This window comes from Budorcas taxicolor, chromosome 2 (genome assembly GCF_023091745.1).
Source record: "Budorcas taxicolor isolate Tak-1 chromosome 2, Takin1.1, whole genome shotgun sequence".
Taxonomy (NCBI): Eukaryota; Metazoa; Chordata; class Mammalia; order Artiodactyla; family Bovidae; genus Budorcas; species Budorcas taxicolor.
In genome coordinates this window covers 17,073,107-17,129,087 of record NC_068911.1, presented here as the reverse complement: position 1 = coordinate 17,129,087, position 55,981 = coordinate 17,073,107, and the positions used below count along the sequence as shown (strand labels likewise).

At 54.6% G+C, this 55,981-nt stretch overlaps 1 protein-coding gene across 5 annotated transcripts; it reads left to right on the top strand.

The window, feature by feature from the left end:
* Positions 1–2,136: 2,136 nt before the first annotated feature.
* Positions 2,137–55,552, top strand: SBK1 (SH3 domain binding kinase 1). Of its 5 annotated transcripts, none has more exons than XM_052655405.1 (4): positions 2,137–2,947; positions 48,716–48,948; positions 50,703–50,905; positions 51,942–55,552. In XM_052655405.1, exons 2-4 carry the CDS (start codon positions 48,723–48,725, stop codon positions 52,779–52,781), a joined length of 1,269 nt encoding a protein of 422 aa, XP_052511365.1. In that variant the 5' UTR covers positions 2,137–2,947; positions 48,716–48,722; the 3' UTR covers positions 52,782–55,552. The 5 variants fall into 5 exon arrangements, with proteins under 5 accessions (XP_052511365.1, XP_052511381.1, XP_052511399.1 ...); XM_052655421.1 differs by lacking the exon at positions 2,137–2,947 and adding an exon at positions 8,945–9,024; XM_052655439.1 differs by lacking the exon at positions 2,137–2,947 and adding an exon at positions 9,731–9,769.
* Positions 55,553–55,981: the final 429 nt, after the last annotated feature.

Genomic DNA, 55,981 nt, shown 5'->3' with positions numbered 1-55,981 from the left:
CAGAGCAAGAGGTAGGGCTGGATATCAGCCCCCACTCACCGTCTGCCAGGGTGCCCTGTGCAGAGTGTGGAGCCTAAACAACTGTATGTGGGGGCTCCAACTTTTTGGGCCAGGGAGACCCAGATCTGTCCTCCCAGCCAGCAGAATTCAGTTCACTGAACTGATGTTTCCTTCTAAGCTGCTCCATCTCCCACGCACCTCCTCAGCCCCTCGGCTGGCCCAGGTCCCTGCTTCCATCCTCCTCCCACCCAGCCTTCCTCCTCAGAGCCCCAGGAGAAGCAATTCGGGAATGAATACCTCCTACATCTCTGACCGTGCCTGCATCTTCTTCCTGCCTTGCAAGGCGCCATGCACCCCCCCTTCTTTTTTGTTTCTTAAAGATTTATTTATTTATTTTTGGCCAGGCGGGGTCTTTGTTGCTGCACATGGACTTTCTCTAGTTGCAGTGACGGAGGTTACTCTCTAGTTGCGGCGAGCAGACTTCTCATTGGTGTGGCTTCTCTTGTTGTGGAGTGCAGGCTTCAGCACTTACGGCACACAGGCTCAGGAGTTGTGGCGCATGAGCTTAGTCGCTCCATCGCAGGCAGGATCGTCCCAGACCAGGGATCGAATCCATGTCCCTGGCACTGGCAGGTGGATTCGCAACCACTGGACCACCGGAAAGCCCTATGCATCCTTTCATGAGTCTTTGCAGGAACTCTGCCCTCTCTGCTGGTGATACCCCCCCTCTCGAGCCCCTGGGGAAACTCTATTCACGCTCAAACTCAGCTTAAAGACCTTCGCTGCTGCTCACTCTCCTGCTTAAACATACCAGCTAGTTCTTGCCTTTGAGCCTTTGCAGCTGCTGACCCTCCTTCCATCCAGACATTCCACTGGCTCCTCTTCGCGCTGGTCACAGCTCCAGTGTCACCCCATGGGAGGTCTGCCCTGAACACCCTATCCAACCACCTCCTGGTTAGTCTCCCTCACCTCTCCTTGATTTCTGTTTTCATAAGCCTTTTCACAAGCTGAATTTTTCCTTTGTTTATTGGTGATTCCAGGTCCACAATGAATGGCTATGCATGTTGTAAGTTGCAGAGGAGGTGAGTGAGGCTAAAGACCACCTTGCGACTCACATTACAAGCTGGGTGCTGGGGAGAGGGGTGGGGGGCTGTGGAAGAGGCTGCACCTGCCCAGCGGGAGCACCTTCCCTAATTCACACACTGCCAGGCCACCAGGTATACAAATTTCAGCCCCAGTGGCTTCCAGCTGTGACAGGCAAGCCCACCAGGATAGGTGTCTGCTGTCTCGGTTGCTGTATGTCCAGTGCCCAGCACAGTGCCCGGCACATAGCCGGTGCTCAAGCATTTTCTTTCATTTAAAAAAAAATATTTATTTATTTGGCTGCAACGGGTTGCAGCCTGTGAACTCCTAGTTGTGACATGTGGTTTCAGTTCCCTGACCTGGAACTGAACCTGGGCCTCAGCATTGGGAACGTGGAGTCTTAGCCACTGGACCCCAGGGAGGTCCTGCAATAAACATTTTTCAAGCAAACAAACCTTACTCAGATTCCTCCACTCCCATCCACTCCTTACACTCTTCAGTAGAATGCACCACACATGTGGTCCATCTCTGGGGCTGTGTATGGTTCATCTAGTGGGGGATCCCACAGGAAGCCAGGGACAAAACTGGCCCCAGACTTGGTGATGGTAATTGTTTGTTAAGAGAATGCCAAGGGGCCCCAGGAGTGGGATGTGTGAATGAAGGAGTCCTGGTGATGCTCCCTAGAACTCAGTGCCCTGACCTTGCCAGGGACTCTGCCCTGAGCCCCCAGTCTAATCCCGCTTCCTGGAGGCGCATTTGGTGGGGTCAGGCGGCCAGGGCATTCTGTTCGAAATCCAGATGCCGAGCGCTGCATAGTCACTCACGGGCAGGAGGTGGCATCGGAGGGTCCCGCAGGGAGGATGAGGGGGCCAGGCTAGGCTTTTGCGTGGGCAGATCTCAGGCGCCGCCTTCCCTCTGCTCCCTGTGGCCATCCGCCCACTGGCCTCCCAGCTCCGGCAGAGAAGGAGTTAACCTCCCGGCTTCTCAGCGTGAATGTGGAGCTATTAATACCCACAGCCAAGCCGGTGTGCCAGAGCAGCCGCCGCTGGAGGAGCCGGAGGAGCCCTGAGCCCAGGGAGCTCCAGTCCGAGCTGGCACTGGAGCCAGGAGTCCAGGGACCAGAACTTTTCTCGTGGACAGCGTGGGCACCGTGCCAACCTCATCTGGTCCTCGCCCACCTTTCAGCTTCAGGTCCCGACCCTCCCTCTTGGAGGCCACCCATGCCACCCACCCCCCAGGGGAGAACAAACTTTCTTGGAGAAACCACCTCTATCGCCTGCGCTGGCCGGCCGGGAAGGAGCAGACAGCCGGACAGCCAGATGAACAGATGGACAGGGCATCTGTGAGCCTGTCCTCCGGGTCACGCCTCTGACCAGCTGCAGTGGAGCAGGCAGCCGAGGAGCCTCAGGCACCACCAGGGGTGGCGAGGGGCCCTGCTGGACCTTTGTCCGCCGGCCAGCTGCCTCTGAGTCCAGGCGACTGGGAGCTGCTTCCGAGGGCCCAGCCTCGGGGCTGGAAGGTCCGTGAGTCAGGAGAGCCGATCCCATCAGACAGAGCCACGGGCTCTCCCGCTCACCGAGGCGACGGGTAACCTGAGCGAAAAGGCACAGGTGGCAGGTGGGCAAGCGCAGGCACAGGGTCCCGAAGCCAACAGGCTACTGACCCTGGAGCACGCTGGCTCGGGGAGCCCTGCCCAGGCAAGGGACGATGCTGTCGAGGCCGCCACCGGCCGCCCCTGCCCCGTCCTGGAGCTGCCTCCGGCCTGGCCCCTGCGCTGTGGGAAGGAGGATGTGCCAGCCTTCTGCTTCGTCTGTTTCCACAGGGAGGAGGAGGAGGAGCTGCTGGAAGAGGTCCCACTGCAGAGGTCAGTGCCCGAGGTGGGCAGTGGGTGGGCAAGGTGAGGGCACAGGGCTTGGGAAGGGGCCCCTTGGGGGCCGGGGGTCCTGCTTCTGAGTTCCTCTGTCCACTGCTTACCAGCCCATCCCTCCTCCCTGTGTCAGACTCCCAGATCTCTCACCAGGGTACCCCACACCCTCCTCCCTGTCTCTCCCATCCTGCCCCCACAGTGACCCTCCTGTCTGTTCCCCCTGTGGTCATGCCCCTTCTGCTCAGAGTCTTCCGTGACTCCCGGCTCCCACACAGTGAAGTCAACACTCAGCTGGACATTCAAGGCCTGTGAGATCAGATCAGCCCCACCCACCTCATCTTCGCTCTTCTCCCCTGTATTCACCCTCCATGAAACCCTGCCCAGACTTGCCTTCCCCTAGCTCCCCTCCTTCCAAGCCCAGCTGCCATACCTCCTCCTCCAAGAAGCCCTCCAGGAAGCCCCTGCCCCATCCCAAGCTGAGAGTCACCTTTCCTACCTACACTGCACTGACACTTTTTAGTGTTAGGTTTTTGTTGAATTAATAAGTGGAAACGTCTTCATGTGTGTACGCACGCATGTGTGTGTGTGTCTGTATAAAAGAAAGGGAGGGGAGGGGATGGAAGGCTTGTGTGTCTAGGTGATTGGGTATTTGGGGGTGAGTGTGTATGTGTGTGTGTGTATGTTTGTGGCACTAGGTGTGAGTTCTATGTACTCATGGTAGGGGACAGGGTGTGCACTGGGCCCGGAGGGGTGAGGGATTCATGCCCTACCGATCAGTGTCTCTTTGGCCACCTCTTCCCACCCCCATGTTCAGGGAAACCCAGGCTCCAGCCAAGTGCATTTCCCAAGCTGTGACCACAGGCTCCAGGAATAGATGCAACATCTGTAGGGAAGACAGGGGTCACCTCTGCTCCAGCCCAGCCCGCCCACACCTCCATCACCACCTGAGTCAGCACTGCCCTGGGTGCGGAGAAGGGCAGGCTCAGTGCCAGCCCAGGTGTGCCCTCCTGGCCCCTAGCAGGAGGGCGGGGGCTCCTGCAGCCTGGGACAGGCTCCTCCCTAAATCTCATTGGTGGACCTGGGTGGGTCATTTGTCTTCCATGGGCCTCTGTCTTCTCATTTGTGGAACAGTAGGCTACTCTGTGCATGGTGCATGATGGTCAGTTCATCCTTCAGCAGTGACTGGGTACTCAGAGCGCCAGGACCCCAGCACTCTTGGGGTCCAGCCTGCTAGGAGAGACCTCGATCACACGGATCACGGATCAGTTTGGCAGTGATGGGCACTGGTTGGGCATGAGTGCACTGTGCTCAGGGAGTGAGGGGGAGAGACTGACCACCCCTGCCCACAGGAACCCTGGGAGCCCCTGCAGGTCTGTCTTAAAGGACAGGTCCTCTTCCAGGTACAGAGTGAAGTTTTTTTAAAACATTTTATTTTGTGTTGGAGTATAGCCAGTTAACAAAATTGTAATAGTTTCTGATGGACAGCAAAGGGACTCAGACATATATACACATGCATGCATTCTCCCCCAACACCCTTCCCATCCAGGCTGCCACATAATACTGAGCAGAGTTCCCTGTGCTACCCAGTAGGTCCTTGTTGGTTATCCCTTTTAAATATAGCAGCGTGTACGTGACCTCCCCGAACTCCCTAACTATCCCTGCCCCCCATCCTTCCCCCAACCCCAGCAACCATAAGATGGTTCTCCACGTCTGTGAGTCTAGGAGTGAAGTGAAGGAAAGGCCATTCCAGACAGCGGAGATGGAGAGAGAGCAAAGACCCAGTGGCGTGAGAAAGAAACTGTGTGGGCGTGGCGGGCATGGGGCTGGCAGGGTCTGCAGGGGTCAGGTCACCAGGGGTCTTGACTGCTGAGCCCAGGACTTGATCTATAGGCGATAGAGCGAGCTGTGGGGAGGGTGTTGAAGCAAAATGGAACGAGTTAGGTGATTCGGTGAGACCACAGGTGTGGAAATGTTTCCCGAACAAAACAATGGACTCCTGAGAGCATCACTGTTTTCATAATAGGAACTCAAAATGCTCGTTGAATGATTGAATGAATGGATGGATGGATGAGATGTGGGGAGATGGAACATCAGAATCACTGAGCTGATTGTTAAAAAAGTACACACTCCCAGGCCCTGCCCTGGAGACTTCGTGGCCTCATGTCTCAGAGGGGATGAATATATATTTCTAATCAGCCCCCCACCAGGTGGGGCTTCCCTGGTGGCTCAGTGGTGAAGAATCCACCTGACTAAGACCCAGTTTCAATCCCTGGGTCAGAAAGATCCCCTGGAGAAAGAAAAGGCAACCCACTCCAATTTTCTTGTCTGGGAAACCCTTGGACAAGGGGCCTGGTGGGGCTACAGTCCATGGGGTCGCAGAGAGTCAGACAGGATGGAGTGACCAAACAGTGGACCAACCCCCACCAGGTGGGCAGCTTGACTGAACCAGCATGTGGGAAACCCCAGAATGAGGCAGGGATGGGCTCTAGAGTCAGGCAGCCATGAGATCCTGCCCTCTTCCCTCCCCATGTTCCTCCTCCAACTCTGGGGACTCCTCCTGTAGGGCATGCCCCTCAGCCTCTTGTCCTGGCAGCATGGTGACCTGCGCTGGCAGAATCTGGTCTCCTTTCCAGCTGGTGGGTCCTGGCCCTTTAAGATCTGGAGAGGGGACACCACCAGGCTGGGCAAAGACAGTGACCACAGGTGCCAGGTGGTGAAGCTAAAAATACTGAGTGATGTGGACGCCCAGGCTGCAGGAGCCAGGCAGCGCTAGTGGGTAGTGTTGGCGGGGGGAAGTTCTGGAGTGTTTTTTTCCCTAGTGGAGGAGGGGCAGTGAGCAGTGAGGTTTGGTGGGGTCACCTTGGGGGTTTAGAGGAGCCTGCTCCCCACCCCCACCACTCTCAGCCTTTCTCCAGCCCCTGGAAGGCGCCAGGTTTCACTCCCAATTTGCTGCCGTGTTTAGCTGCCCCAGGGCGTGCTAATTCTGCAGCATCCTGCTTCTCTGGGATGCCGGGGAAGTCCTTTCTTCTCTTTGAGCCTCTGTAAAATTAAAGAGCTGCTGGGGCACTTTTAGGGACAGAGATGCAAAAAGGAATGTAGGGAGACCAGTTCCCTCATTTGTGGATTCAACAAAGATTCCCCAAGGCTTCCCAGGACTAGAGGCTGAGGCCAAAGAGATGAACACGAATCAGGCATTTCCCTGGAAGAGCCAGGGAATCAGGCATTTCCCTGGAAGAGCCAGGGAATCAGGCATTTCCCTGGAAGAGCCAGGGAACACGCGCTGAAACAATGGCTTGCAGTGCAACGTGCTGCCATTGAGGTGTGAACTCCGTTTCTGTTTGGGGCTGAAGTGAGAAACCGCCCCCACCAAGAACTCATCTGCATTTAATGAGAACTTGTCAACAAAAGCATCACCCACCAGCCATCTCTATTTGATGTCTGATGCGTGATTAGGGGAGGCTCCACTGAAACCACATGTGCTTCAAAGGGCAGACCCTCCCTGGACCTTCTCCCTGGCTGCTCATGCAAGGTCCAGAGAGGGCTGGGCGGGGCCGGGGGAGACTCTGCTCCACTCAGTCTTTTGGGGACCCAGGCTCCGCCCACCTGTGATGCCGTCATCACCCAGGGCTTTAGAATCCACTGGATTCTCTGCTTTCACAGGCAGTCAAAGAAGGGTGGAGATCACATGGAAGGGTTTTCCAAACCAAAGCTGCAAGTGGCCTACTTCACTCCTGCCCACGCTGTGTGGCCAGGGCAGCTAATTACAAGAGAAACCTCGGGAACATAGTCCTGTTGTGAAGATGATATGTTTGGTATACATGAAAGCACTTGGCACAGAAGAGGTGCCCAGCATGTTTGTGCGGAAATTCTGCAGACTTCACTGAGCACCCTCAGTGGACTAGTCCTAGAAACTGGACAGAGAAAACACATCTCACTGCTCTCATTGGAATATATATATATATATTTTTTGGCCCCGCAGTGCAGCACGCAGGAACTTAGTTCCCCGATCAGGGATCGACCTCACGCCCCTTGCATTGGGAGCATGGCGTCTTAACGACTGGACCACCAGGGAATTCCCTCTCATTAAGCTTTTATCAAAGTGGGAGTCAAACAAAACACAAGTAAACAAACAAATACAATCACCCACGTTCAAAACCCACTGCTGGGACTTCCCTAGTGGTTCAGTGATGAAGAATCTGCCTTGCAATGCAGGGTACATGGATTCAGTCCCTGTTCAGGGAACTAAGATCCCACACGCCGCCTAGCAAGAAAGCTTGGGTACCACAACTACTGAGTCCACGCACCGCAACGAAAACACCCCACGTGACACGACAAACAGCCCGCGTTCTTTAACGAAGACCCAATGCAGTCAAATAAGTAAACAAATATTATATATTTTAGAAAAAGATACTGTTAAGGAAATTACCAGAGGCATGGTAGGGAGACACCACTTGGCATAAGGGGGAGGGGAGGTAGGGACAATTCATCTGAGACCTCAAGAAAGAGAAGGAGCCGGGCAGAGTTGAGGGAGAAGTATTCCCGGCATAGAGAATAGGGAGGGCAAAGGCCCAGAGCAGGTCAGAGTTTGGGGAATGTGAGAAAATATCAGGTCAGTATGGCCAGGGCAGGTAAGTGATGGGGAGAGAGACATGGGCAATGAAGGGAGACGGGGATGGGCTGGATCATACAGGCCTTATGGGCCTTCATGAGGAGGATGGATTTTATTCTGGTATAAAATGTGACTGGAAAAGGGGGAAGTGGCATAAGTTGATTACCATCTTAAGCGATCACTTGGGCTCCTCTGGGGAGAATCCGTGGCAGCCAGGCCAGAGCAGACACCAGAAATCAGTGTGGAAGTCATGGTGGTGACGGAGGGGGGCCGTGGTGTCGGCCTGGACCAAGGTGTCCCTAGGGCGTGGGAGAAATAGACACTTTCTAGATATATTTAGGAGACAGAACTTGCTGATGGGTTAAACGAAGGGAATCAAGAATGAATCTGAGGTTTCTAGGTTGGATAAATGTGTGGATGAGGGGAAGGCTCAAGGGCAGGAAGAGAGATAGCGGGAAATTCAGGAATTCAGCCATGGAGGTTTTCAACCTAGAAGCACATGAGACGCCCAAGTGAAGATGTCAAAGGAGGAGTTGGTACTAAGAGACTGGAGCTCAAAGAGGGAGTCTGTGGGCCACCTAGGAGATATCAGAGACTGTGGCATGAAGGTGGCTTTGAAAGCCATGAGGTCACACTGGAGGGACAGAGGAGAGGCCCCAGGATGGAGCCCGGAGGAACACTACCAACGTGAGGTCACGTGGAGGAGATGCTAACAGGGCGGGAGAGAAATAAAGTAGGAGGAAAACCAGGAGTGTGGGTAGCCATGGAAACCAAGAGACGAGTGTCTCAAGGCAGAGAGAGAGGTGGACAACTGGCTTCAAAGATGCTGAACAGCCAAGGAAAAGGAGAATCAATCTAGCAGCACAGAAGTCGAAAGTGACCTGGATAATTACAATTCCTGGCGGGGTGGAGACGGGAGCAGGGGTGAGTGGAGACTTCCGGTTAAAAATGGTGGATTGAATACACACATTTAAGTTCTCTGCGTCCTGAAACCCCATGAAAAAGAAACGAGTGGGTTTTACTTTTTTCTTTTCCCTTATGGTTTATTACAAGATATTGAATATAGTTCCCTGTGCTATACATCAGGACCTTGTTGCTTATCTATTTAATATATAGTAGTGTGTATCAATTAATCCCAAACTGCTAATTTATCCCTCCCCCTTCCTTTCCTCTTTGGTAACCACAAATTTGTTTTCTATGTGAGTCTGCTTCTGTTTTGCAAATAAATCCGTCTGTACCATGGTTTAGATTCACGTATGTGACATCATCTGATACTTGTCTTTGTCTGACTTCATTTAGGATGATCATCTCGAGATCCAGCCATATTCCTGCAAATAGCATTATTTCATTTTTACGGCTGAGTAATATCCCACTGCGCATAACATACCACCTCTTAGTTATCCATTTGTCTGTCAGTGGACATCGAGATTGTTTCCACATCTCGGCTATTCTACGAACATTGGGGGTACGTGTATCTTTTCAAACTAGGGTTTTCCCTGGATATATGGCCCAGCAGTGGGAATGTAGGGTTGTGGGGCAGCTCTATTTTAGCTTTTTAAGGAAACTCCATACTGTGTCTACAGTGGCTGCATCGATTACATTCCCACCAACAGTGTAAGCCCTTTTCTCCACGTGTGAGTGGGTTTTAAGGTGCAAACTACTGCAAATTTAGTTGTTTAAAACCAAATTGATTATCTTACTGACTATATGTCAGAAGTCCAACATGGGTCTCCCTGGGCTAAAGTCAAGATGTTGACAGGGCTGCTCTTGGGAACTCTTTCTGGAAGAACTTTCTGGAAGTTCCCGGGAAAATCCACCCCCTTATCTTTTCCAAGGTACCGCCTTCCAGAGGGCCCCCCTCCTTCCAGCGAGGCAGCGTCTCTCTGGCCCTGCTTCTCTCAACATCTTTCTTGCACCACAGCTGGGAAAGGTTCTCAGCTTTTAAGGCTGCATGCTATTATCTTGGGCTCACCTGAACAAGCCAGGATTATCTTCCCATCCCAAGGTCCTTAACCTTAATCACACCTGCAAAGCCTCTTTCTGTCACCTAAGGTAACATACTCCCAGGTTCTGGGGATGACGACATAGACATTAATGGAATTAGGTGGGGCATTATTCTGCCTCCCACAGCGTGAATCAGCAAGAACTTATAAAGTGAAAAAGGAGACAAGAGCAACACGACGTTGGAATCTAGAAAACGGATGAACATGGTGAGGGATATAGCAGTCCGGTGACGTGGCGCCTCAAGGGAACCCTAAATTGGGCATGAGAAAAAAAAAAACAAGGGGCACCACAATTTCCACCACAAAACCTCAAAAGGCCCTAGTGTTAATGGACTAAGTACCTCTGGAAGGGGGAGTAAAGCTAGGGCCAAAACCAGTAGGATTGCTCTAAGAAGGGCTTTAATTCTCAGATTTCTTTCTCTGCTCAGCTCCGCGGGGCAGCTGCCCCTCCCCCACCCTGACAAAGACTGAAGGCTTATTCCCCAGCGAGGATAAAACACAGGGTCTGTGAACTGGAGGACAGGGCACCATGAGGATAAGGAGGAGTTCTATGCTCTACCCGAGGGATTATTTGAATATTTGCATCTTGCATGTGGGGTGTCCTGCCCCCACCCCCATCACCTGGAGCGTCCTTCCCCCGTCGGCTCCCAGCACAGTGAAATCTGGTCCAGGCTCTCCAGGCAGGACACAGCAGAGTTCACTCCCTTCAGCCTCGGAATATGTTGACAATGGGTATTTTGTTCTTGCTGGTCTCTTATTTCCGGTTTTAGTTCTCTTCTCTCCCTGCACGCACGCAAAGTTGCTTCAGTCTTGTCCAACTCTGTGAGACCCTGTGGACCTTAGCCCGCCAGGCTCCTCTGTCCGTGGAATTCTCCAGTCGTGAATACTGGAGTGGGTTGCCATGAGCTCCTCCAAGGGATCCTCCCAACCCAAGGATCATACCTGTGTCTCTTACGTCTCCTGCATTGGCAGGCCGGTTCTTTACCACTAATGCCACCTGGAGAGCGCCCCCCAAAAAACTACTACAATACTCAGAGATTTAGGAATATATATTGTAACTATGAAATGAAAACTAGATGCTATTTTGAAAGAAAACAAACCTCCAAGGATGAACAAAACAAAAAAGTTCTTAAAATTTAAGAATATTATAGCAATGGGAGTTTGGGGTTAGCAGATGCAAACTAGTATACATAGAATGGATAAACTACAGGTCCTACTCTACAGAACAGGGAACTATCTTCAATATCCTGTGGTGAGTCAGAATGAAAAGGAATATGAAAGAGAATATATATTATATATGTATATATGTACATATATATGTATGTATAACTGAATAAGTTTGCTGTACAGCAGAAATTAACACAACATTGTAAATCAATTGTACTTCAATTTTCAAAAAAAGGGTATCGTAGCAGATTTCAGTTCAGATCAGTTCAGTCACTCAGTCGTGTCCAACTCTTTGCGACCCCATGGACTGCAGCCCGCCAGGCTTCTCTGTCCATCACCAACTCCCAGGGCCTACTCAAACTCATGTCCATCGCGTTAGTAATGCCATCCAATCATCTCATCCTCTGTCATCCCCATCTCCTCCCACCTTCAGTCTTTCCCAGCATCAGGGTCTTTTCCAACGAGTCGGTTCTTTGCATCAGGTGGCCAAAGTATTGGAGTTTCAGTTTCAGCATCAGTCCTTCCAATGAATATTCAGGACTGATTTCCTCTAGGATTGATGTTCCTTTAAGACTGACTGATTTCTGTCAATCCTAAAGGAAATCAGAGCAGAAATGGAAAACATTTAAAACAGTTAGGACAGGGATTCCCTGGTGGCTCAGTGGTGAATCCGTCTGCCAATGCAGGAGACACAGGTTCGATCCCTGGTCCAGGAAGATCCCACATGCCGAGGAGAAACTAAGCCCATGTGCCACAACTACTGAGCCTGCGCTCTAGAGCCCGGGAACTGCAACTGCTGAGCGCACACGCAGCAACCACTGAAGGCCAAGCAGCTTAGAGCCTGTGCTCTGCAACGAGAGAAGCCACTGCAATGAGAAGCTCACGTGCCGAAATGAAGACCCAGTGCAGCTGAAAGAAAGAAAGAAAGAGAAAAGGAAGAAAGGGAAGGAACAGCCCCATTAAAGAAGGGGGCAAAAGATCTGAACGGTCACTAGGTCAAAGATGATATACAGACAGCAAATAAGCTTATAAAGATGCTCAACATCAGATGTCATCAGGAAATGGCAAATTCAAACCACAGTGAGATACATTTACACACTGACCCAAAATATTGACAGCTACAAATGCTGGGGAGGATGTGGAGCAACAGGAACTCTCGTTCATTGCTGTGAGAACTCAAAAATGATATAGTCACTTTGGAAGACGGTCTGGCAGTTTCTTACAAAGCTAAACATAGTCTTACCATATGATCCAACAATAGCGTTCCTTGGTACTCACCCAAATGAGTTGAAAACGTATGTCTGAACAAAACCCTGCACATGGATGTTTATAAAAGCTCTTTTTCATAATTGCCTGAAAACTTGGGAGCATCTAAAATGTCCTTCAACAGGCAAATAGATGAACAAACTATGATATATCCACACAATGAAATATTATTTGCTGATAAAAATGAGCCATGAAGCCACAAAAAGACATACAAGAATCTTAAATGCATATGGCCTTGGTGGCTCAATGGTAAAGAGCCCGCCTGCCGATGCAGGAGATGGGGGTTCAATTCCCGGGTCAGGAAGGTCCCCTGGAGAAGGAAGTCTACTCAACATTCTCGCCAGGGAAATCCCATGGACAGAGAAGCTATAGTCCATGGGGTTGCAAAGAGTCAGACATGACTCAGCGGCTAAACGACAACCACCCCACAAGGTGAAAGAAGCCAGTCTGAAAAGGCTATGAGCTGTATGCCTCCAACTCTATGACATTCTGAAAAAGTCAACACTAGAGACAGGAAAAAGATCAGTGGTTTCCAGGGGCTGATGGGGAGCGGGGAGTGAGTAGGTGGAGCTCGGAGGATTTTTAGGGCAGTGGAACTATTCTGTACAATACTGGAAAGATGGGTCCGTGACCCCATCCATCTGTCAAAACCCATAGACTGTACGACAGAGGGAGCCCTCATGTAAACTATGGATTTTAGTTAATATTAGTTTATCAGCACTGGTTCATCAATTGTAACAAGCTCACCACACTAATGCAAAATGCTGATAATCAGGGAAAATGCAGAGGGGGGAGGTATACATGAAAAGTCTCTGTACTTCGTGTTCAGTTGTTCTATAAATCTAAAACTAAAACAGAAAATCTATCATAAAAGGGAAAAGGGGGGAAAGAAATCATAGTATCCCACAGAAAGTTGTGTTTCCACACTATGTAAATACTACCAATCTTTTTTTTTTTTTTTTTCCCTTTCGGCTGTGCGGCAAAGTTCCCCAACCAGGGATTGAACCCACGCCCCCTGTAGTGGAAGCACGGAGCCCTAACCACTGGGCAACTAGGAAAGTCCCCAACACTATCAATCGTTTTTTTTTTTTTAAATTTTATTTATTTATTTATTTTTGGCTGTACCGGGTCTTCGTTGCCGCACGAGGGCTTTCTCTAGTCATGGCAAGTGTGGGCTACTCTCTAGATGCCATAGTGAGATGCAGCCTTCTCACTATGGTGGCTTCTCTGATTGCGGTGCACAGGCTTTAGGGCACGGTCTAAAGGAGGCCTAAACTAGAGGAGGGTGCAGTCGTTGTGGCACATGGCCTTTATAGCCCCGCGGTATGCGGGATCTTCCCGGACCAAGAATCGAACCCATGTCCTCTGCACTTGCAGGTGGATTCTTAACCACTGGACCACCAAGGAAGTCCCGCCAACACTACCAGTCTTATCAGTACTATGATGCAACTGTTCCCGGAGGGTGGGAGACAGGAAGTGGCTCCATCTTCATCTTCCAGCATGAGAAGTGGAGATGAAAAGCATAACCTAAAACATGCTACGCAGGAAACATAGGAATGAAAATTACTAATACTCAGCTAAAAGGACGGAAATGATTGTCCCAAAGCAGTGGGAAATGGGAGTGGGAGCTGCCCGTGTTTCTTGATAGAAATGGATGGAGACGTGTGGTGGAGGGGAGTCCTGAAGAGTCCAGGGCCCAAAGGAGGGGTTGGCCTCGGGAGAAGGGCCTCCCCACCCCCACTGAAGCTGCTGGAAGAAGTGAGAGTGAGGGGCTGGGTGGGTTTGTGCTTTGATAAAAGGAGCCAATGAAACTGCATCCGGTCCACCTGTATTCTCAGTGAAATGGGAACCGTGGTTTGAGAAGTGAGGAGAAGGTGGGAGGACCTTGCTGCTCAGAGGAGGGTGCAGAGGCCAACAGCCATCTGCACCCCTGGGGGGCTGGTTAGACATGCAGAAGCTCAGGCCTCACCAAGATTCCTAGGAAAGGTGCAAGCAAATTAAAATTTGAGAAGGCCTGGTCAGAGAGAGTGGGGAAGGGCCATGGCAGGCATACTGGGGTTGTGGGGGGCAGCGAGTGCCCCTTGAAGACCATGAAGGGAAACTCTCTACTTAGTGGGGGACCCTCGGACCAGTGCTGGCTTGTATGGTACAGGCAGAAAGCAGTTGATGGTTGGCGTTTTGCCAGGCAGGTTCTCCAACGGGAGAGCTGGACACAGCGGGGTGGAGATGAAGGTGCCAGGGAGCAGCCATGGTGATGGTGTGCAGAGCCCAAGCAGGGCACGGCGGACCATCATGGCAGAAGGGGGCTGATGGGCAGTGAGAAAGGGATGGGGGCCCTGGACTGGTGGCCTCGATGGGGTCAAAAAACTGTTGCTTGTGGGTACCAGATGAAGAGGATAGAGAGGGAAACACAGGGGGAGGTGATCAAAACGGAATCTCAGAGCGGGTGGGGTGTGGGGTAATCATATGGTCTGGGATGTGAGCCTCAGAGGTGGAAGGGAGCAGAGAGGGTTAAAGGTGTCAGGAAAGGCCAGAGAACCAAAAGGCTGAGATCTCCACCCTCCACCTGAGGTTTGAACTCCGAAGGTCTAGTGATGGTGAGAGAAGAGGCTGATTCCTTTGCTCTGGGCGTGGCCGTGCATCAGGACTTGTGAAAGCTCCCGGGCAGACTAGAATGTGCAGCAGAGTTTGAGAACCACGGGTATAGCAAGGACACCCAGGTTCTGACAGAGAGAAAGAGACACGGGAGTAACCGGAAGGCTCCCTGGGGCTGGCATCGCTGATGGAGCCTGACCAGGGGGAAAGGGGAAGCCGGGTAGGGGCCGCTTGTGGCAGGTGAGCAGGTGGAGATGTTGCGGTCTTCCCGCTGGAAAACTGAATGTGTGTGCGCGCTCGTGCGTGCGTGCAGGCTTGTGAGACAGACAGAGACCCAGAGACGGCGAGTCCGGCGGCCGGCGAGCCCCTCGTCTGTCCTGCACTGCGGCGAGTTGGCCACTAGAGGGAGCGCCGCGCCCGCACATGCAGGGACGGCACCGCTCGTTCCGTCCGTCCGTCCGTGATGCTTCAGTCTTTTTCTGACAGATTTTATGTCCAAGCTCAGATTCTGCAGGTAGATACCCCTGGGTTTAACTCCAAGTCCCGCTACTTTTAGGCTGCGTGACCTTAGCCAGTTACCCGACCGTTCTGTGACCCAGTTTCGTCCTCCGTGCAGCTGTAACTCTGACCTGAGACGGTTCAGAGGATGAATGAGGTCAGGCGTGTGAAGCGCTGCCCCACACTGGGCGATGGCTAACCCGATCTGACAGTGCCGGAGGTTCTGCCACCGCCTCTGTCTCTCTCTGCTTCTCCTGCAGCCCCTCAGCCCAGCCCTGCCCAGCCTAGATCCAGGGGAAGAAACAGAGGTCAGCTTCTGGAATGTTCCAGAGCAGAGGCAGAGGTAAGGGTGGCCTGTAAGGCAGGAACAAGCCTGGGTGCCTCCCTTTCCTGTTAGTCTTGCTGGTTCTCTTTGTTTGGGAGCAGACTTCACCCTGTGGCTCATTCCTGGCCATGGTCTTCTCCTTCTGATCCCAGGCCTTCTCCTGCTCCTCCAGGCAGCCAGGGGACCAGCAGTTGCCCTTGCCTGGCAACCATATCATCCTTGAGAAGTGTCACTGTCTGGTGCCCCCACCAAAGGCTCAGAAGGGGTGCTCCATCCTAACTGCCCCGGTCCTTCCAGGATCCTGCCCAGACCAGCCAAGAGCTGGCCTATGAGGCCACACCTCGGGGAGAAGTGTCTTCGTGTATCTGTATTCCCAGGCTGGCCGAGGCCGCTGGTATGGAGGTCGCGATGTGTAGAAGACCCACAGAAGCAGCCCCCCTTGTCTTATGCTTGGTCCCTCAGAGGGGGTCTAGCCTTCCTGACTTTTTTAAATCAATGATTTGCTAACATTTTACAAATCAGATCCAGGTTTCTAACTTCTCCTGGAAAATTAGAAGCTCTGAAAACCTGAGTTCACATTCCCATGTGACAGCAATGGGCCACAGGGGAGGGGAGGCCACCGCTCAGATGGGCTAGGGCTCTCCCGCTCACCACTGTCCCCCACCCAGGTCATGCACCCCATTCACAGTCCCTCCCTGGGGACTCAGTGTCTCAGTCTGACTCCATGAAAGGAGAACTGTGCCCGAGAGGCTTCATGTACCTTGTCCATGTTGCAGCCACTGGCCCCAGGCAGGCAGAAACGCAGAGGGAGAGGGGTAGGGTCCCAGAATTGAGAGCAGACCTTCAGGGGCAAGGAATCCAGGGTCCAGAGAGCTGCTTGGTGTCCTCAGCTGTTGGTGGAATTTCACGGTCCAGAGGCTGAAGGCAAATAACACACACACACACACACACACACACACACACACACACCACCCCACTGTCCAATCTGTCAGCAGATCCTGTCACTTCTCATCACTTCTGTTCCTACTACCTGGTCCCTTGCTATCTTGTTTCACTTCGCTGGGTACTGGAGCCTCCTCACTTCCCTTCTTGCGCCGCCAGAGGGAGCCTGTTAAAACCTATAATCCACCTTCTCCCTCCTCTGCTCAAAACCCTCCAAGGACTGCCACTGCTCTCAGAGTCAACGGCAAAGGCTTACTGTGGCCCTGGATGAACTGTCCCCATCACCTCTCCTCCTCCCAGGCTCCATCAGCCTCGTTGTTCCTGGGCATCCCCAAGCATACACTCTGGCCTCAGGGCCTTTGCACTGGCTCTTCTCTCTGCCTGCCTGCCCTCATTTCAGCATGGCTCCCTTCCTCCCTCACCTCCTTCAAGTTTCTGCTCAAAAGGAACCTTCTCTGTGAAGACCTCCCTGCTTTATGTCTTCCCTCCATGAATCCCGTGAAGTATGGTCCTTTCTTCACATACCCTGTTTGTTGTCTTCTCCCCTCACTACAATGGATGCGGGCAGTGATTTTTCTGTTTTGTTCACTGCAAATGTTGCCTGGTACATAGGAGGCACTTGATAATATTTAGTAATTGAATGGATGAATGAACAAATATGTGAAACGAGGGCAGTAACAATCCCAGTAAGCAGAGTGGCTGTGAGAACTCAGTTAATATGTATCACGCAGGGCCCCAAACTTGGGCTCTAATGCTCTGTGGTTGGTATCTTAGAATTTTTTCTTTTCTTTTTCTGTCTGTGCCATGCAGCTTGTGGGATCTTAGCTCCCCAACCAGGGATTGAACCCATGCCCTCAGGTTAGTACAGAGTCCTAACCGCTGGACTGCCAGGGTATTCCCAGCAGCTTGCCATTCTTCATCATATCATCTTTCAAGTGTAAGTGAAGTCTGAGTAACGGTGGCACAAGCGAAACTTCCCTGGCGGTCCAGTGGTTAAGACTCTGTTCTTCCACTGCAGGGGGCACAGGTTCAGTCCCTGGTCGGAGAACTACGGTCCTGCACGCCACAGTCAAGGTTGATGTGCTTGGTCTAGCAGCGGCCTGGATACCAGGAAGGTTCCACGTCGACTGTGCATCAAGGGGCCCCAGGCGTCCGTGATGCCCAAGGCAGCATCATGTTCAATAGCAAATATAGAACACTGTGGCAGGCAGAGAGAGAGGTTTGGATAGGAAGGGAAAGCTTCTCTCCTGCTTTCTAGACAAGAAACCTCACATTCTGTAGCTGGCCCTTGTGTCAAGGACACACACCTCACAAACAGTATGTACTCCAGCTGTGGGCACCGTTGCTGTTGTTACTCAACGGCCCACGATCAGAGGGAAATAGTGCCCAGCAAGAGAAAGCCCCCAGGCTCCCGGGCCAGCCACTGCTGTAAGCAATGGGTGGAAGACAAGCCACGCCCCTTCCTCTCAGCCTCAGTTGCCGCATCTGTGAGCTGGGAGAGCACCAGGCAGGTTTCCCTCTGAAACCTGGGGGACGTGTGGGTGGCAGTCATGGTTGCCGGTCAGGGACTGTAGTGGCTGCTCTGCTAGGAGCCTGGTCGGGCTCATTTTCAGCCTCCATCTCCGAAATGTTCAAAGGGGGGATAGAGCTTCAACCCCTGAGGGATGGGTAACAGGGCACCAGGTTCTCGATGGGGACTTGAACCCAAGCATCAGTAGCATGCATGGCCCGTAACTTCAGGAGGTGGCCGCAGACCCTGATGGTCAGTGCGGGCCCTGGTAGTGGCCTTAGCCCAGTGGAGGCTGCAGATCTGGTGAAAAGGGGAGGTGCCCAGCACTTTGCCTCCGACCCTGTGTCCTGCCTAAGCCCCCATCTCTCTGGAGCCGCTAGGATCGGAGCCATTCTGCCAGATCCACTTAATTAGCCAAGCTCATTAATTCCCACAGGCTTCTCCTCCCCACCTAATTAACTGACTTAATTAGGGCTTGCAGGCCTGGCTCCACCCAGCCTCCCCTCCCTGCTGCAACCCTGCCCACCTCCTCGAGGGCCCTGGCACAGCCCATCCTCTCATCCACTCAGGACTGGGAACCGGTGGGGGCGGGGCTGGGCCCCCCAGCTCTCAGGCCTCCACCCAGTGTCCCTCCTTCTGGTAGGACCAGCCCAGTGCCTCTCCCCGGGCTGCAGCCCAGGACCAAAGGATTGGAAATCGAGAGTGAGAGGTGGGTGGGAAGAGGGATGCAGGTGAGATCAGTGGAATCAGGTGAGAGGAGGCCAGGATGGTGGGGGCTGGAGGGGCTGGGCAGCCAGGTGGTTAGGGGCCTGGACTCCAGAGCCGGCCTGGATTTGAGCCCCAGCTAATGGGTCAGCCTCGGCAACCTCTTCCCTCCCTGCATCTCGGATACAAAATGATCACTCACCCACACAGTAAGTATATTATGAGGTTTAAATGAGTTCATGCTTCAAATCTGGCCAAATGTGTGTTTGTTAAATAAGTAGGAGGGGCTGGAGGAGGGGAGGAGACAGGCAGAAGGGGCCATCCTCAGGGGTCAGGGAGACCCCCCACCCCCAGGCAGGCTCTTGGGTGCAGGCAGTGGACTGGGCCTGGGAACTGCAGGCAGGGGCTGCCAACTGGGAGGGACCCTTGGTCTGTTGTTGTTGTTGTTGCTGTTGTTGTTGAGTCGCCAAGTCATGTCTGACTCTGCGACCCCATGGACTGCAGCGCGCCAGGCCTCTCTGTCCCTCACCATCTCCCGGAGTTTACCCAAGTTCATGTCCATTGAATCGGTGATGCCATCCAACCGTCTCATCCTCTGTTGCCCCTTTCTCCTCCTGCCCTCAATCTAGTGAAACCCTTGGCCTGGGAGAGGTTAACAGGACAAGTAGCAAGAAGGGCACAGGACAGGGTGTCCCATTCCTACTCCAGGGGACGGGAGAGGCTGGCCTTGTTAGCGCAGGATTGCCACGGTCATGCCCCAGTTTCTCCATCTGGGGAAGGTCTAGCCTTCTGCAAGCACCTGGCACACCCTCGATGCTTGATAAATGTCTAGAGACTCATCCCTGATCAGTGAGGTGACACAAAAAGATGCTCAATGGCCTTCACCTCCCTGGGGACCAAAGCAAAGAAAGCAGGCTGAGCAGGCAGCAGGCAGGATGCAGATTAGACTTGAGGTGGGACTTCCGGGGTTGAGGAGTACAAGATCCGGAAGGTGTGAAGGAGAAAAGTGTGTCTAAGCTGCTGAGAGGGCTCAGGGGAGAGATGGGCAGTCATCAAGGATCAGAAGGGAGTAAGATGAGGCCCTGAACACTGGCGTGGCCCTTTACCTACTTAACTCAGAATCTGACATTTATTGGTGTAATTAGTATAGAGATTCCCACCCCCACCCCCCACTAGACTGGAAGCTCCCGAAAGCAAGGATTGTCTGTTTAGCCCACCTTTTTTATCCTGGTACACTTTTACAGTTGTTATTTAGTCACTCGGTCCGACTCTTTTGCGACCCCATAGACTGTAGCCCGCCAAGTTCCTCTGTCCATGGTATTTCCCAGGCAAGAATACTGGAGTGGGTTGCTATTCCCTTCTCCAGGAGACCTTCCAAACCCAGGAACTGAAGCCGGGTCTCCTACATTGCAGGTGGATTCTTTACTCCTGAACCATTGGGGAAGCCCCTTTTATGCAGTAGGTGCCCACGAATAAGTGTGAATGTATGAATGCATGCGTGCATGCAGGAACCCAGAGGTTCCTGATGCTTAGAGGGAAGTGGGCCACGTGGCAGCCCAGGTTTCTACCCTGCATGCTCCTCACATGACCCCAAGAACAATACCCTAAGGAGACAGGAGCTGGAACTCCCAGGCTTCCAAACTCCTGTTCCTGGACACACTGAGCTCCCTCTGAGAATCTCCTCAGACATCCTGGGGTGCTGAGCAAATAGGGATTATGGCAGACAGAGAGGAGAACCTTTCACTTACACCTGCATCCTTAAACACATTAGAAACCCCCATTTACACATAGTTTACACTTGGGGGTGTTAGTGACAGAGACCCAATTCCAACTGACTTCAGCACGAAAGGGACTTTATCAGGTTACAAGACTGAAAAGTCCAGGGACTTCAGGCATGGCTGGATCCAGGGGCTCAAATGATGGCATGTGGCTTCTGATACTCTCCATCTCTTAACTGCTCTCTGCTATGTCGGCTTCTTCCTCTGGGAGGTTCTCCCTGGTGGAAGCCACTCCAGGCTGACATCCCACCCTCCTTCAGTGCAACAGTAAGTTCTGGCACATCAGCCTGGTGTGGATCACAGACCCATCTCAGAAACAATCACTGTGGCCAGGGGGCTGGCATATGCTAACTGATGGGAGCTGGGGTCACAAGCCTAGCCCTAGAGCCGAAGAGGTAAGCCCCACCTTCAGAACCCCTAGTGAGTAGGGAAAGGTATGTCAAGGAATGTGAGTCCCCAAAGGAAAATTGGGGTTCTGTTGGTAAAAATGAGGGACAGGTGATACTGGGTACCAGAATTCCACTCCAGTTGGAATAGGTGAGCATCAAGCCAGCCCCAGGGCCCTGTTCTAAGTGCTCGTTATTTGTGGCAGACATTGTCCTTTCTCTGCCTGTGTCTCCTTGGAATTCATGCATGCTCATGCTTAGTCGTGGCTGACTCTTTGTGACCCCATGGACTGTAGCCCACCGGACTCCTCTGTCTATGGGATTCTCCAGGCAAGAATACTGGCGTGGGTTGCCATTTCCTCCTCCAGGGGATCATCCCAACTCAGGGATCGAACCCAGGTCTCCTGCTTGGCAGGCAGATTCTTTATCACTGTGCCACCTGGGGAGCCTCAGATCTCCTTGGGCCCCTTCCCCACTTCTACTCACGCACATCCTTGCCTCTCTTCCTGAGTACCTTCTCTGTTCCAGTCTGCACCCCGCAACCGGCAGCTCTCACCAATGACTGACACGAGATGGGATATCTTACGTGTTCAGTGTGTGTCCATGTGTGTTCTACACTATCTCTGAGAGCTCTCCAGTAGGTTCACCTCTAGTTGCCCGCAGTGGTAACTTGAGGTGCCTCCCTGCCTCCCTGTCTCTTTTCTCTACCCCTCTACCTGGGATCACCTAACATCAACAACAAAAAAGACTGATCTCAAATTCCTGGTTCAGGGTCTGTTTCTAGGAAACCCAAACTAGGACATCATCAAAGCCAGCCCCCCAGGGATGCATACCAGACCACACTGGCTTCCTTCAGAATGTCTACGTTCCTGAGGCAGGAGCAGAGACTGAATGGGCTCTGAGTAGCCTCTGCTCCAAGGATGCTCCCTGGTCCCCCTGCAGTAAGTGTGACAGGGGAGGGGCAAAGACCTCTCAGATCCTCAGGTCACAACCTCCAGGGAAGCAGCCACATCCAGCCCTAAGGGGCCTGAGTGTCCTGATCTCCTGTGAGCAGTAGGGACTGGTATTGGGGGCCCGGGAGCCAAATGTATTGGGTTGCCCAAGATGTTCACTCGAGCGTTTCTGTAACCCGAAGGAACTTTTTGGCCAACTCGATACTACCCATTCCTACAATCCTCAGAGGTTGAGTTGCTGTTATTCAGTCTCCAGGCTGTTTCTGACTCTTTGCTACCCCCAGGGACTGCAGCATACCAGGCTTCCCTTTCCCTCACCATCTCCTAGAGTGTGCCTGAGTTCATGTCTATTGAGCTGGTGATGCCATCCAACCATCTCATCCTCTGTCACTCTCTTCTGCCTTCAGAGAGCAAGAGATGAGATCATTTCAGATAGCTCTTAGACCTGGCTTTAGAAAACAGAATCCCCCAGTGAAAAAGTTCTTTTTTTCCTCTCTCTTTCTCTCTCTCTCTCTCTCTTTTTTAAACATTTATTTGGCTGCACCAGGTCTTAGCTGCAGAATGTGGGATCTTTAGTTGCAGTATGGGGGATCTAGTTTCCTGACCAGGGATCGAACCCAGGCCCCCAGCACTGGGAGCTCAGAGTCCCAGCCACTGGACCCCCAGGGAAGTCCCTTTCCTCTCTTTTTCCCAGATCCCATTTAAAAGCATTCCCAGTTAGTAATTTTTATTTTGAAAAAAAGAAAAAGAAAACAGAGAAAAGGGTAAACCTGTGCCTATCCATAACTAAAATCAATGGTAACATTTTATTGTATTTGTGTCAGATGTTTTGAACAAAAAAAGACTAAAATATAACAGATAAAAGTGAACTCCCATGATCTGCCCCAACCCCAGTCCCATTTCCTGGATTCCATCCCTAAGGGGCAACCACAGATGTCTTCTCAAATCAGCTGGCATGCTTTCAGCTGCAAGGGACAGAATTCCCTTCAAAGCAGCTCCAAGTACAACTCAGTAGCTCTGCGATGTCATAAAAAGCGGGTTCTTTCCTCTCTGTACTTCCCGTCATCCTTGGCATCCTGCTGGCCACCATCACAGAGTTGTATTTCCACCGGGGAGGTGTGGAGCCCAACAGGACTGTTGCTGAACACCATGTTTCTCACTTCAGAATATATTCTCCAAAAAGGTGATGAGAGATTCAAAGATCCATGGCCTCCAGCTGCCATATGTCCTGGGCTGCCCCGCCGCCTTCTCTCTGATCTATCGTGGGTTCTGGTGGATTCATGGTTTTCTTTATCAGCTACAAATTGACTTGTGTCTCCCAGTGGCCCTGAATGTTCCCACTCCTGGCTGTGAGCAGCTTTGGTGCGCGCATGCTCAGTCGCTAAGTCGTGCCTGACTCTGTGAGACCCCATGGACTGTAGCCCGCCAGGGTCCTCTCACCATGGGACTTCCCAGGCAGGAATACTGGAACACTGGTTGCCATTTACTTCTCCAGGGGATCCTCCCGACCCAGGGACTGAATCTGTGTCTCCTGCATTGGCAGCCGATGCTTTGCCACTGAGTCACCAGGGAGCCCCAGAAGCTTTTGGACCTTTGCCTAAAATGCCGTTGTCTTCAGCATCCTAAGCTTGATCAGCTCTGAGCTACTCAGCCTCCAATGCCACCAGGGTCCCTGATCATGCTGCACCAGCCAGTTGCCACCAGCAAGGTCCTGGACTTGATGGTGGCCATCCAGGAGAGGAGATTGTCTCTGCACAAGCCGATCACAATGCGGATCAACAAGCCAGGAATGTCCTCTCCCTATCATGACGGGGGCCAGACGTGATAAGGAGCACCGCAGAACATAGACCACAAGGGTCACCGTTGTTCCACTGATGGAGACGGTCGATATGGCCAAGACACTGTCCCAACAGAGCCCTTTCAGTACGGCTGGTAGAGTGACCCAAACTCATACAGTCTGAAACACGATATCGTGTCCCACACTGCGGGCAGACTTTATGATCTGAGCCACAAAGACCCTCCTCCTACTACAGGACAAGGATTCTATTTCGATTTCTCTGCTTCCCGCAGTGGTAACAGGAACTTCTGACACATCAATGAATATAAAATGCAGCCAACTGGGGGGAAGGTGCATAAATCATCAGAAATCCTGAAGTTCCTGGTCTCACTTGCCTCCCTGCAAGGAGATCAGCAAGTGACCGCCCGGGAGAATGAGGACATGTCAGCACTGGAGAGGGATATGGGCAAGGAAATCTAAATGGAGATCTCTGTTTTCCAGTGTTTCTTCTGTGTCACTATGGAGGTCACAGTCAAAGTTTACTTTGTGTTCAAATCACCCCCATCAGACTTCCTGGTGGTCCAGTGGTGAAGAATCCATCCCGCAATGCAGGGGACACCGGTTTGATCCCTGGTCCCTGAAGATCTCATATGCTGCGGAGCCACTAAACCTGTGCGCCCTAGAGCCTGTGCTCCATAAGAGAAGCCATTACAATGAGATGCCCCCACTCACCTCAACTAAAGAAAGCCTGAGCGCAACAACGAAGACCCAGTGCAGCCAAAAATAAAATTAAATAAATAAATGAAAACCGCAGCCATCAGGACCTTCTCTTGCAAAGGCAGCATTTGCTGTGGATACAAAACTGTGAGTGGGCCAAGGTGGATTGTCTCTGAATGTCCAACAATGTTTGCAGCATTCAAACAGATGCTCTAGTTCTTCTCTTCAGATACACGGTATTGGTTCAGCCTTCCAAGAAGCGAGCCATGATGGGGTCAGATGTGCAAGGGATTTACAGTACGGGGCAGGGAATGCTTGAGAAGGAACATACAGAAGGAGCCAGAGGAAGCTGGGAGAACCATCGGACTGCAAGACAGCCGATATTTGGCAAAAGGAAAGAAGGAAGGAATAGGGGATAGGAAGAGTCTTCAACTGCAGTGCAAGGTTAAGAAAGCTCCCACAAAGCCAATGGAGAGTCCTTGATCTCAAGGGGCCCATCAGAGAAGCCCTGTGTCTCCCAGGAACTAGATGTTTGAGAGTCCCTGCCGCACTCATTCATTAGCTGGGATGGGCTGGAGGGGATCAAAGGCACCTCCTGTGTGAACTCTGCAGACTCCACGACTGCTGCCCCCAGAGTCAGCAGCCCTGCAGTCAGAGCTCCGGGCGGTGCGTTTTCAGGACTGCCCCATCCCGCCCCTTGTGCCGCATAGCTCTTCCATGGGGGCCGTGAGCCTCTTTTTCCAAGCAGAAACTTTCAAGAGGGAGCATAGTGGAACAAACTATAGCTCCCCTGCCCTCTGCTGCCCTTGACCTGAGGACATAAGTGGTACTCATCTCCCCCACCCCCACCACCACCCATTCTCAATTATCCGAACGCTCAACTGTCACCTGGGAAGATCTTGGTGGGTTACCTGGTGGTGTGACCTTTAGTCCTGAAGGGTCTCAACTCTGGGTTGCATGTAAAATCGCTTCAGTCATGTCCGACTCTATGGACTGTAGCCCGCCAGGCTTCCTCTGTCCGTGGGATTCTCCAGGCAAGAATGTTGGAGTGGGTCACCATGCCCTCCTCTAGGGGATCTTCCTGACCTAGGGATCGAACATGGGTCTCTTACATCTCCTGCACTGGCAGATGGATTCTTTACCACCAGCACCACCTGGGAAGCCCAGGCAGGTTAGGGGCTTCTCTGTGGTCCAGTGGTTAAGAATCCACACTGCAATGCAGCGGACACAGGTTTGATCCCTGGTCCGGGAAGATCCCACATGCTGCAGGGCAACTAAGCCCGTGTGCCACAACTAGAGAAAGCCCACGTGCAGCAACTCAGCACAACCAAAAACAAAAGTTACAAAAAGTTTAAAAAGCCAAACTCTTGGTTAGCATAACCAATAGATCACTCTGATGGCTCACTGCGTTCCACGTGTATATCTTCCTGCTCCCACTTTGTAAAGGCAGCCCTGCTTTTACCTAATTGCTACTAGAATTACCAATTTTAATAATTGGTCAGGGTACTTCTAGTAACTTCTATTAAACAATCAGGGTCGGTGTCTACCACCAGAACAGTGACTTCTCTTCTTACCTGCTGGTCCCACAACACAGAGTTTCCAGAGTGTCCTGGCAGCAACCATAGCTGCTTAAATTTTAATGAGACCCATGCTGTGTCCCCTAGTAAGAGTTTGCCCCCTTTGGGGACCAGGACTTCCAACCCTGCAGAGCTGGGGGGTGGGGAGGCCGATTACCCACAGTGCACTTTGGCAAACTTACTAATCACATGCACTCAGTTGCGTCCAATTCTTTGCAACCCCAAGGACTGTAGCCTGCCAGACTCCTCTGCCCATAGAATTTTTCAGGCAAGAATACTGGAGCAGGTTGCCATTTCCTACTCCAGGGGGTCTTCCTGATCCAGGGATCGAACCCATGTCTCTTATGTGTCCTGCATTGGCAGGTGGGTTCTTTACCAACCACCTGGAAAACCCACTAATCACAGTGGTAGGAATCAAATCCCCAGTTGAAGAATCAGGGATGGCTTCTGCTGAAAGTGGCCTTGAACAGCACTACCCTTGATAACCATGGCTGGGAAAATTTAAATTCCACCTCTGCCCTTCTCTAGGCCTCAGTTTCCTCATCTGCAGAAAGAGGAAGTACTCTCTAAAAGCTAATGTTCTGGGACTCAGGTGTTAGACTCAGGAAGATATTCCCTTCCCCCTTCCTCCCTCTCTAGTCTCCCTCTACGAGCTGCCCAGTAACTCAGACCCCTCCATTCATTTGATTTTGGCAATAAGGCCGCAGGTGGAAAGGATTAGAACACAGTTAGGATGAAATCTGAAACACTGGCAGGACAGGGAGGAGAGAGGAAAAACAGACACAGAGGAGACATCTTCAATCCCCACGCCCCCCAACCACACAGCGTGTGGGGTCATCTTAGTTCCCTGCCTGGGGATCGAATCAGTGCCCCTGCAGTGGGAGCGTGACGTCCTAACCACTGGGACACCAGGGAAATCCCCACAGAGGAGGTAGCTTGGAGGAAAGCTGTTTGTAGTACAAGGAAGAGAAGATGTTCTAGACAGAGGAGACAGAAAAACAGAGAGGGGTTCTAAGACATTCTAGGAACACCAGCTGAGGTCAAGGCCAAATGGAGAAGAGGCAAAAGTAGGAGACTCAAAAGGCTGAGGGCTTTGAATGCCAGGATAAGGTTAGATTTTTTCGGAGGTGGTGGTTGTACAATTGCTAAGTCGTGTCTGACTCTTTGCAGCCCCAAAGACTACAGCACACCAGGCTTCCCTGTCCTTCACTATCTCCCAGGGTTTGCTCAAACTCATGTCCATTGAGTCTGTGACGCTCTCTAATCATCTCGTCCTTTGCTGCCCCCTTCTCCTTTAGCCCTTAATCTTTCCCAGCATCAGGGTCTTTTCCAATGAATTGTCTCTTTGCCTAGGTATTGGAGCTTCAGCTTCAGCATCAGTTCTTCCAAAGATTATTCGAGGTTGATTTCCTTTAGGGTTGACTGGTTTGACCTCCTCCAAGTCCAAAGGACTCTCAAGCGTCTTCTCCAGCATCACAATTCGAAAGTATTTTCAGAGGTAACAGGAAGTTACTGGTAATTTTATGTAGGGGACTAACCCAATCTACTATGTACTTTATGGAGCTGATGGTCACATAGACTTGGATTCTTTTTTAAAAGTTTCGATAGAAGCTGGAGGGAGACAAGATAGAAAGTAAGGCAATATTCTTCCCGGCAGAAGTTTGATGGCCCTGGGCCAGATTTGGTCCCAAAGAATGTTTGGTGGCTCAGTGGTAAAGAACCCATCTGCCAATTCAGGAGCCCAGAGTTCGATCCCTGGGTCGGGAAGATTCCTTGGAGATGGAAATGGCAATCCACTCCAGTATTCTTGCCTGGGAAATCCCATGGACAGAGTAGCCCTGTGGGCTATAGTCCGCAGGGTCACAAAGAGTCAGACACGACTTAGCAACTAAAATACCAGTGTTTCATTTGACCCATTCAGTATTTCTGAATTTGGGAAATTCGTCTCAAACATTTAAAAGTTGGACAATTGGGGAATTCCCTGGTGGTCTAGTGGTTAGGACTCCACACTCCCACTGCTGAGGGCCTGGGTTCAATCCCTGGGTGGGAAAATAAAATCCCACAAGTTGTGTGGCATGGCCAAAATTGTATTTTAGAATATGGATTCCCTGCTTGAAAAATCATCTGTCCATGTCACAGGGCCCATGATACTTCAGTTTGCTTCATCGCCACCATTCCCTATGTTGTCACACCTGAACCTAGTCAGTTTGCAATCAATGGCTCTCAAACTTCTAGAAATGGGGAATTCCCTGGCAGACTAGTAATTAGGAGGGTTCAATCCCTGGTCAGAAAATTAACATCCCACAAGCTGTGTGGCACAGCCAGAAACAAACTCAAGCTTCTAGAAGAACAGAGAGGTGTGGTTGGAAAGAGTGTGCTGGGTGGACAAACAGGAAAGGTGCAGAGGTTTTCTCCTTAGGGAAACAGTGTGGGTGAGGCTGCATGGATGAGGCTGAGAAAGAAAGGAAAATAGAGGCTAGGAGGGTGAGCTGTTCCCGTCTCATCTCCATCCTCATTCACCCCGCTTCCTTCCAGGTCATCAATTTCCAGTTACCAGACAGTGGTCCTTCATACCTGGGTAGTGCCTTTGCACATGCTGCTGCCTGGAATCCCCTTCCCTCCCTTCTATCTGGTGAACTCTGTGAATCCCAGCTGCATCTCATGACTGGCTACTGCCTGTTTACAATAGGGGTCGAAAACGCAGCCTGGGCTGACTTGACCCTGAAATTCCCAGTTTACAACCTCTTTCCTAAGTAGGATTTCCTGAGTTAGTTCTCTGAGGTCCTCCTCGGATGGATGGATGGATGGATGGATGGACGGATTGATGAATTTATATCGGATTGCAGAGCTTAGATGTTTCCCTCCTTGAAAAAGACACAGGCTCCGCCCCACAACAGACTGGGACAGTCTGAGACAGTCTGGTCCCGCAGGGGCCTGGAGGGTGGACCAGGTGACCCTCTCAGACTCCCCCGAGTCTTCTCTAACCTCATTCTCGCCCCCTTGTGGGCTCTGACCTAGAAAAGACGGGGATGAAGGAGAGAGAAGCCGCCCACGGGCGCTAGGACCCAGCGCGGCCGGAAGGCGGGGTGGGGGCGCCGCGCGCCACTCCCTCCGCGCGGGGAAAATCTGCGCCCCGCGGCGCGCGGCAGGAGGGCGCGGCGGGAGGGCGAGCGCGCGCCGGGGATAGTGCGCGTGCGCGAGGGCGCGCGCCGAGCGGGGCGGACAAAGGGGCGGGCGGTGGCGCGCGAGCCGGAGGGCGGAGCCGCGGGCTAGGCGGGCAGGTGCGCGCAGGCCGGAGGGCGGAGCCGCGATGCCGCGATGGAGCGCTGCCCGGGCGGGCGCCGGGGCCGGGGCCCGAGCACCGGGCGGAGCGCGAGCCGGAGCCACAGCCGGAGCCCGGACCAGGCCGGGGTCCGGGACCGCAGGGCCGGGCTGCTCGTAGCGGCGGCGACGGAGCCCCCCAGCGGCTGAGGGGCTTCCTCCCAGCTCCTGCCGGTGGCCGGGACTCAGCAAGCCCCCGCAGCCGGGGAGCGCGGGGATCCCCCACCACCACATCCAGGACCCAGAGACCTTTAGGAAAGCGAGTGGCCCCCCAGATCCAACAGAGATCGACTCCCCACCCGGGGAAAGCGGAGACTACCTCCGTATTCAGAAGACAGCGACCTCCCTGCGGTTCCGCGGACTCCCCCTCTTCAGTCTGGGCCCCCACAAGACCTAGAACGCAGTGACCCCCTGTCCGGGATTGTGGGGACCCCTTCTCAAGATCCTGGCCATTACAACTCCACACCTCAAGACACGAAGATCCAGCTCAGAACGCCCCTAGATCAGGGATCTTAGATCCCCCGATTCCGGCGCACAGAAACCCCAAATCTAGGGACCCGAGGACAGCAAGAGCTATCCCTCACCAGCAAGAGGCTTCGGGGACCCCCACTGAAAGCTCCAGGACCAGGGCGACTGAGCCCCTCGCGGCCCCTTTCTCATCCCGGCCCATGATCGCGGCGCCCTGAGCCCCCCGGGCCGGGCTGACGACGGAAACCGAGACGGCGCCCAGGCCCCCTGCCGCGGCGTCCCCGCGGCCCCAACTCAGGTAAGCCGGGCCCAGGTGAGGGGCAGCAGGTGAGTGGACTCCGAGGTCCCTAGCCCTGCAGGTGGGGAAGGAAGCATGGGGTGCGCACGGCCCCCTCCCCAGCGTCGCCATGGAGCCGAGGCTGAAGGACGTCTCTTTGTGTCTCGCTTGGAGGAGCCGCCCCCTCCTCCTCTCCCTTCCCCCACCCCCCACCCTATCCCTGGGGTTCGGGCACAGCTCCCCAGACCGCGGGGGAGTGGTGGCAGAGACCCTTCGGCCGCGAAGAAGGGAGAAGAGGGTGGGGAGTCCACCCCCAAAATCGCGAGCCTGGAGCTGTTGGGACCCTTGGTCCTTGGAGGATATACACCCCTCCTCCCAAGGCCAGGTTGAGTTCTCAAGTGAAGTCCTCTCCTGGGAAGAGAAGATTTGGGGTGTCCACAGGTGAGGGGGCCTGCAGTGGGTGGCCCTAGGGTGATGGCTGGGGCTTTGGGTGTGTGTCTTTGTCTGTGAAAGTCAAGGAAGGGGTGTGTTTGAGAGAATGAGTGGGATCTCCTTCTTTTCTCCATGATCCCATTGCACCCCCCCCCCCACCCAAACTACAGGGGGCGTGGGGGGATCTTCACCCAGGCCATACTTTGTGCTCCCTGCAGGACAAGGAGGAGGGGACAAGCCCTTTCTAAAGTGAGGCTCTGGTTTCTGGGGAGGGGAAGAAGTCTGGATCAAGGAGCCATTTCAGGTCAGGGCACTTTTCTGTCCCCATTTGCCCCAGGGGCAGCAAAGCCAAGGCTCTCCCTTGTCCTCCTGACCTCCGGGACACCCAGGGCCAAACCTCAGGTGGGGTCAGTGTGTCCTGGACAACCAAGGAACCATTCTAGGTTCCGGCTTCAGCTTTACAGGTGGTGTACAAAGTAGCATCCCCGCCCGGCCATCAGTGAAGTCCTGAACCCCAGCCCCTGCAGCTCATGGGAGGATGAGAGGCCCAGGGGATGTTTTATCCTTGAATTCTGGATCAGAGGTCCTGAGAAGGGACGGGACTGTGCAAGGGAACACACGGAGCCACTGGGGTGTCCACCAGCCTCCTCTCTCAGCCCTCTGCATGCGAAGAGTGATGCTGAAGAAGGTACGACTCTGGGTACAGGTAGCCCCACCAGGAGTTCCTTTGTTCACTGGTTCATTCAACAAACCTTTTAGCTAGTGTTCTGTGAGGTACCAGGTACTGGAGTCAAGGTCCTTTTTCCCACTTCATCCCCTTTCGTGATCTTTCCTATTCATCACGTCCCCTTGCTGTTCTCAATTTGCCCGTACTTGGTTGGACCAGTTGAGGTGGGTCTGGTCAGTTCTGATCCCACACCTGAAGCATCTGAGCCTGGGTAGCAGATTCCTCTTCTCCCCACTTCCCAGTACCAAGTGCCCCCACCCCTACGTGCTACTGGTGTTGACTTAAAGGGTGCGATGTGGTCAGCAGGAGAAGAGGCTTGGGGGCTCCAGGTCAGACCCCTGGCGGCCCCGCCTTCAAATTCAAGGACATTTGAGACAGCCCCCAGCCTCAGCTCAGGCTGTGGGGGAGCCAATTGCCCTGAAGACTGGGTGACCTTGGGCAAGCATGTGGCATCTCCCAGAGAGAACGACAGCAAGCCACTCCCTCTGCAGCTGGCAGGGTGGATGTGGATCGCACCTGGGCCCGCAGAAGTATCCAGGTGTGCCCTCTCCATCTCTAAAGGAGCTCCTCTTCCCCCACTGGGTTCCCAAGAGCCCAGGGCCTTGTCAGACAACTCACCGGCAAAGGAGTGGAGTCGGTGGCTAAATGAATGGAGATTTGAGTCACTGTGACTAGGGAAAACCACCAAGAGACCAGAGGGAGACAGAGAGTAAGCTCTTCCCTCCAGGCTCACCTGCGATGGCTCCCCATTGAGTCTGGAATGAGCCCTCTGCAGTGTGACCTGAAACCACCTCCCAAGCATCACCTCCTGTTCATTCCTCACTCTCCATCCTCTACTTCGGGCTCATCTCTGTCCCCCAGCTCCTTCCTTCCACCACGTGTTGTTTCCCCCGACCTGAAAAGCCCCACTGCAGGATGGCTCATGGGCAGCGCTCTGTCTCCACCCTCCCCTTTTGCTCTGACCTGGGCTGGCACAGAATGGAGAGCAGAGCTGGGCTGGGTGACGGTTGGTGGCTGTGAGAGTGTATCTCCACCTCCAGACTCCGAACTCCAGGAGACAGGACCAGGTCTGTCCCCCACTCCCCGCAGCGTCGGCTTTGCCTAACCCAGAGCCCAGCATGTTGTACAGCACATGTTGTCAAACACAACTTCTCGACACATTTTGTTGATCCAAACAGTGTTTCTCTCCTGTTTGTTGCCAATGCTAAACAAACACGCAGTGTCACATACAAATATTGATTTGGGGGTCCTCTTGAAAAATCAGATGCTGTGACAAGCCCGACCAGAGCTGAAGAATGATGACCTCCTTTAGGCAAGCTGTCATCATCTAGCTGGCCCCAGGCCCCACCTGGCCTGTTCACTCATTTACATGACCTGCTGGTCCCTCCTGTAGCATCTAGCTTTGCAGGCCTAAGGTAGAGGCCGGAAAATGTTTGCTCAGCGGGTGACCTTTGTCTCTGTATATCTGTGCACTCAGGCCTTCCCTGCCTCCCGCGTGGCCAGGTTAGAACAACCACAGAGCAGCAGCTCTCCAAGGTCTTTTAGGCCTAGAGATGAAGTGAGCCTGAATTCCTCCATTAGCCAGAAGCATCTCTACCCTGGTCTCACTTTACACTCTGTTCCCCATCTTATGCCCCTTCCCCTCTTCTAGAAGGATTCAGCCAGCAAAATCCTGTTTTAACTGTCCCACATGCCCCGGGAGCAAAAGTCCCAGGCGCTAGACCAAGGTCTTGCTGAGGCCTCGTGGGGGAGGACTGCCCTCCAGGCCTCAGTTTCCCCATGTGTCAGGGAGGAATTGGACTAGAGGTTCTGTCAGCTGTAATCTTCCTCCTTGTTCTAACACTCTAGGACTGAATCTAAAGTGCTCTAAGTTTTGGTCAGGCAGAAGAGGTGGGGGGGTCTCAAAGTCATGCAAAAATATTAACCTACCATAAACACTGAGAAAACCAAGGGGTGATACTAAGTAGCTGCACAGGGGTCAGGAATCAGTAGTGGGCCCCAGGCACAGGGCATGTCCCTAGAAGGGGGTGTGCTGTCTTCCTGGATAAAGGTCAACAGCATCCTGAGGCCAAAGGAATCAGCAGAGCTCTGTAGTTGAGCTCTGGACTTCTGGGGTTTGAATCGCCACTGTGTGACCTCGGGCAAGTCACTTAACCTCTCTGAGCTTCATTTTACTTATGTGGAAAACAAGGATAATACCTACCTCAGGGTCAGCAGGGGGATTAAGTGAACTAAAGCATGAAAAGGGCTTTGGACAGGATCTGCCAGATGGCATTACCACCAAGGGTTACTCATCCACTTGCCAATGCCCTTTCCAATAGGAGCCAGTTGTGCTCAGAAACTATTCTTGATTTTCCTACTGGGGAAGCCAGAGGGCTTTTCCCCTCAGGAAAGGGGAGGTGGGTGTTTGAGCAGTTCTGTGTGGTGCTTAATGACATGCCCCTGCTACGGGTGGGGGTAGGGTGAAAGTCAAGCCTGAGGGGTGGGATCTATGTTAGCTGTAGCTGAGGTCCTCTTCCTGACCAGAGCTGCTTTCCAGGTGAGGTACTTGCCAGGCTTGTGTCCCCAGACTTCCTGTCCAGGCAGATGGGCCTCTGGCCAGAGCCAGACCAGCATCTCCAACAGATGTGTTCTGCTCCAGGCTTCCCCCTCCCTCCCCGACTTCCTTAGTCCCTCTTTGGTCTCAGAAAGCTGTGGCATAAAGTCTGGTGGGGCCCTAAGAGCACCTCTCCTCTCCTGTCCCTCTCCCCATCCTCCTCTCCCCCCACCACATAGCTTGGCCACAGCCTGAGAGGGGACAGGTCTAGACTCCCAGCTCGGCCCCGATTCGGGGAGCCATGTAATATCAGGGTTCAGGGAAGCATCTTTTAGTGTCAAGTGTCCCACGCCGGTCTCTGGACATCCCCTCTCCCATAGCACGAAGAACAGCACCTCATTAACCCAGTGTGGGGATTTAAGTCCAGCCCTGTGAACTCCCAAAGGTTCGTGTGAAACATCAGACCTGCCTCTACCCCTCTCCAGCTGTGTGACCTTGGATGAGGCAGTCTCCTCCATCCTCAATTTCTTCTGATGAAGAATGGGAATAGTACGAGCTCCTTCCTAGTGTGGGGAGGTTTACATGGTCGAGCACTTATAATGGCACCTGCTACTTAAGTATTTGCTCGTGACTTCTGCCACTGGCTGCAGGGTCCGCGGTCAGTGGGTCCAGCCACTGTGACTCCCTTCCTTGTGACCTTAGCCAGTCCTGGGAGAGGCAGAGAATGTTCCAGCTGCCTCTGCATGTTGGGATGACCCTGAGGGGCAGGGATGGGGACTGGATAGTGGACAGGATAGAGCCTCCTCCTGGTCAGGCCCTGTAGAGGCTGTACCGATCCCCACCCCAGGATAGCTCCTCATCTGATGGGCCCGCAACATAGCAAGAAGGTGTCTTGCTCTCTCGAACTGGGGGCCCACAGTCCTAAGGCAGATGAGATCATCCCACTCTGAGAGCTCAGGTACCTGCCAGCCCTGATCCTACATGTCTCCAGGAAGTGCAGCAGGACCCGCAGTTAACAGGGTTAGTGGCCAAAAGCACAACTTCTCGACCCGCTGTGTGACCTTGGGCAAGGTGCTTAGCTTCTCTGTGCCTCAGATCCCTCAGCTACAAAAAAAGGGGATGAGACTAGTCCCTGACTTGTAGCGTCATAGTGAAGACTCAGTGATGAAGCTGTGTAAAGTGCTGTGAATGGCACCAAGTACCCTCTTTGCTTTGCTGTTAATATCAGCCCCCTGAAGCCCTGAGCAGAAGGGGAATGTTAGCCCCATTTTACAGGTGGGGGGACAAAAAAAAGAGGATTGGGCTAAAGGTCTTTACTCAAGTGTCCATATCTAGGATTCAGAGAGGATTCTATCCATCCTTCCATCATTCACACACAGCCCACAGGGCATGGCCAGACAGAAGGAACCGGCAGACACTAGCTTGGGCTCTGGCCGTGTTCCTGGACATACTGCCCTCACACCTCACCTGGGGCCACGGCAGCTGAGAGCTGCAGCACCAAGGAATCTTCGAAGGAAGCCTGAAAGGCTCCCCACTCCTTCTTCTCTCGGCCCCTCCAAGGACAGTGGTGGGATGCTGCTGGCCTGAAGGGGTCTCTGAGTGCAGCAGGGTTAGGTTCCTGCTGTCTCTTGGCCTCTTGGGGCCTGGAACATGGGCTGGCTTCAGGAAAGGTTTGCTCAGGTCCAGAGACTGGCACGCATCTTACTCGGAGTGAAAGGCAGGTCCTCACTGCGGCCTCCGAGGCCCTGTCCACTGCCCCTCACCCCTTACCTCTGCCCTCCCCTCTGGCCCTTGTCCCTTACCCACTACTTCAAGCCATGCCGGCCTCCTCACAGTTCCCTGAGCGCACCAAGCACAGCACATGCCTCTGCCAGGAGGACTCTTCCCCTACAAGATCCACAGTCTCCATAGGACTTGCCTGGGTGTCCAGTGGCTAAGATTCCAAGCTTCCAGTGTAAGGGGCCCAGGTTTGATCCCTGGTCAGGGAACTAGATCCCACAGGCTGCAACTAAAGACCCCGTGTGCTACAACTAAGACCCAGTGGAGCCAAATAAATAAATATTAAAAAAGACTCACAGGCCTACAGTTCTCCATGTGCTTACACCCTTCTCAGTAGGGCCTTTCCTGACCCCCTCGTCCCCTGTCCTTCTACAGTTCCATTCCCCACCCCCAGCATTTCTTTGCCTCTCCCTGCTTTGTTTTTTTGTTTAGAACATCCTCTTTAAAAAAAAAAAGAACATCCTCTTACTTATCTTTATCATTGTCTGTCTCCAAATAAGAATGTAACGTCCTTGAGGACAGGGCTGTTCATCTGGTTCATGAATGTATTCCACCTCCAAGCACATAGTAGGTGCTCAGCAAACATCTACTGAATGTTCTGGAGCCAGGCAGAGCTCTGTAAGCCTTGCCCTAACTGCGTGCCACTGGACACGTCACTTAGCTGCCCCTTCTCTGAGTCTCAAGTCTCCTGCGCAGTGAGGGATATAATGGGAACAGCAAGAGCAGCTTCTCCTAAAATGGTTGTGAAGTATGAATGAGTCAATATGTCTAAAGTACTTTAGGTGGTTCATAAATGTCAGCTATTATTAATAACACTTTAACCCAGACCACTATTAACCCTATTTCCTGACAAGGAAATGGATGCACAGAGAAAGCAAGTGGCTCACCCAAGTGACTTCTTCATGGCAGGATGTGGTGGTGACCTGGTTCCACCCAGGGGGGACTGAAACTGGGCTCCAGGCTCCCAAGCTAGGCTGCATCTCCCCTTCCATCCCTCGCTAGGGGTCAGGGCAGGGGGCCGCAGAGAGGGCTGGGGAAGGGCTCAGCTCTGCAGGGAGCCTCCTGCTCACCCACCCAGTGACTGCCCCCTTCCACTGGTGGCCGATCAGCCAAGGATCCTGAGGGCCAGGCTGCCCGCATCACCCAGCAACAAGGCTCATGCCTCCTCCCGCACCCATAGGGGCTGCCACAGGCAGGTTAGGAACAAGGAGGCCCAGGGCTCCCACCTCCCCTCAGGGCCTGGCTAGAACGCCTATCCCAGCTCTGGGCACCAGCTGCAGGCAGGCGTAGCACAGACTATTAATAACCACCAAGGCTGTGCCCTGGGGAAGGGGCAGACTGCGCCAGCTGGGCAGGAGGCTGAGGCAAAGGCTGGAGCCAGAAGCAACCTGGCAGCACAGGGAACCCCAGGCCACCCCTGGTGGGGAGGGCAGCGGGGAGCAGGTCGTTGGCAGCCTCTGCTGCTTGATCTCGGGTCAGTCTCAGCTCTCCGTCTCAGTCTCCTCACCTGGGAGATGTGTGGCGGGGGAGGAGGGGCGCTACATGATCTCCAAGGTCCCTCCTGGCTCAGGCAGGTCTAGGGGGTGAGATTTAGCAGAGCTAGCATGGCCCCCATGTCCAGCCTAGAAAACCAAGACACTCAAGACGGTACAGCGTCTTCAGGGTCCAGGATGGAACCAAGGTCTCAGTCCCCTCCGTGCAGCAAATTCTTACCAAGCATCTGCTCTGTGCCAAGCACTGTAGGAAGTGCCCCTTTAACTCTCACAGAAGCCGATCACGTTAAATGGGCATTCTCATCCCATTTTACTGATGGACAAACTGAGGCTTAGTCAGGCTTAGGCAGGGGATAGAGCCAGAATATGCACCACGAGGGGAAGATGAAAAGATCTGAGAATATTCTCCTCTTCCTCTTGAGCCAGAACGGAGTGTTTGGTGGAGTCTGTTATTTGTGTCAAAGGACCAATGAGAGGGAGAGGACTTCCCTGGCCTCTCTTACGGGCTTCTCGGGGCCCTGACATCGTATGCAGAAGTGTGTAGGTGGTGGCTGGGGACATTTTTCAGGGTAAAGAGAACTGAGACTTTGGTGACCCATGAAGGAACATGAAATAGCTCATATCCTAGATTGGAAACTTGTGCAGATAAGGGTCTCAGGGCAGGGCTGCACAAGGTTCCCTGGGCATGAGCAGCAAAGGCCAGAGCTTTCCCAGGCAATTCACACTTCTCTTTTTGGGGTGAGAGGACCCAGCTCTGGACCACCTTCCCCGCCCCCGCCTCACTTGCAGTGGATGGGAGAGCCCACGTGTGAACTGACTTCTACCCTGGGGTAAAAACCAGGAGGGTCAGGGACACCCTTCTGAGAAGGTGTTCAGTGGCAGAGAACCGGACTGGGGCACTGGCCATGGGGGAGGAGGGGGGTGGGCTCCCCTCGGGGGTGAGTGTCAGGGGGGTTCCCAGCTCCCCCACCTTCCTGAGCCTGGGCCAGCTCCATGTGGTGATTCAGGGCAACCAAGCTGGGCCACTCCTCCCCACCAGGCCCCTCTCTGGGGATGCCCACCCCAGGGTGCTGAGCCTGGGTGAGTGGGCACCATCTCCCCTCACACTCTTCCCTTGGGATTGTCTGACCCCCCTATCCATGCCTGGTTCCTTATATCCCCCTAGATCCAACAGGACTGTACCCAGTGAAAATTTAATTCTCACCCTGCTCCTGGTCATTCAGTTCCCACTTCTTTCCCCAGACATTCATTCATTCATTCACCAAAATTTATTAAGTTTTATACTATATGCCAAGCACTGTGCTAGCTGGGATTACAGCAGTGAACGAGACCAGCCTGACAGAGTCCCTGCCCTCCTGATGTTTACATTCTCGTGGGAAAGAGAGACATCCACAATAGACATTATGTTAGACAGGGCTACACTCTGCTGGGGGAGAAAGTAAAACAGGGAAAGGGGAGTGCGGTAGGATAGCGCTAGCTGAGAAGGTGCTGTTGGAACAGAACTTGGAGGAAATGAGCCACGTGGATGTCTGGGGGCAGAGGGAACAGCTCCCGGGTGGGGAGCTGGCGTGTTCAGGGAACAGCAGGGAGACCAGTGTGTCTGGAGCAGCAGGAGGGACGAGACAGGTCAGAGGGGTAAATCAAGGGCTGTCGTAAGGACTTGGACTGAGATTGGGAGCCCCTGGAGGGTGATGCGCCGGGGAGTGATGTGGTCTGATTGGTGTTTGATGGGCTCCCTGGCTGCTGTGTCAGGAGAGGTTGAGGGGGGTAGGGAACAGTAGCTGAGCCCTGATGATGGCTCAGAACAGTGGGAGTGAGTGCTGAGGATGGTCAAGCACCTTCATTAGTGTCTGGTTGCATCCAGAGTTACTTTATGCAAATACAAGCAAATAAGAAACCTATTCCTGTTTCCCCCCTCACTTCAAAATAACGTACTAAACAAAGTGATATGGAGGCCCAGAGAGAGCCAGGAAGCGGGTGGCAGCTGCTGTGTCCCACAGCCCTCTCCTGATGACTGGGGTGGGCCAGTGGCACAGCCCCCTGGGGGACATCAGGCTCTGTATAGAAATCCCAGGTGCACTCATCCTTTAACCTGGCAACCCACTTCTAGAATCGATCCTATAGACACACCTGCCAACTGCCCCAGGACTTATGTACAAGGCTGCTCATTGTTTGTGGCAGCAAAAGGTTGAATGTACACAGTCAACATCTATCAGTTGGTTAAATAAATGGCAGTGTCTATATCCATGGGCTTCCCAGGTGAATCAGTGGTTAAAAAATCCACCTGCAATGCAGGAGACGTGGGTTTGATTCCTGGGTCAGGGAGATCCCGTGGAGAAGGAAATGGCTACCCACTCCAATATTCTTGGCTAGGAAATCTCGTGGACAGAGGAGCCTGGCGGGCTACAGTCAATGGGGTCGCATTAGAGTTGGACATGACTTAACAACTAAACAACAGCAACAACCTATATTCAGACAAACCTTTTCATGCCCTGGGGGCCTTGGTCTGTCAGCAGTTCCTCTGTCCTGCAGTCCAGCCTCCTTGGACCTCCCCTAGCCTTGCATTTAATGCCAGCCCGGGTGCTGTCCACACCTGTGGTGTTGAAGATAATGGAGCTGGGGGGAGGTCTGGGCTGCAAACCAGAGACCAAAGATAGGAAAAGGGAGACAGAGCAGGAAGCATTCAAGGTTCAATTCCCAGCTCTTCCTCTTACCAGCTAGGTGACCTTGGGCAAACTGCTTAACCCCTATGAACCTCAGGATCCTTATTTGTAAAATGGGGTTGCTGTGAAGATTGAATGGCAGCAGCAATGTAAAGCATTGGCAATTGAGAAAATAAATAGTCATTTTGACTATTAATGTATCATTTTAGAGGCTGTAATGCATAGTGGAGAAGCGTTTGGACACTGCAGTGATAATGCCTAGATTGGAATCCTGGCCCCACCACTTACTGGATGGATGGTCTTGATCAAGTGACATGACTTGCTCTATGCTTCAGTGTCCTTGTCTGTAAACTGGAGTGAATAATAGAGTAGATGAGTTCATTTACATGAGGGACTTGGCACAGGACAGGGGTTCCTTAAGTGTTAGCTGTTGCTGTCAACTTCCTCTCCCTTGTATGCAGCATTCTGATCGTGGCACCCCAGCCTCTCTGTTCACAGTGACCAGTGTCGCTCACCGCCACTCCCATCTCTGCTGTGTTTGGGGCTGGGGGTTGTTATAGGGAGATAGCACCTTGTCCTGCAGACGCCCTGGCTTCTAGTCCAGCCCTGCCACTGACTGTGTGATTTTTGAGCAAATCGTTGTTCTCTTCTGGCCATCAGTCTCTGCACCTGTAAAATGGGGCTAATGATATCTCATGCAGACCCCTGAGAAAATAGCTATGTGCCTGCAGGGTCACATTCAGGAAAGCCAAGATATAAAAAGTTACAGCTTCCCAAACACGTAAAGAATTATTCACCCAGCATTTGTCACACCCTGGCTAAGAGCTAGGAATAGCAAGATGATTAAGGCATGGGGCTTGCTTTCAAGGAGCTCTTGGGTTTCTTGGTAGATTGTCACTCCTCTTCAAGGCCCATTCGGGTGTCACCTCCTCCAGGAAGGCACCCTGATCCCCACTGCCAGTGTCCTTCTTGGAAATGGCAGAGCACTGATCATGGCCTTCCTGGCCTTATGATTATCTGAGTCCTTCTTTGCTTTGCCTCCTTGATTTGTAGGCTCATACCCTCTATCTAAGCTACTCACCCAGTGCCAGTACCCAGCACAGTGCCTGGGCTTGAACAGATGTACTTGTCTGGAGGCTTTAGTCTGTAAGCTACATAAATTCAACTCAAATTGGCTTAAGCTGAAAGGAAATGTATTGATTCAGGAAACAAACTTTCAGGAGTATGACTGACTTTAGGCATATCTGGAACCAGATCCTCAGAGTCATCAGAAATCTCTCCATCTTTCAGCGCTGCTTATCTCTTTGTTGCTTCTTTCTCAGGCTACCCTCATGCTGGCCAAGCCAGCCCCCAGCAGCTCCAGGCCTGTGTTCTCCAGCTTTGTAGGCCAGGGGTCAGAGGTATCTCTTTTCTCAAAACTTAAGCAAGAGTCCTAAAGTGAGATCTCAGTGGGTCACCTTGGAGCACATGTTCATCTTAGAACCTGCCAGAGTGACCTTGCAGATGGGAGGCACCCCGTGGTTGACTGGCCCTGGACCAGCTCTGCGCTGAGAGTCAGGGTGGGGACAGCCCTACTGAACCAGTGGACTGAAGGAGGGAACCACTCCCCAGAGAAAGGGGAAGTGATGCTGAACAGGAGACCACACTAGAGGCCAACACAAGAAACCACCAAAAATGCGAACGAGGCAAGGATCAGGTCAACTCTGGCTTTGAGACAATTTATCTGACCCCACAGGTCGGGAGGACTAGAGGGGAGAAACCTGGAGACAGGCTAGGGGAGAATGTGGGGTGCAGCGAGCTGGCTCAGCCACACAGGCTGAAGGAATGAAGTGACAGCCCCTCGCTGGTGTTATTGTTGTTTGGTCTCTAAGCCTGGGCTGTAGCCTGCCGGACTCCTCTTTCTATGGCGTCTTCCAGGCAAGAGTACTGGAGTGGGTTGCCATTTCCTTGTCCAGGGAACCTTCCTGACCCAGGGATCAAACCCAGGTCACCTGCATTGGCAGGCAGGTTCTTTACCATTGAGCCACCAGGGAAGCCCAGCCTCTCATTTGACACAGAAGCAAAGTGAAGCAGGTGAGAGAGGCCAACTTCCATCCCGATTCATCACCTGAAATTCCACGTCGTGGCTGCTTTCTCATGGGAACTTTTAGTGATAGTGCAGATGCAGAGAGGGGACCCCTCCCCCAAGGCACAATCACTGTTTGATGGCATCCTTCCAGGCCAGGGCTTTGTAAGGACACCCTTGGGGTTTGCCTGTGCAGAGGGCAGAGCATGGGTCCAGTGACCTGAGTGAAGGGGCCCCGGCATGGGGACTGAGAGTCTCAGAATCCCAGAGTGACAGTTAGAGAGGGCTGGCTCAGTCCAATCTCACCCCCCACCGATTCCCCCCAACAGATGGGCTTCCAGTATCTGCTTCTCTGCTCCCAGCGATGAAGAACGCACTTCCTCCCTGCTGTGAGACTGTGAGACTGTGAGAACTGTCTCATTTCTGAGTTGCTGTCTGCCTACAGGAGCCTCGCAGGACACAGCGCATGAGAGCATGGGATCTAAAACCTCATAGCCTGAGTTCAAATCCCACTCTGCTATTTATTAGCTCTGGGGCAAGTTACTCAACCCATCTGTGCCTCAGTATCCCTTTCTATAAAATGGGGATAAGAGTAGCACCCACCTCGCAGATTTGTTGGGATGAAATGATTTAATCCACTGTTTGCATACCACCTGGCATACAGTCAACACTCAGTAAATATTTGCCAGGATGATTATTCTCCCACAAGACAGGAGAAGAGCAGATTCCCTTACCTTCACAGACTGGTCACCCTCCACCTAATCCAGTAACTGAATTCTTGTCGCTTGGTTGCCAGTGTTACCACCATCTGGGTTCCCTTCTCTGGCCACATCCCAGGAGTCCAAACACTGAGGTGTGAATCTCAGCTCTTTTGCTTACCTGCAGCATAACCCTTGAGTCAGGGTGATGTCAGCTGCTCTAACAACTAAATCTCATATACGTCAGCAGCCTAACAGGACAGCATTTTACTTCCAGCTCACAAAATACCAGAGCAGGTAATACTGGTCAGCAGCGGGCCTCCAACACCTGGGGACCCAGGTTCCTCCCATCTTTAGTTCCACCACCATCTTTTAGAGTCTTGGGGTCCTCTGCATCAAGGCACAGAAGAAGAGAGACACTTTAGCCACTCTTAAAAGCCCCAGCCTAGAAGTGACACCTCGTTTCCGTTCACATGCCACTGGGGAAAACCTGCCACAGGTGACCACAGCTGGATGCAAGGGAGGGGAGGGACGTAGCTCCCTGTTGACCGCCACCCTCCAGAACAGCTCTGTATCACAGAAGGGAACACACAGCTCTGACAGGCAGTTGGCCATCTTTGTGATAACCACAATACGTCATCAACCTCTTGGGCCTCTGCTCTTCATCCGTGAGGGAGATCACCTGATGGAGGCAGCGGTTGCACAGCTCCATACATTTACTGAAATCACTGGATTGTACACTTGCTATGGGGGAGTTTTGTGATTGCCAATTGTCGTTCAGTCACTAAGTCGTGTCTGACTCTCTGCGACCCCGCGGACTATAGCCTACCACGCTTCTCTGTCCGTGGGATTCCCCAGGCAAGGATACTGGTTTGGGTTGCCATTTCCTTCTCCAGGGGATCTTCCCGACCCAGGGATCAAACCCGTGACTCCTGCATTGGCAGGTGGATTATTTACCACTGAGCCACCAGGGAAGCCTAGATATACCAGTTACACCTCAGTTGAGCAGATTTTTAAAAATAGGAGGCATCTTGCCCCCTTCTGAGGGCACTTATGAGGACTCAGTGAGTGAAATTTTGCCAGTGTGGCACTGTGTGTGTGTGTGCACACGCGTGTGCGTGTGTGTGTGCGCGCGCACACACGCATGGTAGGGAAGGGGGTCCCAGTGTAGACCTGACTTGGGTTACACACTGGGTGTTGTTTTCACAAAGGTGGAACCCAGCTCGAGCCACCTGCCAACAGGAAGTGGTAGGTGGTTCGGTCTTGCTTAGGAAACTCTCCCCGACCACCGTGGCCCGCCCAGCCTGTGGCGGAAGACCCAGCCCACAGGGCTGGAGCCTTTGTGGTCAGGGCCACCACTGCTGCCATGAAGACTGGGCGAGGCCCTCTTGCCTTCACCACAGATGGGGAATTGAGGGCCTCCCTTGGGATCAGCAAGGATACACACTGGAGGTACAGGTCACATGGGGTCCCCAAGGGCAGCACAGCCCTCAAGTGTGCACAGATGCAGTACCAGCTACACAGGGTGAACGGAGGCCAGGCAGGGCCTCCACGCCTGGTGCTGGGAAGTTCACGGCCACCAAGTTCTCAGCTGCTCCTCCAAGGGGAGGAAGTGATGATGCTGAAGGTGAAATAGCTCAAGGTCAAGTTCCCCATGATACCAGACATCTATGCCCTCAACCACCCAGCGAGGCTGAAGGGCTCGAGTCTCCACCTGAAAAAAGGAGCTGGTATACCTCAGCTTCCCAGGTGGCTCAGAGGTAAAGAACCCGGCTGCCAATGCAGGAGATGCATGGTTCAACCCCCTGAGTCGGGAAGATCCCCTGGAGAAGGGAATGGTAACCCACTCCAGTATTCTTGCCTGGGAAATCCCATGGACAAAGGAGCCTGGAGAGCTATAGTCCAAGGGGTCCCAAGGAGTTGGACACGACTTAGCGACTGAGCAAGCACACACACCTGCCGCAGGGACTGTTGTGAGAACTAAGTGAGTTAATATCTAGACCAGTGCCTGGCCCCCAGTCGACTCGCCACAGGAGCTCCAGGAGGGCATGTGCGTCCCTGGCTGAGGCTGTGCCCCCTTCTGGGCCTCCATTTCCCAGCTCGGATACTGAGGGAGCTGGAGGTGATGTCCCCACATTCTGTCTTGGGGCAAAAAATAGAGGTGGTTAAAAGCACCAACTTTGGAGCCAGTGCCAGCACTAGCGAGATGACATTGGGCGAGTTATACAGTCTCTGTGCCTCGTGCTCATCACCCCTAAAATGGGGATACTAATAATCCCTACCTTGAAGACTTCCCTGATGGTCCAGAGACTAAAACTTCATGCTTCCACTGCAGGAGGCACGGGTTCAATCCCTGGTCAGGGAACTAAGATCCCACAAGCTGTACAGTGCAGCCAAAAATAATAATAGTAGTAGTAACAACAATAATGATAATACCAGCTACCTCACGGAATTGTGGGCTTCCCGGGTGATGCTAGTGGTAAAGAACCCGCCTGCCAATGCAGGAGACATAAGAGACACAGGTTCAGTCCCTGTGTCAAGAAGATCCCCTGGAAGAGGAAATAGCAACCCACTCCAATATTCTTGCCTGGAAAATCCCATGGACAAAGGAGCCTGGCAGGCTACAGTCCACAGGGTCGCAAAGAGTCAGACACAACTGGAGGGACTCAGCATGCATGCACGCCTGGAATTGTGAAAATGAGAGATGAGGTCAGCCTCCAACCAAACAGGGCTTGACATGCAGTGAGTACATTTAAGTGTCAGCCGTCACCCCTGTTACTACTGTTATTTTCTTCATCTTACGGATGAGGAAGCTGAGGCCCAGAGAGGGGATGTGACTTACTCAAGGTCACCCAGCTAAAAAGTGGCACACCTTAGGATCAAGGCCAAACCTGCTGAGCCCCAAGGCCCGTGCTGTTTCCATCGCTTCCCCACTGCGCCTCTGAAGTCACGTGCGTAGTAACTGGGTCAGAGGCAGCGTACCTGGGGGATGACGCGGCAGCATCAGTCAGGGACGGGTGCAGGTCAGTCCCTTGTCTCCTGCTGACACCTTGCAGAGAACAGGCCTGGAGGAAGAGAGGGGTTGAAGAAGTGAGTGGGGGAAAGAAATGGAGATCCCACAACCTGGACCCTCAGAATCAAGGGAAGGGACCATGGAGAGTTGGGTTTGATGTAGCACTAGCCCCCAGGGTAGTCTTGGCCTGTTGATGGGGACTGACAGGATAAAGCTGCGACCACCCAAGGTATTCAACAGGGGCCGGAAGAGAGAGGCATACAGACCCTGCCTGAACCCTGGGGCCCCTCAGAGACAGGAATTGACACCTGGGGCAGCAGGGAAGGCTTCCTGGAGGAGTGGGACCTGAGGATAATGAGATAAGGGGAAGGGGCAGGGGCCGGGGAGGGCAGGCCAGCAGGAATGGCAGAGGGCGCTGGAGAGGCACATTCAAGCTGATGAGCAGCATTGCTGGGCAGTGGTCAGAGCCTGGGCTGAGCCTGAGGATGAGGAAGCTGGTGTGCCCCCCACCCAGCCCGCGGAACCTGCCCAGGGCAACTCTTGAGGCCAAAGTGGCAGAGAGAAGCAGGCACCCCACAGTCCCTGGGGGAGGGAAGAAGGGCTTCTAGCAACTTGCAGTTGCCAAACTCCCAGGGGATGCAGAAAACAGCCCCAAAGGGACCTGACAGGACCAAAGCCCGAAGCAGGAGCATCGCCACACGTGTGCACACAGGTGCCTGCACACACGAGGGAGCCCTTGGGGAGTCCACACACATCAGAAGTAGGTCAGCAGAGCAGCCCAGGGTCTCTTGATGGGCAGGGGGGAAGAGCTCCAGGTGAAGAGGATGCATACTCATCAGCACCCAGGGGGCAGGGGGAGCCCCACTCACTCCACAGAAACAGCCTGACCCCCCTACTCCCCAAGCTGCACCAGAGCCCGTGACCTGGCTGTTCCCTCTTGGAGTCCTCTCCACCCAGGCAGTGGGCGGACATGTGACCGGGATTGGGAGAGCTGACCCTTTTAGCCCGGAGACTGTCGTGGGGAGATGTCACCCTACTTTAGCTCTGCAGGAGGGAGATGCCCAGTGCTGTCCTGCCCTGAGCAGGCACTGCATAGACTCGGTGGCCATGCCAGGCAGGGCTGGGTTCGACACACTGTTGCTAGTGGAGGGAGCAGGGTTGGGGGTCCTAGGTTCTCGCTGGAGACTCTCGGAGGGGAGAGCACCGTATGGGACTTCATGAATGGAGGGGAGGGGCCTGTGTTGGGGAGCGGGATACCGAGGAAGAAGCAGGGGGCGGGAGCCAGAGCAGAGGAGGGGAGGATGGCTCCCTGCACTGCCCTCCCTGTCACCCTCCCTGTCCCCGCCACCGTCCCCCGCCCCCCCAACCCCCACCCACCCCCCCCCCCCCCTCCCCGCAGCCAGCCAGGAGGACGTGCAGATGGAGCTCTGTTTGGGGCTGGGTGGGAGGCAGGAAGTTCCCTCCTGATGTTCTTCTTCTCCGCGTGAAGTGGGAGGCTGGGTCGTGCCGAGGGGGAAGGGGAAAGCAGAGGAGGAAAAGAGGGTTTGGGCCTGGAAGGGGAGCGGCCGGGCCAGGGTAGAGACACCAGGCTCCCGGGCTGGGCTCACCCCAGCTCAGCAGGCGAGCATCATCAGAATGAGAACCCAACCACACCTGCCTCTTGGGGGGCGCTTACTGTGCACCAGGGACCAACCACTTCATGTCCTATAATCCTCAGGGAAAAGATACTGTTGTATTCTTTTTATAAGATGGGGAAACTGAGGCACAAAGACAGGAAGTAACTTGCGCAAGGACATCCAGCTAGCAAGTCATCGAGCCCGGCTTCCAACTAGGCAGTCTGGCTCCAAGTCTGTGCCTTCACTCTGAACCACGAGGGCAGGGCTGGGGGCTGAGGGGCAGGCTGTGGGTACCGAGAGCGCTGGTGGTCCACCTACAGGAGGGAGAAGGGAGCGAGGGCGGAGGAGCTGCACCCGGGGATGGCTGCTGAGGCTCAGCCCAGAGGGGGTTCATCGGCGGCCTCCTTCACTGGTGCATAGGCAGACATGGGCACACAGACACTTGCTCCCGGTTGCTTGGCTCCCTGGTCTAAGCCTCCCCCCGTTAGACGGACGAGAAATGCAAACCCCAGATAAGCATTCGTTGTCACCCAACCCTGAACGCTTCCCACTGCAGCTCTCTGCGCCCCCAGCACCATCAGGAGGCAAACTCAGTATCCCCGAAGGGGTGGGTGTGTCCAGGAAGCCCCCTCCCCCAGCCCGTGTGAACACGGAAGGGGACCAGCGGTGAAAGTGGAGGGTGGGTCGTGGTGGAAAAGGCATTCTGTCCTTGTATCCGAGGAGCCTGGGCGGGGACCCAGGAGCTACAGCTGCAGCTGTGTACTTGAGCTGGGCTGTGTGTGGTCGTCTGAGGTCGGGGGACGGATTATAAGGCCTTGGTGGGGATGTGGCCAGCCTGCGCCGCCCTGCCAGGGTTTTATCTGAGACTTCTGCCCCCTGTTACGGCTTCCCTGGAGGCTCAGTCGGTGAAGAATCTGCCTGCAATGCAGGACACCTGGGTTCCATCCCTGGGTCGGGAAGATCCCCTGGAGAAGGAAATGGCTACCCAGTCCAGTATTCTTGCCTGAGAAACCCCACGGACAGCAGAACCTGGCGTGCTGCAGTCCATGGGGTCGCAAAGAGCCGAAACGACTGTTTGACTGAACAACCTCCCCTCACAACCCCCTGCCCCTCCCCAGCCTTATTTTCTCTATAGCCAATGTCACCTTTTATCACAATATATAATTTGTGGGCTTACTGTGTACTGTCCATTTCCCCACCTTGAACATAAGTCTGTGTGTTCAGGGCTGTGTCCCCAGGGCTCCAAACCACACCTGGCAAACAGCAGGTGCTGATCAATACTTGTGAATGGGAGCACCCGTGTGAACTCAGTATGTGGCATGTCTTTGTGTGACGTAAACACGTGTGCCTTGCCTGACACTGTGTCTGGATGATAGCATGAGACGCCCAAGTAGGGAGCGGTGGGACAATGGCCGTGTCTCTGGGGATTGCTGGCTCAGGCCTGACCCTGAAGCTTCAGGGAAAGGATGGGGACTTCCCAGGTGATTCTTCTTTACCACTGAACCAGGTGACTCAGTGGTAAAGAACCCGCTTTACCTGTCCTGAGACGTAAGAGATGCAGGTTTGAACCCTGGGTCAGGAAGATCCCTGGCGGAGGCCATGGCAACACCCTCCAGTATTCTTGCCTGGAGAATCCCATGGACAGAGGAGTCTGGTGGGCTACGAGTCTGTGGGGTCTCAAAGAGTTTGGACACGCCTTAGCAACTAAACAACCAACCATTTGCAGCAAAGATGCTTGTCGCCGCCTGGTGGTCATCTTAGGCCTGGCATCGGGCCCAGCCCCAGACATCCTGGGCCCTGGACCGGGAGGAAGTGGGGAGTGGAGGGGTCTGATGTCACACTCCATCCCTCTCCCTACCCCCACACCAGGGAGAAGATGAGCGTGGGCTGCCCAGAGCCCGAGCCGCCCCACTCCCTGCCCTGCTGCGGGCCAGGGACCGCCCCTGGGCTGGGTGCCGGCGTGCCCCTCCTCACCGAAGACATGCAGGCGCTGACCCTCCGCACAGTGGCCGCGAGCGACGTCACCAAGCACTACGAACTCGTCCGGGAGCTGGGCAAGGGCACCTATGGGAAGGTCGACCTCGTGGCCTACAAGGGCACGGGTGAGTATCTGCAGGGCGGCCCGCTGTAAGACAGGAGTGGGGACCTGGTGGGGGCTCTCTGTGGGGGCCAGGAGGCCAGCAGGGAAGGAGAGTCTGTGCTACCAGTGGAGAGAGTGTGGCGTGAAGCAGGCCGGGAAAGAGGGGACAAGGGAGGAATCTCTGGGGAAAGTGGGCTGCTCTGGGGCCATCCACAGTGCCCTGAGGACAGCCAAAGAGGACGAGATGGTGGGATGGCATCACCGAATCAATGGACATGAGTGTGAGCAAACTCCGGGAGATAGTGAAGGACAGGGAAGCCTGGCATGCTGCAGTCCATGGGGTCACCAAGAGTCAGACACAACTGAGCAACTGAACAAAAGTGCCCTCAGGACAGTCGAGGAGGTGTGCCTGGGGACGTGTGGAATCAGGGGAAAGGTCAGGGCTGGCAGTGGTGTTTGGGGGATGACCAGCATATATGTGATAGCTGTCCCCGGGAGGTTGGACCAAACTGAACTGGGGTCCTCGCAAACAGAGCACCATGCATAACAGCAGGTGGGAGAGGGCCCTGTGAGGTCCATGTGGCTGCTCCCTTCCTCAGATCCCGAGGACACTGAGACCCAGAAAGATGCAGTCACTCAGCCCAGGTCATGCAGCTACAGAAAGTGTGAGCTAGGATGAGCCCCCAGTCATCAGCTCCAGGGCCTTCTCGCTTAACTGCTAAACGTGATGCCTTCCCCACAGTGTAAGCTCACTGCAGTGCCCATCAGCCAGCCAGGGATGGGGGCTGCATAGGTGCCCACAGCTGCATTCAGAGGGGACCGGGCCAGAAGGAGGAACCTTGGGCATGGGGTCACCTGAGCTTGGCTGCTTGCTTGCTGTGTGACCTGGGGCAAGTGACTTAACCTCTCTGTGCCTAGGTTTCCTCCTTTGTGAAACAGAGGAGTATTAATGCCCAGTTGATAGGGTTTTTATAAAAAGTGAGTTGTGAACATGAAGTGCAGAAGGCAAGACCCGCAATGTGTAAGCTCTCTGTGAATACACACGTGTCACACAGCTCTGTACCCAGGTGGGTACAGATGGCTGCTCAAGCTCAGAGTCGGGGACACGTGCCTTGCAGGCCCTCACCTCTGTGTGTCTAGTGCCTTCTTACTTATTCATCTACTTAACAAAAGTTTCCGGAGCACCTGCAGTGCACCAGGCTCTTCTGTGAGCGCTGGAGATACAAGAGCAAACAAGACACAGGTTCCTGGGACTCCCTGGTGGTCCAGTGGTTGGGACTTCAGCTCCCAGTGCAGGGGAGTGCCCGTTCCATCCCTGGTCAGGGAACTGGGATGGCACATGCCTCACAGCCAAGAACAGAAGCAATAATGTAACAAATTCATGAAAGACTTGAAAAAATGGTCCACAACAAAAAAATCTTAAAAAAAAACCAGATAGTTTCCTGTGCTCAAGGGCCTTCTGACCAGGGGCAGACAGACAAGATACGTAAGTACACAGTGTGTCAGGAGGAAAACAAGAGGGTGGAGGAAGCAGCAGGCCCGCCTCATGGAGGGCTGCAGGCGGGGCAGAGAGGACCCAGGCTGACGCCTGACTTGCTGCAGAGCCTTCCCCTCTCTGGGCCTCAGTTTCCTACCTGTGAAACGACAGCCTGCCCACTGGGGCTCCCGTTGAGTCATGCGCTGCGGCCCAGACAGGCTGCACAGACAGGCCCGGCTGTGTGAAGCGCAGGGGCGCAGGGAGAGGGGTCCTCACCGCTCTCACTATCGCCCCGCTAGGCACGAAGATGGCGCTGAAGTTTGTGAACAAGAGCAAAACCAAGCTGAAGAACTTCCTGCGGGAGGTGAGCATTACCAACAGCCTCTCCTCCAGCCCCTTCATCATCAAGGTCTTCGACGTCGTGTTTGAGACGGAAGACTGCTATGTCTTCGCCCAGGAGTACGCGCCCGCCGGGGACCTGTTCGACATTATTCCTCCTCAGGTACTGGGGCGGTGGCTGAGGGAGGGGAGAGGCTCTTCTGGGTCCCCGAGTGTGAGAGCTGAAGAGGAGTCAGGCCACTCGCTTAAATCATTTATTAGGCGCCTACTGTGTATCAGTCATTGTTTGGAGGGCTGCAGATACACAGTGAACAAAAGCTCCTGCTATGGGCCTAGTGGGGGAAACAGACACTCCACAGTTGGCCACATGAGGCACTAAGATGATGGAGAAGGGAATGGCAACCCACTCCGGTATTCTTGCCTGGAGAATCCCAGGGACAGAGGAGCCTGGCCTGCTACAGTTCACAGGGTCGCAAAGAGACACGACTGAATTGACTTAGGCACCGTACTGTGATAAGGACCAGCCGGTGGGTGGGATGAAGTCCAGCAGCCCCCTCCTCCGCTGCTGTATAGGAGGTGGGGACCCAAGAGGGAAGGTGGCAGGGCCACCAGCCTTCCCAGAGGAGGTGCCCGGGATGGGGAGACTGCCCCCGGGGATTCCCGGCACCTGGCTTTGCAGTCGGCCAGGATGAAACACTGCCCTGCCGCTCACCGGATAAGTGACAAGGCCTCTCAGAGCTGCCGTTTAAGTGAGATGGGCATACAGCACACCATGCCGGATAGGGTCCTTATTAACCCAGTACTTGGCCCAAAGCAGGCGCTCCGTACAGGTACTGGGGGAAAAGGTGGGGAAGGTTCGAGGGGTGTGTGAAAACCCGGGGGCCAGGGAGGGAGCCGGGGATGCCCAAGTAGGATAAGGAAGGGCGGCTGGCCCCGGATCTGCCCAGGAAAGGGACCCCGCAAGGAGTTCGGGTTGAGGGACGGGGCGGGGGCGGGGATGGGAGGGGCGGAGGAATGGGAAGGAGAGGGCGGTTGGGGGGGCAGGGATGGGAAGGAGGGGGCGGGGATGGGAAGGAGGGGGCGGTTGAGGGGCGGGGATTGGGAGGAGAGGGCCGGGCGGGGCGGGGGTGGAGAGAGAGGGCCCGGTGGAACCTGTCCGCGCCCCTGAGCCGCCCTCCCGCCCTCTCCCCCGGCCACAGGTGGGGCTCCCCGAGGACACCGTGAAGCGCTGCGTGCAGCAGCTGGGCCTGGCGCTGGACTTCATGCACGGTCGGCAGCTGGTGCACCGCGACATCAAGCCGGAGAACGTGCTGCTGTTCGACCGCGAGTGCCGGCGCGTGAAGCTGGCCGACTTCGGCATGACGCGCCGCGTGGGCTGCCGCGTGAAGCGGGTGAGCGGCACCATCCCGTACACAGCGCCCGAGGTGTGCCAGGCGGGCCGCGCCGACGGCTTCGCGGTGGACACTGGCGTGGATGTGTGGGCCTTCGGCGTGCTCATCTTCTGCGTGCTCACCGGCAACTTCCCGTGGGAGGCGGCGTCGGGCGCCGACGCCTTCTTCGAGGAGTTCGTGCGCTGGCAGCGGGGCCGCCTGCCGGGGCTGCCGTCGCAGTGGCGCCGCTTCACCGAGCCAGCGCTGCGCATGTTCCAGCGGCTCCTGGCGCTGGAGCCCGAGCGCCGCGGGCCGGCTAAGGAGGTCTTCCGCTTCCTCAAGCACGAGCTCACGTCCGAGCTGCGGCGCCGGCCCTCGCACCGCGCGCGCAAGCCCGCCGGGGACCGCCCGCCGGCCGCCGGGCCGCTGCGCCTCGAGGCGCCCGGGCCGCTCAAGCGGACGGTGCTGACCGAGAGCGGCAGCGGCTCTCGGCCCGCGCCTCCCCCCGTCGGGCCCGGACCTGTGCCGGTCCCCGTCCCCGTGCCCGTGCCGGTCCCCGTGCCCGAGCCCGGCCTGGCCCCCCCAGGGCCTCCCGGCAGGACCGACGGCCGCCCGGACAAAAGCAAAGGGCAGGTGGTGCTGGCCACGGCCATCGAGATCTGCGTCTGAGCCGCCCCCGCCGCCCTCGGGGCCCGGGCGCCGAGCAGCAGCCAGGCCGGGGCGCAGGGAGCCGCCCTGGCCGAAGCGGCCAGCCCCCTGCGGCGGCAGGAGGGAGTAGTGGTAGGCGAGGCAGGCGCCCGGCCCGGCGGCGGGCCGGTGAGATGCCACCAAAGGAGCCCAGCCCCACAGACCCGAGGATTCAGAGGCCCCCCCCCCACCACCCACCCCCGACACCAGGAGCAAGGGAGCTTGCCGGCAGACTCCCCCACACCTCCCTGAACCTGGGACCCTGAACTAGTGGCTCCGGGCCCTTTGCAACCCCCTGGCAGATCATCCAGCAGCCCTACCCCTTTTCCTGCCCCCCTCCCAACCTTCCCGCCCCCACCCCCACCCTGGGAACGAAAAGGAACTCAAGTGCTGGGGCCGAGAAAGGGCTTAGGGCGTCTAGGCACTAACTGACTGGGAGGAGGGCGGTGAGCCAAGGGCAGCGGTGTTGCTCATCTGAGACCGGCCCCTTTCCAGGGAGGGTTAGAGGGGAGGGACCACGCCCCCTGCAAAAATGTAGCAAACGTCTGGATGTCACAGCAGTGTGTGTGTGTAAACACAGGCCCCAAGAATCCAGTGACTCTCCCACCACCCAGTCCTTCCCCCCAACCCATGAGGACATAGAGCCCAAAAGGAGGGCGGCCGGCCAAGATCACACACAGCCAGAGAGGCCGCAGCCCTCCCCTCCCCTTACAGGGATTTCAGGACAACTGGTCTCCGTGGCCAGGGGCCTCATGCCCCTGCATCACCAGGCCCGGGGAATGAGTTCAGAGCCCGGGCGCGCCCCAGCTTGGCCTGCCCACCGGCACCTTCCCCAGGCCAGGGAAACCTTGCTCAGATCCTCTCAATCCTCGCTCCCCCAGCCCAGACAGTGGCCTGGACTTTGAGCAGGCGGTGAGGTTACTTGTGCCAGGAATTTCTCCCGGATTTCTGCTGGAGTCCAACATCTGAGCCTGGGGCTGACTCCATCCCCATGTCTCCCAAGTTGCTCATACTGGGGTGTGGGTGTAAGAACAAGAGGCCCTGGAAATGGGAGGGAGTGAGCGTGTGAACAGGTACCTGTGCAGTGTGAGCACATGCAGAAGGCACCTGTGTGCGTGTAGCCTCGTGTGTTCAGTGACTGCATCCGGACACCCCAGTCACTCTGCCCCAGGATTCTCAGCGGGCAGCTGCCAGAGGCGCTCAGGCCCCCGGCTCAGCACACCTCTCAGGGAGCCTGGCAAGGAGGCACCCGCAGGCCGGAGGAGCCCAGACTCACAAAGCCTGCCCTCACAACTCCTGCCCTGTCCGTAGAGGCCTGGGACCCCGCAATAACCTCATCCTGGGAGAGGCTGCTCCCTCTGCCTGGCAGCACCCCGCCTGCTGTCCCAGGCCACACCTTCCAGGGTCCCTTCCAGGGTTCTCGGCCATTTGAGGGGGCTCCCTAGTGGGCCACGCTGACCAGAGGGGACCCTCTGGCCAGGAGCCCCCACTTCTCCATTCACCCTCATTCCCACCATGCAAAAGGGCTATAGGTCCCCCCGCCCTGCCCGGGTCCAGTTTACAGTGTGTGGTTGCCCCAGGGCCTGGCCCCCCTCCCTCCTCAGTGTGCCCGCCCATCTAGAGACCCACCTCCCCGGCGGGCATGGGGGCCCAACACATGCCAGGTAAGTAGCAACCCCCCCCTCCTCCCACCAAGGGCCAAGCCTTGAAGCAGGGCCTGCCTCCCCATCACTGCCCCCGCCCCAGCCCACCTGGAGCCCATCTGGGCACCTCTCCCAGCCTCGACTTCTCCTTTTGCCTTAGGCCTCTCGACATCCCATCTCTCCTGCAATAACACGGAAGCGAGATTCCAAGTAGACACCCCTCGCGTGCGCCCTCTTTCTCTCTCTCTCTCTCTCTGTTAAGATCCTGTTTGAGAGTCTCTCCCTCGTCGTAGTATCTAGGATGTTAGAGTTGGGAAGGGACCGTAGTTCTGTAGCCCAGCCCCTGTTGTCAGAGGCACAGAGGGGGGCAGCGGCAGCCTACAGCGAAGCAGGACTGGAACCGGTTCTGCCCGCCCTCCGCGTCGGGGCCTTGCTGCCACCGCCGCTGCCGCCGCCACCACCACCTCTGCTGTGGGGGCTGGGACCCTTTGCCCCTTAGGAGAGGTGTTGGTCACAGATGTTTACCTCAGTTTATGTCACTGTCAAAGAACAAGTAAATAGCAAAAAAAGAATCACACCGTAGACCTGAAGACTTAGGAAAAAAAACCCTCGCGATTCTTCTGTGCAGGTGTTTGTGTGTGCGCACATGCGCACGTGTCTCTGTCCCACCTGGGGCCGGCCGGGTCATCCCCGACCTCTGTCCCAGCCCCGCGCCCCCTACACTGCCCCCTGTCCTTCGGTGCTTCCCAGAGGCCCCTCGGAGCTGGCCTGTGGGGTGTGGTGAGCCCCTGGGCAGGAGGCAGGGCCACAGGTTAGCTAAGCGGTCTGCCACCAGGCCAGCTGAGCAGAGCCCTAAGGCTGCCAATGCTCCCCGGGCCCACGCTGTGGCCGGTGGGACCATCCTGGTGGCTGGTGTCAGCATTGCAGCCTGACTCGGGGCCTGGGTGGGATCCCAGCCCCGCAGCCCCAGACCCTCATGTTGCCACCGTCCTCCACCGTGTGTTTGTAAATACTCTGGCATCCTTTGGCCCTCAGAAGGTTTTTAAATGTGTTATTTACTTCTCTAATCATGACAATTGCTATAAAATAAAGAAAAGTTTAGAAAAATTACCACTGGGTGTCTTGTGTTGTCTCAGATAGGGCCTAGAGAGGGAGATACGCAGAATTAACTCTGGAAACAAGACAACACATGGTTTAAGGTGGGGTCTGCAGGGTCCAAAGGCAGCCACCCCAGGCCTCCTGCGACCTCTTGTGTGAGCTAGAGGAGGCCCCAGCCAGGGATGATGGAGCATGAAAGGAACAAGGACCTGGGTTCTGTGGGGGAGAAGTAGGGAGCTTTCCCTGAACTGGACTCCAGCTTCAGCGTGGAGCCCTACAAACTGGGCAGGAAATAGCGGCCAAAAAGCCCAGAGGACCAGAATAGGCGACTCATCCAGCCACCCAGCAGCAAATGTTTACCGGGCGCGTTCTGTGCACCTGGCTTCCTAGCGGGGCCTGGGGATGTGCCAGTAAACAGGACAGATGGGGCCCCATCCTCGG

Bases quoted from the DNA above. Each gene is read 5' to 3' on its own strand.
- SBK1 (XM_052655405.1), top strand. From the start codon at position 48,723: ATGAGCGTGGGCTGCCCAGAGCCCGAGCCGCCCCACTCCCTGCCCTGC. The intron at 48,949-50,702 runs GTGAGTATCTGC...TCGCCCCGCTAG, and splicing joins CGTGGCCTACAAGGGCACGG to GCACGAAGATGGCGCTGAAG. The intron at 50,906-51,941 runs GTACTGGGGCGG...CCCCGGCCACAG, and splicing joins TCGACATTATTCCTCCTCAG to GTGGGGCTCCCCGAGGACAC.